Below are 72,089 nucleotides of genomic sequence, written 5' to 3' on the forward strand. Positions count from 1 at the left end.
GATTTGCATTTCCCTGATAATTAGTGATGTTGAGCATTTTTCCATGTGCTTATGGCTATTTGTATATATTCTTTTGAGAATTTTCTATTCATATCCTTAGCCCACTTCTTGATGGGATTGTTGTTTTTTTCTTACTGATTTGAGTTATTTATAGATTCTGGATATTAGTCCTTTGTCAGATATATAGATTATGAAGATTTTCTCCCACTTTGTGGGTTGTCTGTTAACTCTGCTAATTATTTCTTTTGCTAAGCAGAAGCCTTTTAGTTTAATTAAGTCTCATCTATTTATCTTTGTTTTTGTTGCATTTGCTTTTGGGTTCTTGGTCATGAAGTCTTTGCCTAAGCCAATGTCTGGAAGAGTTTTTCCAGTGTTATCTTCTAGAATTTTTATGGTTTCAGGTCTTAGATTTAAGTCTTTGATCCATCTTGATCTTTGTGTAAGGTGAGAGATGAGGATCCAGTTTCATTCTTCTACATGTGGCCTGCCAATAATCCCAGAACCATTTGTTGAATAGGTTGTCTTTGCCCCACTTTATGTCTTTGTTTGCTTTGTCAAAGATCAGTTGGCTGTATTTGGCTTTATTTCTGCGTTCTCTATTCTGTTCCATTGGTCTATGTGCATATTTTTATGCCAGTACCATGCTGTTTTGTTGATCTGATAGTTTAAAGTCAGGTAATGTGATGCCCCAGATTTTTACTTTTTTTTTAGTCTTACTTCGGCTACGCAGGCTCTTTTTTGGTTCCATATAAATTTTAGGATTGCTTTTCCAGTTCTTTGAAGAATGAGAGTGGTATTTTGATGGGAATTGCGTTGAATTTGTAGATTGCTTTTGGCAGTATGGTCATTTCACAATATTGATTCTACCCGTCCATGAGCATGGGATGTGTTTCCATTTGTTTGTGTCGTCTATGATTTCTTTCAGCAGTGTTTTGTAGTTTTCCTTGTAGAGGTCTTTCACATCCTTGGTTAGGTATATTTTAGATATATTCCTAAATTTTTGTTTTTGCAGCTATTATAAAAGGGATTGGGTTCTTAGTTTGATTTTCAGCTTGGTTGCTGTTGGTGTATAGCAGAGGTACTGATTTGTGTACATTAATTTTGTGTCTTGAAACTTTGCTGAACTCACTTACTAGTTCCAGGAGCTTTTTGGATGAGTCTTTAGGGTTCTCTAGGTATATGATCATATCAACAGCAAACAGTGACACCAAGTTCATCCTACTGCCAGGGTGGATATCTTGATTTTTCCAGTGACCAAGCTTCTGAGATACTTCCCACTGGTAGTGAACTGTTAGGCCAAAAAAAGTCAACATTAATACAAATAACTCTTCGTTATTGCCTATATAAATAATGTTCTAATATATTTCATTTAATATTTCCATGTGTGATTTTTTTTGCTGTATTTTCTGACTTGGATGCCCTTGATTTCTTTCTCTTATGTGATTGCTCTGGCTAGGATTTCCAGTACTATGTTGAATAGAAGCAGTGAAAGTGGGCATCCTTGTCTTGTTCCATTTCTCAGGGGGAGTGCTTTCAACTTTTCCCCATTCAGTATAATGTTGGCTGTGGGTTTATCATGAATGACTTTTATTACCTTATGTCCCTTGACATTGAATCCTTACTATGAATGAGTCTGACTGTAACTAGACATTTCATTAGACTCAAAATTTAGTGGACATGAGATGGAAGCACAAATATTGTCTAAGACAAACACACGTGCATTCTGAATATAATTACAAGAGAGAAATTTCTGGAAAAATTCTCCCAAAAAGGACTCAGTGAAATGTAATAAATAATGTTCCTAATGATATCATTGTAGAAAGTATGTATAACAGTTTCACAGAGCTCTTTCATTAAATGTTTTTTTGTACTTGGTATTGGAGTTACTAAAACATGTAAGATAGACCTTGCTATCAAGGCATCACTGAGAAAAAGAAATCTACATTAGAAAAAATCAGTGCCATTCACTAAGATAAGTTGAACAAGAGAAGGAGGGTACATAGTGCAGTGGGGCACAGAGGAGAAAGTGATCATTCCCACTGAGTGGGCCAATGAGGCCTTCTTGGAAGAGAGAACACCAGATCGCCTGCATTTCTTCAACAATTTGTATCAATTGTCAACTATGTGCTAGGCAAGATGTTACATGCTAAAATTATGATGATGAGAATAATGTCTTTGTATTTATAAGTAGACAAGGCTTTTAAGAGCATTTCAGTGAGAAAGACTCTCCCTTGTTCGTGAGTCATTCCCCGCCCCCCAACTGTGAAAGTTTAATAACAACAGATCTCTTGCTTGCCACTGCCTTCTGAAAAGGAACATGGAACAATATCAGGAACTGCATGAGATGCTCTAGCTACTGTGCAAAGCTGCCAGAGGCCTTGGGAAAGGAAGTAGATAAGAAATAGGCTTCTAGGAATGCATGGGATGCCTCTCCTTTGGACAGAGGGAGGAGTGACTGAACCAGGACAAAACAAAGACCTGAATGTTTGGCATCTAGGAAGGCCAGCAGATATTACTGACCTCCAATTGAAATAACATGCTGGGAAATAGACATGAAAGTCATCTTTTTACAGAAAAAAAAAAAAGAATATGCAACTTGGTTCCCTTACTTCTGAATAATTGAAATGAACCAAGTTCATCCTACTGTCAGGGTGGATATCTTGATTTTTCCAGTGACCAAGCTTCTGAGGTACTTCCCACTGGTAGTGAACTGTTAGGCCAAAAAAAGTCAACATTAATACAAATAACTCTTCGTTATTGCCTATATAAATAATGTTCTAATATATTTCATTTAATATTTCCATGTGTGATTTTTTTTTGCTGTATATAAAAGCAATACTCCTCAATTAGTCAGCATGCCTTGGAGGATAACAACATATGCTATTTTCAAGGAAGTACTTGGCACTAAGAGGCAGCACAGAAATATTCAGTAGAGATTCCATTAGACTGATGCTCAAAAAGGGAGACAAGATGAACTCATACAACAATAAAAAACATATAAGTTACAGTCATATGATAAGTGTTATATGCACAGTATAGATAATAACCTACTGACAAAATGAAAGGAATAAATTACTGGAGCAAGAGGAATCAAGAAAGATTTTATAAAAATTGGGAACTAAAGAGTAGGAAGAACTTAGATAGGAAGGACATCAAGCAGAAGTATTTCAGACCAGAAGAGAAAAGCTTATAAAGGTATAGAAAAATAACTTTAAAAAAATAGCATATGCAAATCTGGGAAGCAGAAGATTAACTATTATAACACAATTGTGAAAAGAGATCTCTCTCTCTCTCTCCTCTCTCTCTCTCTCTCTCTCTCTCTCTCTCTTTCCTCCACACACCCTACACCCCCCCCCCCCCCCCGCAAGCCACACACACACACAAGCATTCTTGGGAAGTTTGAAACCTTTGAGAAAGTAAATGGATATAGATGCATAATGAAATATCCTTCCTTATTAATAAACATCTGCCAATATACATTCCTTCAAAGGCATAAACGTTACCAAATGAAAACTCATACAAACAATCCTCCAGGAAAAAAATAGCTTAATGCCAAATATGTCAGTGCTAGTAGGTTAATTCTAGATAGATATGGTGCAAAATAGTAATTATCAGGGAGCTGAACCTGAATAAACCACATTCCTTTATTAAATTCAAACCTGATTAATAGTACTAAATATCAGACTAAATTAAAATTTTTGTTACAAATACAACAGCGTTTGTTTTCACATGTTTGCTTTAAATATATGCTGGAAAATATTCTCTGAAACAAACTGGCATAGCATCTATTTTGGTATCAAATAGAAAATTCTACCATAGTTTTTAAAAATGTTAAATGATACACACACACACACATGCACAAAATAATCTTCAGAGAAGTTAAATAAGTTGCACAAGATCACATGTCAAAACAACTCTTTATGGCTACAGAATCCCATGCTTTAAATTATAAGAGTGAAAACCTCTTATAAAAGTAAAAATCTAAAGTTGTGTGCCAGAACCCCAGGGGAGCCTTTTGCATGCAAATGCCAGAACTAGTCCCAGATCCACTGAATTGGAATTGCCAGAATGGGACCCAGATGTGCAGATTATTTTTAAAAAGTATTCTTTTAAGATATTGATGCATATCCCTATTTAAGATGCTGCCTACCAAAACTACAAAACAAATGAATGCATGAATGAATGAATACATCAATCAAGAAAGGAATGGAGGCCCAAGTTTGTCACTGAAGTTCAGCAAGACAAGATGGAGAAATATTAATCTTTGTAGCTTTCTTCCTCTGCCTCACTTTCCAATGGTCCTTTAATTAATCAGAACTCTACATTGCCTGAAGGAAAATTTGGATTGTAATAGCAGGGAAAAAGACACAATTTATGTTTATTTTTGGTTTTTCAACGAGGCTCTAGAGAATCACAAGGAAAGGCCTGGGGAGCAACAGCATTGACTGGAAGAGAGTGGGAAAGTGGAGAAGGGATTGCTACCCTGCCTAGGGTGTTCATGTAGCACGTAGGCAATGGGTGGGGAAGCGGCGAGTAATATGGCACAGAATAAAATAAAATGTTGAGAAAAATGACAGTAAGATGATGTCAAAATGTGGAGGGAAAGTCAAAATGTGGAGGAAAAGGAGATTAACTCTGCCTGGTGACACTTTAAAGAATCCCTGAGGAAGTTAGCATTGGAGTTGACAGTCAATGCCTATGATTTCCCATAGATAGAGAATGTGGGGAAAAGCATTCTGGACACACCTTATTTAGGCAGTGTCAGATTAGATGTAGGCAGTTTTCATTAAGCTGAACAAAGCAGATTCAAGAAGAAAAAATTATTGTACTTCTAGAACATTTTAGTTCAATTCTCTACCACTTTGAAAGATATAAGAAATGTATAATGAAATTACTATGATTATTATTGATCTCATTCCTCATTATTTTAGCTAATTCATAATTTGTTGATGACTAGCACATCACTTTCACTCACCAGGAGGTCCCTAGCCAAGGTACTTTTGGTGGCTTCCCATTCTCACTCTCCTCTTCTTCCCTTGCCCACCAACCCTGATCTGACACTCACAAACTGCTGAATTCTCAAACCTGTTACTGAAAATACAATTCTCTGTTGAAATGCTCCATGCATCTGAACTATGGAAGTATAGATCGAGTGCTCCAATCTTTGTAGTCCACTCTATCAGCAACTCATCAGTAACTAGTGGGGAAAATTTCAGGTCACGTAGAACAATTGAGGAGTAGATTATAAAAGCTAAAAGGTACCTTAGAGACAATCCACTCCTCTGTCTTATGAACTATTGAATCTGAGGTTCAAAGAGGTTAGATAATTTGTTCATATCTGGAAGCTTCTAAGGGTCAGAAGTGAAACTTGGACCTAAATCTAGGTGCGGTATTTGTATTCCATACCTGCGAAGGAAGGGAGGGGAGTGTTCAGCAGCAACACTCAGGACTGACTTTGCAGGATGCTACTTCTCCTTCTCCTACCTTCTTTCCTTTAGGGCCAACTCTCATGTGAACTTGGTGCTTTTTCTTACTAATTTACTTTTCCAAATGAAGCAAAGATTAAAATCCTATACATTAACTGTGTGCAAATCGTTAGACAACAATAATTTCTTTTCTTTGAGTTCACAATATGCTATACCAGGGAGTGATTTCAGAATTGGGTAGACTCAAATTTAATGAGACTTGATTATAATTACTCAATGTTGTATTGAAAATTGCTGAAGAGGCCGGGTGCGGTGGCTCACACCTGTAATCCCAGGACTTTGGAAGGCCAAGGTGGGCAGATTGCCTGAAGTCAGGAGTTAGAGACCAGCCTGGCCAACATAGTGAAACCCCTGTCTCTACTAAAAATACAAAAATTAGCCAGGTGTGGTGGAGGGCACTTGTAATCCCAGCTACTTGGGAGGCTGAGGCAGGAGAATCACTTGAACCTAGGAGGTGGAGGTTACAGTGAGCCGAGATCGTGCCACTGCACTCCAGCCTGGTCAACAGAGAGAGAACTTGTCTCAAAAAAAAAAAAAAAAAGTTGTTGAAGAAATTGAAGAATCATTCCTTCCCATTATAATGGACTTAGTAAGGAGCATGAATGAGCCAAACACAGAATTAATACAATTTGCAGATCTATTTTTAGAAAGCCTGGCTAAAAGTCAGGATTAAAAAATAAGAAATGACTTGGAAGAAATTATTTAGCATATTGAACACATCTGAAACACAGATGAATTTCTATAGGTGGAAAACCTTAAATATGATTAATACAAAAAATTATGCCAGAGTCCAGGCAAGGTAGCTCAGCATGTAACCTCAGCACTTTGGGAGGCTGAGGTGGGCAGATTATCTAAGGCCAGGAGTTCGAGACAAGTCCGGCCAACATGGTGAAACCCCATTTATACTTAAAAAAAAAAATAGCTGGGTGTGATGGTATACCTGTAATCTCAGTCACTCGGGAGCCTTAGGCACAAGAGTCGCTTGAAGGCTGGAGGCAGAGGTTGCAGTGAGCCAAGATTGTGCCACTGCGCTCCAGCCTGGGTGACACAGCAAGACCCTGTCTCAAACAAAACAAAACACGAAACAACAACAATTATATCAGAATAAAAAAAGAAATCTATTCAAGCTAATCTTTGGTTGATTTATAATGTAATGTTGCAGAAAAGGGTATACTGTTCAATTTGGAACTGAGACAAGAAAAGTCAGTGCTGGGAACTGAGTCTAGATTTTCCGAAAAATGTAGAGAAAGAAGAGCTAATTCAAAACAAGAGCAATAGAGTGATTGTATCATTTGGAGACTAATGTACCTGGAAGACAGCATGAATATTATGATCAAAGGTTTGGTTAGACAATGATTGAGGTAATAAATTATTAACAGTCATGATAAACAGGGGAAGTTAGAATGAAATAAATCTAAAAAGACGAACTGAAGAAAGTTAAATGTCTACAGTGGTTGCTATAGAAAAAACATGGTGAATGGTGAAATGGCTCAGAGTCATAGATATGCTTCCAACCTTGAATTGGAATCCTGAAATTTTGAGTTTAAAGAAAATATAAAATGATAATAGTGATTATAATATTTATTTATCAAAAAATGAGTTAACAAACCAATCAATGCCCACATCTCTTTAAATTCAGGTGTAAGGGTTTGTCCACTTAAATTGAACCTTTTTTATAGTTTTTGTTCAGTCAAAGAACATACGCAATAGGAAATGCCTAATATATTCTTTTTTTCTCTCTTTTGTTTGTGATAGTTGAAGAGATACTAATCTAATGAAAATGAATCTGATCTAGAGTCTTTGGAAAATATTTATGAGGAACTATATCATATTAGTCTAATTTCAACACCAAGCTTGCCAATACTGCTTGATAATGCTTAGAGGGTTCAACATTGTCCTTTCTCCGGCCATGCCCCTCTCCCAAGGCAGGGAATCTGAGAGTCAAGGACTGTTCGCACCTGCAATATGCCACCAAGACCTGCCACTGGGCTTGAGGGAGGCCCAGGAGCAAGGGTTGCAGTGTGTGTGAAGGAGGGTAGTAAACAGAACTTGGAAGTACTGAGTAGAGCGTCCGCTGGTGCATGAGGCCCCTCATGTTGCAGGATGGAACCCTGAATAGAATGGGGGTTCAAGTCCACTCTCTTATGCCACCATGTTCCTCTGCAGAACTCTGATGAATCCAGTACTTTGAAATGTGAACCTAGTCTTCCAGATTATTATATAGTTGGTTTGTTTAAGGCTGGAAGATAGAACATAATTTAAACATTGTTAACTTGGTTTACATATTTGAAATATTTGGACATATAGTATGTGGTCTTACCCTGGGCCCGCAAAGTTTTAGAGGCAGACCTGTGTCTTGGCCCCTCTCAGGCTATGCAAGGTTCCAGAAAGCAGGGACTATCTCCTATTTTTCCCTTGTCTTTTACCATATCTGACAAGATGCTCCACGCGTGTTTGGGAAATCAAAAGGAACTGAAATAAGAAAATGCAGGGACACGTGATATGAACATAGGTAGAAGATGAAGCAAATATTTCCAGCAGTTAGAATTATTATCAATCTGCCCCATTACCTTGAGTTTCCTACCACAGAGAGAAATATTCAGGAACGTTCTTCCAGACTTGGAACTAAGCCCCTGATGAACAGGTCACCAAGACTGTACCTGGTGTTTTACAACCTTGCAGCCTGTTTCCCACACTGCCCAGGTCCCTGTGAAACTTCACTTAGCAGGTGGTTAGAACCTCAAGGACAAGGCAGTTTGAGGTCCCCTTAGCTGTTTTTTCCCCCTCAAGGAAACCAATAGAGCTGCCAGAACTTTTAACTTCGTATTTTTTAACGTTGCATATTTCAGGAAAAATTTACGGCTCCTTTTATTACATTTTCCGGGACCGTTGATAATATCCTTTCAATGCACAGTTTTTACACCTTACTAAGGAAAATGGACTTTTCTCCATGGCTCCTGTATGAACCTTTGAGTAATTTATTTCTTCTTTTTTCTTTCTTCACAGAAATTCAATCATTTAAATTCAGTTGCCATTCTTTTTAATAGAGCCACACTTAGTTCTCATCACTCTGTAAGGCATTCACAATATGCACATCAGATTAATGTGAATACATTACACAATTCCAAAAAAAAAAAAAATTGTGCTTCCTCATCTTGAATTTACCCTGGGAAACAATGATATATTTTTCTCTCTCTCTTACTATTTGTGTATGTTACCACATCTCAGCAAAGGGTGAACTTGGGTTGGGCTCATTAATGTAGTAATAATTATTAGCGATTTAATGAACTAGGAACATATTTACTTTTTTATCATAATCCTGTGTTTATGAAGCTGATACTTTTTTTGTTTCCTATGGTAATTCTATAATAGTTGGCTGCCAGAGAGGATGTTTTAAAAATTCCTTTATATATAGTTACATTCTTACAAGATTTGCTTGAGCTAAGAAATACTCTTGTTGACCAGCCACCCAAAAGACATCCAGTTCACAAATTTTCCTTGAGTCTGTTTACGTAGAAAACTACGTAAGTTCTCTGAGCTTCAGTTTCCATATTTTAAATGAAGTTGTCCCAACATACAAGATGGGCATTAGAGATGTCATTTCCTGTGCTGGCATGCACTTGGTAAACAGTGTGGTCCCCTTCACCAACTACCTTCACTTCTCCCTAGCAATATGCTCTGCCCCATGATAGACATTACTCTGACTTGAGTTTGGCCCTAAAGTAGAAGAAGCAAGCTTCAACTTCTTTTGAATTTTATTTCTGAATTGATTCTCTTGCAGCTGGTTGGATTCTTTGGTTATGAGGTCTGATAGATAAGAGGTTTTTCCTTTGGTATATTATTTATCATTTTCTTTCCTGCTTTTGTCAAAAAGAAGACATTTCTTTCTTCTCTATAGCAGATGGTAATAGCAATTAGATGCAGTTACAATCCTGACCCTCAATAGCTGTCAAGTCCCACTGTGTATCGGAACTGGATGGAAGATGATCTGGATGTTGCAGTCGGCGTGCACTTGCCCAAAGCAGTCCCACCTATCACACACAGATTCACCTGGTGACTGCCCCCAAAGTTGGCCTGGCAGAACACAAAGAAGTATTCTAACATAATGTCTTCTCTTTTTTCTATCCGTTTCAATAAATTATAACGTGTAGATACTATCCATCCCCCTTACTACTACTTAAAATTTTCCTGATATCTGACTTTATCAATGACACCAAAAGTTTCTGCCAAAATACTTTCTGATGATAAGTTTATCTGGAAATAACATCTCAGAATGTATCCTCTTTTGTTTGTGAAAATTCCTCATTATAGTAAGATGATGATATAGGCATTATCTAGGTCTGGCTTGAGCGTCTGCTAATGTTAATTCCAAATTATTTTATTTTGTATTGATTACAAAGGAAGAGTATAATGTTGTTTCTGGTTTTATACATAATCTGGTAAATTTAGTTTAACCATATACTTAATGTTGATTGAATGGAAGAATAAGACAGGTCTTTTCTATCTCTCAACTTCTACACATGCTGTCAGTAGACAGGGAGGAAGTTTCTGTTCTATGCGTTATTGTACAGTTACTACTTTTAGAAAATGGGGTCCCATCTTTCTCCTATGTAATTGTCATCTTCACATATCTTACTAATTAAGTGGCTAATTCACCTAAGTTGATTTCTCAAATCTTTCTAGGTCTTTTTGCCACAACAAGGGAATACATTTAAGTTGATCCATCTTTTTTTTCCCACAGCTTTATTTAAATATAAATGAAAATAATTGTATATATTTAAGGTGTACAATGATGTTTGAATATATGTTTATATATTTTCCATTATTTTTCTTTGTGTAGTGAGAACGATTAAGATATACCCCCTTAAAATATTTCCAATATATTCTATGATTTTGTTAACCATACTCAGCACGCGCTGCACATTAGATCTCGAGAAAGCATTCATCTTGCATAACTGAAACTTTGTACCCTTTGATCAACCTTTCCTGGCAACCACTCTTCTGCTCTCTGCTTCTATGAGTTTGATTATTTTAGATTGCACATATAAGTGAAATAATGCAGCATTTGTCTATGACTGGCTTATTTCGCTTCACATAACATTCTCAAGTTTCATCCATGTTGTCACAAATGGCAAAATTTTCTTATTTTTTAGGTCTAGTGGTATTCCATGGTATATCTAGATATACATCACATTTTCTTTATCCATTCATCTGTGGCTGGACATTTAGATTGTTTCTGTATCTTGGCTATTGTGAATAATGCTGCAGTGAACATGGGAGTGCAGATATCTCTTTGACAAACTTATTTCATCTCCTTTGATTATATACCCATTAGTGGGATTGCTGGATGTTATGGTAGTCTTATTTTTAGTTTTTTGAGAAACGTCCATACTGTTTTCCATGATGGCTGCATTAATTTACATTCCCAGCCATAGTATACAAGGGTTCTTTTATTTATCTTCCATCTTTTTGATGATAGATATTCTAACAGGTGTAAGTTGATTCTTTTTTTTTTTTTTTTTTTTTTTTTGAGACAGAGTCTCACTCTGTCACCCAGGCTGGAGTGCAGTGGCACAATCTTGGCTCACTGCCAGGTTCACGCCATTCTCCTGCCTCAGCCTCCCGAGTAGCTGGGACTATAGGCTCCCGCCACCACGCCTGGCTAATTTTTTTGTATTTTTTTAGTAGAGATGGGGTTGCACTGTGTTAGCCAGGATGGTCTCGAAGGTTGTTTCATCTTAATGAAGGACTGTGATAGGTAATATAACTCTATATCCCTGGCTTTTCCAATTTGGGAAGAATCACAGTAATCTGAATCCCAACCAGCTGGACCAAAATAAGCCTAGGTTTTCCTCATGTTTTTTACCCCAGACATTTCTAAGATTCTCCCCAAGAAAATTCATGTCCATTTTTCCAATCCATTCTTACCACTCCTTGCCTCCTAGTCTTACATGAATGTGTTGGAGCACGACTACTGTATTTGGGATTCGGCCTTCCCAATCCTCATTTATTACCCAATAATAGACAATGGAAGTGTCTGTTTCTTTCATGGCCATCTCCATCTCTTATCCTCTTATCCATAAGGATAATCTTCCTCAGAATTTCCACTAGGGCAAATTTTCAGAACTCCATAACTAGATATCAGTGTAATTCCCAAAGAATGAACTCTTTAGTCTTCGATAAATCCATATATATCACTTCAACATTATAATCTACCTTAGAATGAGGTGAACGTATATCCCTATATCCTTATGCTGTCTTGTAATTTCTAATAATAAAGAATAAATTTCAGAGTAATTGTCTCTAAATACATATTTAGGAAAGAAACCATTTTCAGAATGAAACTTAGACTTCTACCATCAACCCCTTACCTGCTGACTTCGGCATAAGTCACATTGCGAGACACTTGACCCTTTGGAGACCCATCCACCCTGAAAAAGGATCTGGCAAAGGGTTCTGGCTGTCACTTCTGCATATGGTGCCCAGTCGACAAAATATGTTTAAATGCACTGCTTGCCTCCATGTGATAAAAGGCATTTTGGCATATGACTCTATAGAAAATGGGGCACCAATTAGGCCTTGGAAATCCATGACCATCAAGAAGGGCAAATTCTGCTCTTTCAAAACATAAGCTCCTCACTATTTATTTGCCAATGGATTGGGCATTACAACAATAGACAAATGACATACTCAAATATGTATTGTCTTTTTGTATTCACTGTTGTTGTTTGACTTTTTTAAAAAAACAGAATTAAGAAATTCAGGTCACATGAGTAGGTTGGATATTTTCTGCAGTTGAACTGGTCTGTTGCTTATTTGTATTTAGAAGGCTAGAAATGGAAAAGAGTAGCATTGGAATTGTGAACATTTCCAGGAGAGTTAGAGAGGGCCCTAACCTGTTCAGTTGTGATCTCTTCAGGAAGACAGATCTAATGCAGGGGTTGGCAAACTCATGGCCCACAGATCAAATTGACTTTGCTGTTTCTGTAAATAAAGTTTTATTGGAACGTACCCATGCCCATTCATTTCCATGCTGTCTATGGCTGCTTCCACACTACGGTAGCAGAGGTAATTTGTTGCTACAGAGACTGTATGGGCCACAAAGCTTGAAATATTCAGCCCTTTATAGAGAAAGTTTGCTGACCACTGATAGTGTAGAGCTATCTTTCTTGTGAAAATATTTTATAAACTTTCTAATGAAGTTGGAGATAAATATATACTTCTATGTAAAGAAGTTAACACTTAGAGATTAGATCATCTTACTACATTCCTTCTACTAAAGTCAAAATGAGGATCTTTAAAGACTTCAAGTGTTGCCTGTGCATGTGCTGATGGGACAGTTGATTTTTCTCATCTCAGTCTGTTGTGATACAGTTGCCCCAAGGAAATGCTCTTAGTTTCAGTCATACTAAAAGTGAAAATCATAAGGCCCACTGCCTGCTAATCACGTTGCCTAAAAAAAAAGTGAGAGAGAAGAAAACCTTTAAAACAAGAGACTGTTTTCCTCTAATCATCTTTCTCTTTAAGTGGATTGAGAGATATTAAAATAACCGAAGCAGCCTGGAGAACCCAACTTAAAAAACGCATAAACCCAGCGTGCTCAAAGTTCAAAAGGTCTATTGCATAGTCACTATTAATCTCTCTATACATATTTTATTTAACCTTCTGTAAATATTGTCATTGTAAAGTGCTTTGGACAGGCTAATGCACTGAGATGTTTTGCTAATGGAAACAGAGACAATAATGCAGAAAGCAATCACAAGACGGGAAGAGGAGGAGGCAGATGAAGGAAAGAGCAGACTGAAGGCAGAGCCCGGGTTGTCTGGGAGAGGTGAGGCCGGGACACTGTGTGGAGCTGACTTCTTCATTAGCAGAGGCTGGATCCATGCCAGAGCATTCCAAAGGACTACAGTCTACTTTAAGAGCCCATTAGTTCCCCCTCCCCATTCTCCTTCTCTCTCTCTGTCTTTCAGTGAGCTTTAAAAGAAAGAGCATAACGTTATTTTCCCCCTACGTTATAATGCACTCCTTTCCATTGGAAAATCAGTACATAAAATTGGCAAATCTCTTTTAATTCTGGATAATCAGAGAGTAACTTTCCATTTAGTCATCTACAATGTTTGTTAATGAGAGTTGTAGCTTTGAAGCTCTTCCTGTTTTTATGATTTTGTTCCTCCATGGTGTATGTAATTGGTTGTTCTAAAGGATGTGGTATCCATCTTCCTACTTCCTGTCATTCCTAAACAGCCTCACAAGGCTACTTCCTCAAGTGTGCTGGGGATACCATTTTCCTGTTTCATTTCAAGAGCAACACCGCCATTGCTTGAACTGGTAAAGCATTTGCTTCCTTCTCTCTCTCTCGTTTTTTCCTTCCCTCTCCTCCATCTTCCTCTTTTTCTCTCCCTTACTCTTTTATTGTTGTTGATGTGTTTCCCACACCAAAAAACTGCCTCCAGGACTGCCTAAGTCCGTGTTGGCGGGCTCCTGTTTGTGGTGCAGGTGTGCAGAGCCCTCCTCCGTGTCGTCGCCACAGCAACCTAGGGCTCTAATCTGCTGAATATGAAAAGAAGAAACAGAAAGAGAAAAGCCATCCACCCCCTTCTGTTCCATCCATGAGTCCAAAAGAGGGATACCGTCTCCAGGCATTCCTGATAATCCCTCAGCCATCGCCCAGGCAACAGTCACAGGGAACTGCCGCGGCCTGGGGCGAGAAAGCAGTCCCTGTCTCAAGCTCAGACCTCCTCCTCCCTCTTCTCCTCCTCCTCCCTCTTCTCCTCCTCCTCCCTCTTCTCGTCCTCCTCCCTCTTCTCCTCCTCCATTCCTCCCACCCTGGGTCCCCTGTAGGCCCCTACAAACCTCCATCCCACTTCTGGCCTCCCTGCCCCACACCCTCCAGCCAGTGGGTCATTAACTCACAGACAAGGCAGAGAGTGTGTGGGGAGTATATGTCATATTTTTCTTCTAATGGTGCTGAAACAATACTCTTGTGTGTATGTGCATGTATGTGTGTGCACATATATTCATATATGTGTGCATGTGTGCATGCATGTGTATGTGTATTTTAGGAGATTTTCATCCTAGTTACCTTTCAGATGAACTGTGTTTATGAGCTGGAAAGGACGAGTTGGACAGAGAATTTTTCTTTTCGAAGCTAGTAGTTTGAAAAAACAGTCCTTTGCAGGTTCCACGACTTCAACTGTTTCTGGGTTGGAGGAGGATTTTCAGAGCCCTTTGCTCTCTAGTGCCCATATCCAGCAGTGAAAGCTCTCATTTGTCTCCCCACCATCATGTTGATGCAGCTGGGTTTGACACTGCTTACCTCAGCAATTTTTTTTTTTTTGGTTGAAAGACAGAAGGCTTCCTTGTGATCCCAGCCTTTTCCTATCAAATGACACTCAGCCATGGTTTGGGTGACTTATTTACTGGCAGCGGACCAGTAAAAACAAAAATGAACGTTCACAACTAATAAATCCTTGAGCTTAGATAGCTACAGCAACAGTGGTGGGATTACATCAAAATATTCAGCCTGATACCACGGGGCTCCCAGGCAGTGTGGAACCTAATAAGTCAGGGGTAGGAAAAGGGGGTAAAACAAGACAAGGAACAGAGAAATTTTTTATACTCTGGGTCTAAGGTACACTCAGAAACTTTGAGTTTGAATGATATCATGTGCTTTCTTGGTTGGGAACTTTAAAAATGGGGAGCAGGGTACACTGTATTTGAGTCATTGGAATGGGAGGCAGCTATGCTTGCTACCTTTTTCTTTCATTCTTGGAAATTAAACCACACACATCTTCAGCATGATGAAGGAGGCCAGCCTAGATGGACCAGACAGCAAAATCACAGCTTTCTCAGCTGCACTGAAAGAAACTATTTTTATAGAGGACATGAGGTCAAGAATGTTTAGCAAACAAAATTGAATGTCATCTACTCCTAGATAATTCTCCAAGGACCTTCCTCCTCCCAGGCCCTTACTGAAAGTGAGGGCATCTCTTTCAGGCTAGTATGATAATATTTTTATTTGTTTTGGAATTGATCTTTTGGACAGAAGCACATTTTTTTTTCATTAGTATAAATTCAGAAAAATCTAACCACAAAGCCATTGACTTTAGCTAATGTTTTCTCACTTACTCCCTCTATGACTTCCTCTAATTCGATAAGTAACTACACTTTCTGTGTGACTAACTATTGATTCAGCTTTTGTAATGGTTGAGCTTTTCCATACAGAGCTCAATCTCTGGGTAGAAATGTGGGTAACAAATGGGGACAATTTTAACCATAACCCCGGTGTTTAGTTTATGTGTTACTAAATATTAGACTATTTGGAAATATGATTGATTGATTTTACTCTTTAAGTTTTGGTTTTGGTTTCATGTCTCGCAGACAGTGATGGAGGACACTTACCCCATGACGAATGAAATCACACCCACCCAGTAGTTCTGTCTATTTGTTATAATGCAGAAAGAAACACTACTTTTTGTTTTGTTTTGGTTTGGCTTTGCCATTATCATACAACGAGGCTCTGATGGCATCTGAGTACCTGGAAAATGCCTATGGAAAGTAGGTCATTTGATCAAGTTGCTTTCCAAAGTACCTGATTAAAAGGCATCTTATACAATTCTGCAGAGCTCTGTGTAATTATCTTTGAAGGTTCTTCCATTGCCACTTAAAAAAATGTCTGGGATAAAAGCAGAAAAATGAAATATATAAAGGATAATTCTGCCACCTGAAGGTGTTTAGAGTTCTTACTGTCTACCAAAGACATTGCTGCTTCAAATTCTTTTGTTAGTTCTCAGGAAAGTAACATAATCGCTCTGTGGTTGAATCTAGCTATATTATTCTCCCTACCCTAAAGATATTGTCTATAGTCATTTTCTCCAAGGCAAACCAAGTATTGTTTGAATGCTATTTTGAAATCCTTAGGAAAAAAGCATTATGTATTCAAATCATCTTCAAATTCTCTTTAATTCCTAGAATCCTTATTTCGCTTCCTCTTCATCTGTGATTATACCAATATGTTAGGGGCACCTAGTATGTGCCAGACACTATTCTGTGCTCTCAGAATTCAAAAAACTTGTGGTCTAGATGGGGATGCAGGAGGAGAGTAAGTAATGGCTAACTTTTATTGAATCCTTACTATGTGGCCGGTACTGTTTTAGCATTGCATATGTATTCATTCATTCAAGCCTCAAAACAACTCCATGAGGTAGGTAACAATTATCCCGTATTCCAGAAGCAAAATTAAGGTAAAGACAGGCTGAATTACTCTCCTCAAATCACATGCTATATTATTTTTAAAGTAGCGTTTGGAAAATACATGACTGCATCATGTTTGTAACTCACCGAGTCCAGTATCCTCAATACATAGTAAATAAGCAGAAGCCTTCCAGATAAAAAAGGGAAGGGAATTTAGAGTCCCAAGATTAAGCCCTGACATCATCTCAACCTCTCAGGGTTGCAAAGAACTCTCACTGAGGTGAGGGATAATAGCTTGCAGTAAAAATGTTTTGGAGAGTGTCTCTGTGTAGTGCTGCTCATATATCATTCAACTTAGTTGCTGAAAAATTGGTTTAAGGTTGTTTTAAATGTAAATGAGTTAATATTTCTAATGTGCTTGGTGAAGTGCTCTTAGAAGAGGACAGTGGTATATGGTACAGGTTTTAAAATAAAACTAATAAACAAACTTAGTTGCGGGTTATATGATAAGTGGAAAAAAAAAAGTAAAGAGAGAGACGTAACTCTAGCTGCACTGTAAAACACTGAGAGAGAAAAAGCCTTGTGAGAGTCAGGAAATGGAAGATGTAATGTGGGTGACAAGAGAGTCCTTCCTCAAGTCAGTAAGAGCTGCATCAACCATATGTGAGTGACAAAGGCTAGACTGGTGGTCAAAGCAAACGTTAAATAGTAAAGTAAGGTGGTGACACAATCATATCTGTGTTTCATTGAGTAAGGTAATTTCTGTAGCAATGCAAAGGATGAAAAGGAGATTAGACAGCTGTAGCAGAAGCTCTAATTTAAATACCATTGCAAAATCCAGATGAGAGATGCTGCTGCTGCTGAAGTGGCAATGAGATTGGAGGTGGGAAAATTTGGAAAGACATTTAGGAAATAGAATCCAGAGAACATTGTCCTTCATTGGATGATGAATCAGGACCCCTGATAGTGTGATGACAAGAAGATGAGACCTTGGTTTGGGGCATAGATGACTAGTATATGATGACATTCACTGAGAGAAAGATATTTGGGAGGCAGAGTGTTGAGCTAGTTTTAGGCATGTTGAGTTTATAGTACCGAACATCTGAGAGAGAATGAGACAGGCAGTTAAAGACACAGTCTGTATCCTAGGAAGAGAGAGATTTTGGAGTCATGCGTACAAGGGGGGTTATTTTAAGAGATGGGAGTATATGGGGACACCAAGATAAAACAGAGATGGAGAGAAGAGATATGGGAGCCAAGGACAGAACTTGGGAACTCAGGGAAAACCTCCTGGGGCCACTTTAAAGAAGATTGCAGACAATAAAAGAAGCCTGGTCAGTTAGAAAAAAAAAAAAAACAGAACTAAAAGACTCTTCTCAAGTCAAAAGTACTGTTGCTCTGTAATTCCTTCCTGCAGCTTCCAATCCATCATCAGAGCTAATCTGTATTTTGAAACCATCAACCAATTCTCTGATAATGTTGGTCTTGAGACTTCACGAGCTCAAAGACATCTTGGCACTGTCAAGCTTTTGAAACATAACTCAGTACCTCAACTTTGTAGAGGTCACTGAGAACATTCTCCTGCCTGAAAGCTTAGGTGCTATCAATCACTGATTAAAAAATGCCATCTCTTGAAAAGGCTGGCTCAGCAGAGGGGCTGAGCACAGTCTTGATGAGGAGAGAAAATGAATCCTAATTACTACCTTTGTGATCCTAGAGTTTGGTTTTAAGAAATACAGAAAGACCGTCTTCTGTTTACTTACCTCTCCTTACTCAATTGTTACAGGATAATATTTAGGCAGCTTATTAGTAGAATCACTGCAGGATGCAGTAAACTCCCCTTACCAGAGTGTATCTTGAAAAGTGTATTCAACCTCCCAAAATACAATATTAAAACAACAACAGGAATAAAAATGCACCCTCTATGTGTTTCATTTATAATGGGCCAAATGGAAAAAAAAAATGCTAATTGGAATGTAATACTCCCCAAATTATTATGAAACGAGATGCTCTACTAGAGTTTATTTTAGTTTCTCTTTTATCCTTAGTAGAAGCAACCATTCGTTCTGTGTTAAAGTCATCACTTTGGAGCAGATATTGAGTGACCCTTCTTAATTCTGTAGATATAAGGAAAGCAGGCTGTTGGCCCTGGGGAAAAAGATGTGTGTTACTTTTTTGTCTGACTTAATAAATAAGCACTTTTTTCCCCTGGTGTACAGACTACTGGGAAGGAAACAGGCAAATTCAAGTAAGGAGGAAGGCCCAATAAATCCCCAATCTCATCTTCTTGAACTTGAAATGGTAAAGATCTATGAATCAGACTAGAGTTGCCCTTACTCAGGATCCTAAAATAAAGTTACCTTAAGGTGGTAGTTTTCAAGTAGGCTGGTTTTGTCCCCTAGGAGACATTTGGCAGTGTCTGGAGACATTTTTGGTTGTCATAACTAGGGAGGTGGTGCTACTAGGATCTACTCGGTAGAGGCCAGGGATGCTGCTAATCGTTCTATAATGCACAGCACAGTCCCCCAAACAAAGAAGGAAACTGCCTAAGTTGTCAATAGTGTTGAGATTGGAAACTCTGCCTTAAAGGTAGAAAGATACAGAACTCATGTACTGATTCTGAAACTGTCAAGAGAAAGAAAGGAGAATAATGGATTTGGTACATGAGTGGCATTCTCTGAAGCCAGTTTTGTTCCATTTCTTTGTGTCTGACCAGTGTCCCAAGCAGCAGCACTCTTGGGAATAAAAACAAATGGTAATTAAGGCTGTCACTGTTGCATGTATGCGTGTAGCGAACTTAATTACAACCCAAAGGGATCATACTTACTCTGTGCTCTGCATACAAACTTTGAAGATAACTTTGAATCTTTACCATGAGACTCAAACCTTTTACTGTGGAAGTACCTCCTGCCCTTTGATAGTTGCTGGGTGACAGAAGTAGCAATTTTGGGTTTGGCCCAGTTGCTGGAGACTCTCCATCACTGAAAGTAATGCTAGAAAGTAGGGTCCACTTGGTTTGGCTATATCCCCACCCAAATCTCATCTCAACTTGTAATCAAATTGTAATCCTCATGTGTTGGAGAGGGACCTAGTGGGAGGTGATTGGCTCATAGGGATGGTTTTCCCCATGCTGGTCTCATGATATTGAGTGAGTTCTCACAAGATCTGATGGTTTTATAAGTGGCATTTTCCCCTGCTCTTCTCTTTTATGCTGCCTTGCAAAGAAGGTTCCTGCTTCCCTTTCTGCCATGATTGTAAGTTTCATGAGGCCTCCCTAGCCAGGCAGAACGGTGAGTCAATTAAACCTCTTTCTTTTATAAAATACCCTGTCTCAGGTGGTATTTTTCTGTTTTGCATTTAAAATTATTTCATTTTATTGTTTTTTCTTTTTATTTCCATAGGTTTTTGGGGAACAGGTAGTATTTGGTTGCATGAGTAAGTCCTTTAGTGGTGATTTGTGAGATTTTGGTGCACCCATCACCAGAGCAGTGTACATTAAATTCAATTTTCAGGTGGCATTCTTTATAGCAGTGTGAAAACAGACTAATACACCCCCTCAACATCAAACAATGGGTGTCAACACCTCACCCAAGAACTTAAAAGGAGTCACTTTGCTTCATGTACTGCTCACCAAGCTACTTCTGTTTGGCAACCAGCTCTATTGCATTTTGCTCACCAAGAGAGAATTAAATCAGCCTGGAATCTCTTGCGCCTCTCACACTACTCCCCATACTCACACATCTACCACCAACCCCCATGAATGTATACCAGGGAAGACATGAGGACCCAAACACATCCTAGAACCTGACATAGACATGATAGTTTTTTTCCCAGCAGTATAGAAAAGACCAGGACAATTGCAGTGGGCTCTGATACCCTCTGCCTTTGCATGAACAAAAACACCAGAACATTATTTTAAGATATTGGAGCCAGAGGGAGCCCTAAAGAGCATTTGGCTTGGCTGGGCACAGTGGTTCACGTCTGTAATCCCAGCACTTTGGGAGAATAAGAAGGACAGATTGCTTGAGTTCAGGAGTTCAAGACCAGCCTGGGCTGGTGAAACCCCATGTCTACAAAAATATAAAAAATAGCCAGGCATGGTCCTCATGCGTTTAGTCCCACCTACTTGGGAGGCTTAGGTGGGAGGATTGCTTGAGTCTGGGGGGCAGAGGTTGCAGTGAGCCGAGATCACACCACTGCACTCCAGTCTGGGCAACAGCGTCAGACTCTGTATCAAAAACAAAACAAAACAAAACAAAAATATTTGGCTCAGTCGTCCCAAGGTGGTACATGTTAAAAAGATTTTAGGTGCTACATGAATAGGGCTTTAAATAACATGAAATCCTATGAGTTGATGAGTATGTTAATTAGCTCAATTGTGGTAATCATTTTACTATGTATATGTATATTAAAACACCACAATTGTAAACCTTAAATATATGCAATTTTTTGTCACAAATTCCTCAATAAAGCTCTTAAAAATAACATTAAATCCACAGTAAGAGACTTAGTACATTTCAATTCTGTTTCAGTCTTTCTAGTTATGATTAAATCTCATAATACTGAGTGGCAATAGAGAGGGGGTAGGGTTTGAATTCTGACTATGCTGCTTGTAAATTAACTTGTGACCCAATCCTGACCAAAGAGAAGTTGAAGACGTTTGAGGAATTCTTAGATTTTTAAACTCTAAAGCTTATACCTTAAGCTTCTCTATTACATTGCTATCCTGACTAAATAAATTATATAAAGGCTGGGGGACCCTATCTTGTCCTCCACTGCATGTCTAGGTCTAGGCACATCTGGCACTGTTGTCATCTATAGGCACTTAATACATATGTGTTGAATGAACATTTTTAAAAAACATATCCATTATTGATCAAATATCTATTTTCATTTTAATGATGGTTTTACAGTATATAGATTTTCTCCCAGGCTAAATGTGAAATCATGAAGTAGACTCAGTCATTTTTCTCACTGCATTTTTGTTTTTAATAGATTTGGTGAGATGTAGTTGATGGGAAATAAACTACACATGTTTAAAGTGTACAGTTTGACATTCTTTTTTTTTTTTTTTTTTGAGACGGAGTCTTGCTCTGCCGCCCAGGCTGGAGTGCAGTGGCCGGCTCTCAGCTCACTGCAAGCTCCGCCTCCCGGGTTCACGCCATTCTCCTGTCTCAGCCTCCCGAGTAGCTGGGACTACAGGCGCCCGCCTCGTCGCCCGGCTAGTTTTTTGTATTTTGTAGTAGAGACGGGGTTTCACCGTATTAGCCAGGATGGTCTCGATCTCCTGACCTCGTGATCCGCCCGTCTCGGCCTCCCAAAGTGCTGGGATTACAGGCTTGAGCCACCGCGCCCGGCCCAGTTTGACATTCTTTAACAGATGTATACACTTGTGAAACTTCTACCACAATCAACATAATGACTATATCCATTATCCCCCAAATTTGCTGGTTCTCCTTTGTAGTCGTCCTCTCTCTGGTGAAATATCTGTTCAAATCTTTGTCCATCTCTATTGTTTTTTGGAGAATACTGACTCCACAAGCATGAATAGATTCCATGCTATTTTGGATATTTTGGGTGCCTTTTTTCACTTCGTAGAAACAGTGCTTTTCTCTTTTTCATAATTAAGTTCACCCTTCCAGACTCACATCAAATATTATCTTCTCTATGAAAATGTTGTAAGGTTTTGTAGTCAGAATGTATTGTTTCTCTGAGCTTTAATAGTGTATATATTGCATTATAATTAAGTTACTGCATGTCTGTCTTATCCTTTACCCATTTCCCAGAAGACATTGTAAATATTTTCAGAATAGGACCACTTATTATTTATTTTTACAGTCTTTGTGCCTAACACAGAATCTAGTATTGAAATCTATTTTTGATAAACATTCATACTTGCTATCTACATTGGTTTCTGCCTGCCTGCCTGCCTTCCCTCCTTCCTCCCTCTCTTCTTCTCTTCCTCTCTTCCTTTCTTGATGGAGTCTCTCTCTGTCGCACAGGCTGGAGTGCAGTGGCGTGATCTCAGCTTACTGCAACCTCTGCCTCCTGGATTCAGAGGATTCTCCTGCCTCAGCCTCCCAAATAGTTGGGGTTACAGGCACAGGCCACCACACCCTGCTAATTTTTGTAGAGGCAGGATTTCTTCATGGTGGCCAGGATCATCTCAAACTCCTGACCTCAGGTGATCCCGCCCACCTCAGCCTCCCAAAGTGCTGGGATTATAGGTGTGAGCCACTGCACATGGCCGTTTGGCACTGTCTTTTTTTTTTTTTGAGACAGAGTGTCACTCTTGTTACCCAGGCTGGAGTGCAATGGTGTGATCTTGGTTCACCACAACCTCCGCCTCCCAGATTCAAACGATTCTCCTACCTAAATAAAAGCAAAAATATTTCTATCTTGGTGTATGTGTGATTTTTGGTTTGGTTTTTGCCATTACAGTTTGAGCTTGCATAAGAGTTTTTAGAGACAATCAAAACTCTTAATTTCTGCCCAGGAGAAAAACAAAAACAAAGTAGAACTGTAAAAGTGCATGGCACAAAGCTAAAAGGCAGTCTCTCCTCTGTTCTCTTGGCTCTAGCAAACTTGGGGTTATAGACAGGAGGCAGTTCAGCAATAGCTCACCCTAAGGCATTGCCAAAGAAGCCCTTAGCAAGAGAATGGATTGCTTGTTAGGGCAATTTTAAGGGGATATGAGTGAAACTGAAAGGAGGTACTCAAATAATTCCTTGTGCAACCTCAAAGGGTCGCCACAATTCCCCAGTGTTTAAGAGGACCCCCACATCCAGGAAAAAAGATCCCAGCCTGTGGAAACAACCCCAAGCCAAAGCATGCGGCTCCCCAGGGGAGGGCCCAGCAGGAAATGCCTCTTTGCTTTGCAGTAGAGTCCAACACTTCAAGTTCTCAGAGATATGTGTTTGTGGTTTACCTAAAGGTGGAGAAATTCTACTTTGGACCCACACCTTAAATAATTAGCCTTCCCAGTGGTCAATTTTGCAATTAGGCTAAAATGTTTACCATCAAGTATATGGCATGCAGATTTGACAAGAGAAATTTTCCATAATTCGAGTCTAGAAAAATTATTCCTAATCCAGATATGAGAGAAAATAAATTGAGAGCATAAAATATTTTAACTGTAGTCCCATGATAGGCCAAACCCAATATTATGGTGAGCCAGGGCCCCCTGTTGCAGCAAAGTACTTTCCTGCATGAAGTAAATAACTTCTTCCTAAGCATGAAATGTTGCTCTCCAGAGGGTATTTTAGTTGCCTGGAGTTTCTGTAAGATTGAGATTGTTTAGTAAGTTTGAGTTGAATTTTGTTTCTTTTTCCATCTCTCAGGCTCTAGTCTAAATAATACTTATCCAGTGCTTTTTAAAACATAACAAATCCTGTTCAATTTGATTCTTCATAAATGTTGCGAATTATCTTACTGAAGCTAAAAAAAAGGTACAGTTTTAAAAGACAGTCAAGAGTTAAGGGAGGAAAAAAAAACACCTAAACTAAAGCAGGTATAAATAGAAATCTTTGCAACAGTTTTGAGATTTAACAAGTTTGAGTTTATTTCCACCTGCTGTTGTCTCAGTGGGAGATAAACTTCCAAGGAAATAGCTGCCTTGGAGGGTGAGAAAGGAGAGAAAGGACTATGCTAGAAATCTGCCACTGGAGAGGACATTCTTCAGCCTCCAAAGGAAGCATCTCTCATTTGCTTATGCTGTTTTGCTAAAAGACATACAAAGTGAATTAAGAATTTGCAGGCTGGGTGCAGTGGCTCACGCCTGTAATCTCAGCACTTTGGGAGGCCGAGGTGGGCAGATCACTAGAGGTCAGGAGTTTGAGACCAGCCTGGCCAACATGTCTCTACTAAACAGTCTCTACTAAAAATACAAAACATTAGCTGGGCATGGTGACTGGTGCCTGTATCCAGCTACTCGGGAGGCTGAGGCAGGAGAATCGCTTGAACCTGGGAGGCAGAGGTTGCAGTGAGCTGAGATGGTGCCACTGCACTCCAGCCTGGCTCATAGAGCAAGACTGTCTCAAAAAAAAAAAAAAAATTTGCTTCCAGAAACTTTATATGATGTATATACATCACACAATTAGTCATTTATGTTAAATTAAAATATTTAAAAATCTAAATTAACATATAGATTTAAAAAATCTAGTGTGTGAATAGAATGGGAGGAAACGAAAAAATTGAGCACATAGATGTTTCATAATTCCTCAATTATAAGTAGCATAGTAAACCTAAGAAAATAGTGTTCTTTTTTCCCAGTAATAAAAATTATTCTAACTGATATGTTTTCATATTTGTAACAGCTGTCAAGAAGCCCAGTTTAAAATTTGAAGGCCACCAAAGTTAAAGCTTGGCAAAGGCACATTAATCTCATTTATTTATTCACTTTGTTTTTTTCTTTGTCTGCTCTATTTGTCAGTCATTGGGAGATGTATCAAACTCTTGAACTAGACGTGTGAATTTATCAACCGCTCTGCAAGATCTTGCCAATTTTGCTTTATATATTTGAAACTTGCATTGTTAAGTATTTACAAGTTTAGAATTATTATATTTTCCTAAAGATTTAACAAGAACTGACTCTTACAAAGTAATTGCTGTACAACTCACATAATCTAAATATGTTATATACATTAACTTATTTTAGTCATTACAATAACTCAGAGAGGTGTTATTATCCCAATTTTATGGTTGAGGAAAAGTTTGGAGAGCTTAAATAACTTATTCAAGTTCTCAGTTCCTGGTAATGTCAGGATTTGTACCTGGATATTATGGTTCCTAAAAACGTGCCCTTTACCAATATACTGTACTGTCTCCCTATCTTCCTGTTATTATCTATTGCCCCTTTTCATCACTATGAATGCCTTTTGGCATAGTTTGTATTGTCTGATATTATTATAGCCATGTAAAAGAAATCCAAACTTTGGCAGCCCATGGCTGCTAAGTGGATTACACAGGCATCCAGAATTCTGCTTCCACAGCTTGTGACCTTAAGGAAACTCATAGTCTAGGAGAGTTGCTGAAGTTCCAGCCAACACAAATGTATTGCATTTCAGAAAAAAGAAAGGTAGAAGAATACAAAATACTTGTCCATTTAAAACTGTGCTCCCTAATATGATAGCCACCAGCTGTATGTGGCTATTAAGCATTTGAAATGGAGATAGCCTAAACTGAAATGTACTGAAATGTGCTGAAAGTGTAAAACGCACACCAGAATTTCAAGATTTCATACAAAATATGGAAGTTAACAGTTTATTATATTGATTTCATGTTGAAATAATATTTTGGACATATTGGTTTAGATAAAGTACATTATTAAAATTGATAGTCCAGGCATGGTGACTCAAGCCTGTCATCCCAGCACTTTGGAAGATTGAGGCAGGAGGACTGCTTGAGGCTAGGATTTCAAGGTTGCAGTGAGTTATGATAGCACCACTGCACTTGAGCCTAAGTGACAGAACAAGACCCTGTCTTTAAAATTAAAAAATTTAACCTGTCTCTTCCTACTTTTTTAAGGTAGCTACTAGAAAAAATTAAATTACATACCAAGTTTTCATTTGTGGCTCACTTTATATTTCTGTTGGACAGTGATTTAAAGAGCTTCCTTGGAATTCTCATCCAACAACTTCTACTTACTTTTTACCAGCAAGAATTTATTTAGCCCCTGGATAACTAATAATGGAGACTACAGAATGTGGCCTTCTAAGCCTATGGTTACTCCTAACTGTTCTTAAGGGAGCATTGGAGAATGGAGACTTGGGGAGAGCCTCCTTTCCCTCAACCCCTGTAACCAGTGGATTGATTAGGATTTAATTTGCTTTTGCTCTTCTACTTACTCAGTATGTATATACTCTTTTTCTGCACTGTCAGTGAAATCTGAAGAAGCATACCTGAATGAATAAATTCAAAAATGTCTCTAGCCTCTTCCCAAAAATGAAAGAATATTTAAATGTTTTCACTTGGATTATTTACTTTACTTCCATTTTACATGTGACTATAGTCTAGTATTTTGTTTCTATCATGCTTTACACTACCAAAAGATTATTACTTAGACTTACCCACATGCTTACCAATTTCTATGCCTGATATTATTATTATTATTTTGCGTTTCACTCCTTTCTTCTAGTTTAGTTTTCTTCCTTTAGTATTCTTAGGGTGATCTATTAGGGATTAATTATTGAATTTTTTATTTCATTGAAAATGTATTTTTCTAGTGCATTTGAATGATAATTTATCTAGCTATTTGATAGTAATTTACTTTCAACGTTCTCTAAGTCTTTCCTTTTGGAATTCCTATTGGGCTATATGTTAGACTATTATCTGTTACCCTAATTATCTCTTAACTGCTTTTTGAAATTTTCTGTGAAACTCCATATGCCACATTGTTGTTCTTGGTTCAGAACGATCTTCTACTTTACAAATTCTCTTTTAAGCTGCCCAATTCTCTTTCACTCTCGGCTGATTTTCTTTTTAGCATGAATGTTGAGTTTTCAATGTTTATAGTCATGTAACCAGCTTCATTATCAAGATACAGATTTCTACCATCCTCCCACATTCCCTTATGTGGCACCTTGGAAGTCAATATCTTCATCTCTACCGTCCCGGGGCATCTCCTTATCTGCTTTGTGCCTTATAGTTTTGCCTTTTCCAGGATACCATAAAAGGGATCATACAATAAACAGCTTTTTGTGTCTGTCTTCTTTCACTGGCATAATGCTTTTGACATTCATTCATGTTGTTGCTTGTATCAGTAGTTTTTTTTTATTGCAGAATATTATTCCAATGCATGGATATATCACAATTTCTTTATCCTTCATCAGTTAATGGATATTTGTGTTGTATCCGCTTGTTGGTTATTATGAATAAAGCTGCTGTAAGCATTTGCTTACAGAACTTTATGTAGTCATATATGTAAATAGGAGCAGAATGACTGAATTATATAGTAGGAGTATGTGTAAAGTTTCAAGAAATTACCCAACTGTTTTCCAAAGTGTATGTACCATTTTGCACTAGCACATTCTCCCAGAACTTGCTATTGCCCATCTTGATTTTAGCCATTCTAGCAGAGATGTAGTGGTATCTCACTGTGGTTTTGATTTTGATTTCCCAAATGCCTGATGATGTTTAGTATTTTTTCATGTGCTTATTTGCCAGCTGTATCACTTCCTTGGTACAGTGTTTGTTCAAATGTTTGCTCATCTTTAATTTTTTTTTTGTATTCTTTAGTCATAATAGTTCTTTATATGTTCTGGATACAAGTCTTCAGAAGATAGGTGCTTTGCAAATATTATCTCCCAGTCTGTGACTTGTCTGTTTATTTTTTTTTAACTGTGTCTTTGAGGAGCTTTTACATTTTCATGAAGTTAAATAAATATACCAGTATTTTCTTTCATGGTTTTTGCCTTCTGTGACTTAAGAAATCTTTGCCTAACTCAAAGCAACAAAGATTTCCTTCTAGTTTTTAGAGATGTTTCATCGTTTTAGCTCTTACGTTTAGGTCTATGTTTATTTCTGTTTTATTCCGAGTTAATTTTTTATTTTATGTGAGGTATGGGATCACAGACTAGTAGTGTCCATCATTCCCCTGAATCCAAAATGTTAAGCAAGATGTCTTCTGTACGTTGATGTCACCTGGAAAGGAAAGAAAGAGAAGAGGTGTGAAAGTGAAGCTGAATATAATTCATTTACACTCAAAGTTATTACTGATATGTGAGATTTCGTTTCTACCATATTGTTAATCATTTTCGGGTTATTTTATATATTCTTTGTTACTTTATTTTTCTTATTATTTGTCATAATGGTTTGGTGGTTTTCTGAAGTGGTACCATTTGAGTCCTTTCTCTTCCTCATCTGTGTCCTTTTCAGTGAGTGTTATCCTTTTGTGTGCTTTCACGATAGTAAATGTCATCCTTTCACTTTCAGGTTTAGGACTTCTTTGAGCATTTCTTGCAGGATCGAGCTATTGTTGAGAATTCCCTCAGTTATTACTTCTCTGGGAAATACTTCATTTCAACTTTTTGTAAATAAAGAATAATTTTGCTAGATATACTGTCTGTGGCAGGCAGTATGTATTTCTCTCCTGGCCTATAAGCTTTCTGCTGAGAAATCTGCTGTTAGTCTGATGAGGGTTTCTTTACAGATGACTAGAAAGTTTTCTCTTGCTGTTTTTATAATTTTCTCTTTGTCTTTGCTTTAGACAGTTTGTAATGTGCTTGGAGAAAACCTTTGCATTGTATCTGTTTGGTGATCTCAGAGCCTCCTATATCTGGATGTCTAAATCTCTTGCTAAATTATTTTATTAAATAGGTTTTCTAACCTTTTCATTCTCTCTTTGCCTTCCAGGACCCTGACAATTCAAATGTTTGGTTGCTTTATGGTGTCCCATGTGTCATGAAGGCTTTGCTTATTCTTTTTTATCCTTTTATCTTTATTTTTTCTTATCAGGTTGTTTCAAAAGACCTGTCTTCAGTTTTGAGATTCATTCTTCTTGATCTAGTCTGTGTTGAAGATTTCAAATATATTTTCTTTTCATTCAATAAAGTCTGTAGGTCCAGAGTTTCTGGTTGGTTCTTCTTTATGATATCTGCTTCCTTGGAAAATTTCTCATTCGTATCCTTAATTGTTTTTCTTATTTTTTTGTATTTTTTCAGAATTTTCTTTATCCCACTGAGCTTCTTTCGTATCAACATTTTGAGTTCTTTTTCTGGAATTTTGTAAATGTGTTTTTTATTGGGATCTGTTTCTGGAGAACTGTTGTGTTCCTTATGCTGATATCTGTGCATCTTGTGTAATAGCTACTTCTAATTTTTAAAAATTTGCTTTCATAGGGGAGAATTTTTCTGAAGATGTATCTATGGTATTGGTTCGGTAGAGCACTTTGGCTTTGATTCTGGGTACATACAGTACTATAGTCGCTACATGATTTATTTGCTTGTAAACAGCATCAGTGGTGTCTGTGATTCCTCAGTGACTTAGGGTGCAGTTATTAATGGAGGGTGTAGTGAAGTTTTGCTGAGGACTATGACACCAGTAGGCCAGTCTTTAGGCTTTAGTGGTGGCAATGGTGAACTGAGCATGCCTATCCTTGAGCTCTAGAGTAATGTGTGCTGGCACGGGTATTAATGGGCCCAGGTAGGACAGTTCTTGGGTTTCCAGGTGGATTACTTAGATGCCAGTAGTGGTAACAGTGGGCTGGGTGGGTGAGTTCCTGGGCCCCTGGCAGCCAGTATGCTATGAACGATGGCAGTGGTAGGACAACCCTTTGGGTCCTGAGCGGTGTGTGCTGGTATTGACAGCGGCTGCAATGGGCTGAGTAGCCCAGTCTCCAGGCCCATAGGTGGTATGTGCCGGTAGGTGGTAACAGCTGACGGCAGAGGAGAAGGGTCGGGAAACCCAGCCTCAGGCCCTTGCTAGGAGTGTTCAGGTGTCAACAGTGGTGGACTAGGCTAGGAAATCCTCTGGTCCCCAGACTGTGTTCTGGCATGGGCTGCATAGAGAGGTGAAGCTGGGCTAGGTAGGTTTGTTCTTGACACCCCCCAATGATGTGTACAGGCATCAGCCATGCTAGGTAGGGGTGAGGCAGAATGCTTAGTTGGGGTTGGTAGTGTCTAGGCTGCTGCTCTGCCACCACAGAGGGTGGGGCCACATTCAGTGGCAGCAGATTAGGCCAGTAGGTGGGGAATGTGTGCGCCCCTTCTGCCTCTGCTCTGGTGGTGCTTGCACCTCAGTCCTGGTGGTGGTTGCCTGTTCCTTGCTTACATTTCAGCTCCATGGGCAATAGCCCACACTTCTCTTGCTCCTCTGCCTTGGTGCTGCGGGGCCTAAGACAGCACACAATCTGTTGGAAGGGGAGCTCTAAAATGGCACTTTGCTGTAGTTGCTTAGGTGTCAGGGTGTGTGTGGGACCCAGCATGAACTCTCTCTCTGGAACAATGGTGTCACACAATCCCCGGGCGGCTCCCTATGTTAGTTTCAGGGCCCCTGGGAGTTGTGGGGGCTCTCCTGTGGCTAGGATTGTGGGTGGGAATGTGGACGGCTCCTGGCTTCTCACTCACCCTTTCCTCACGTTAAGGAGTCTTTCCTGGCTCCAAGCCAATCACAGCTGAGCAGGCTGTTTCACTTCCCTCTCCTTCCTTGCTTTAGATATTTCCTGTTACTTTTCTGTTGAATTCCAGTATTGTTTCTTGGATGATCTATTCAAAGTGTGATTATCTACTCACTATTTTGGTTCTTAGTGAAGAAGACTAGTGCAAAGTGCCTCTAGTAAGTCATTTTGAAGCCCTTCCCCTATTAATTAAAAATAACATAAGACTGAAACTCTTGATTTTGACTCTCTCTGGTGTAAAAAAAAAAAAAGGGGTGGACAAAATAGTATTGATCTGTCTCTCCATTCACTGCTGCAACCATCATATTGGCCACACAGGAAGAATTCTCCCTTTAAAACTGGACAAATGACCATGTTTCTGATTTTCCATTGCTTATCTAGCACAAGCCTGTAAGAGTCAATGTAATTTTATAAAATCTTGAAGATAGGGAAAGGAAGTTAACAGCTGACTCTAGGCAATTTGGGATACAGAATAGAGCTTATTTGTTGAAGCAAACAGTCCACTATACAGGCTGTTTTCTTGGTTGTTAGCATTCTTCATGTGACAGACATGCTTTTAGAAGCCCCTAAGCAAAGAATTCTTTTAGAATTTTTTTTTTTTTTGAGATTGAGTCTCAATCTGTCCCTCATGATGGAGTGCAAAGGTGCAACCTCAGCTCAGTCTAGAGTTCAGTTGCACAATCTTGGCTCACTGCAACCTCCACTTCCAGCGTTCTCCCGCCTCAGCCACCTGAGTAGCTGGTACTACAGCTGCCTGCCACCACATCCAGCTAATTTTTGTATTTTTAGTAGAGATGGGGTTTTGCCATGTTGGCCAGGCTGGTCTTGAACTCCTGACCTCAAGTGATCCACCCACCTCAGCCTCCCAACGTGCTGGGATTACATGCATGAGCCACAATGCCCAGCCAGAATTTCACAGACTCTTTAAGGTAAAAAGCAAGAGAAGGTGGCTAAGCTTTTTCTTCCATTTCCATAGGTTTACCCCTTATGTCTAGTTCTGCTTAGAGAGCCCAACCCTTCCATTCACTATTGAGACTGAAAATGATCTCACTCTTTAGAAAACTGAAATTATCTTATCACAGCAATGCTCTTCAAGATAACCATATCTTAATAAAGTAGCTCAAACATTCCTAAAGCAGAATTGTCTCTTTCCACTAATTGTGAACAAACACTGCTTGGAAAATAGATTTGTGAGACTCAGACTTTATAATTTAGTTAGATTTAAGAGGTGCATAAGCCAAATACATCAATTATTCAAAGTCAGTAGTATATTATTTCATGAATCTTCAGAAAAAGTAGAGATTATTGTGGAAGAAGTTTGGGCTTAAATTATACCTATGGACATGAAAGTGAAGAAGTCATTCCAAGCAGGGGTGTACATAAAAGAGAAGGCAATGGAAATGAAAGATTTAAAGGATAGTTCGTCGAGAGTTTGGTTAGAGAAGTAAGTAGTTATAAAATTGCCATAGCAGAAGAAAGTCATACAACTGAATTTGAATTTCCTTAACTTCCTTTTTAAGGAAGTGGGGTACAAACACAAATTTTGGTCAGAGTGAATTAATGTGTAAAGTGTGATTTTAAAATAATCTAGAGGCGGATGTTGGGATGTTGGGGTGTAGTGACAAAGACAGGTTGAAGCAGTGAAACCAGTTACAAGGCTGTCTGTTGTCATGAACAGACAGTTCTGAAATGATACAAATTTGACCTAGGGTGCTGATGATTTAAAAAAAAAAAAAAAAAACCAAAGGAATTAGAAGAAAATCTAATATATTTTGGACTTTGATTTTTTTAAATTAGGTAATTATTAATATAGAAATTAACTTAGTAACTGACCCCCAATGCGGGTCTTTGTAGTTCATAATATTTTTATAAATTATATGAATTTGGCTACTAAGTGCATGTATACATGTCATCCAAATATAAACTGTATCACATTTTTAGATGCCCCAAGTGATAGTGAAATGACTACGCTCAAAGTGAATATAATAGTCATTAGGCATATCATATCCAACATCCCTCTTCTTGCTTGAGTTCATCCCTCTCAAGTGAAGTAATTGAAGTTCCAAAAAAAAAAATTTAAATTGTAAATTTCCTGTAGATTACCAAAAACGCAGAAACTCAAGCTATCTCACAAGTACTGGTGGGTCAGTTATATTTGAACCAAATGTTGTCTTGTGGCATGTCTCATTATTGACTATAGTTGGATTTGCCTCTAGAAGTCAGACACAGAAAATGCTTTGAACTGTACTATTCATGGCCTAGATTTCAGTGAGAGGATATGAATATTCGTACTTGGCAGGAAATTCCCTTCATGTTCTTTTTCTCTTCTCACCACTTTTTAAAGTCATTAGAATGTCAGGTAAGTCTGTTTTCTCTTCGCATTTCAAAGGGCAACAGTCAATTTTCTTTCAGGTGGGACTTCTTTCTTTTTTTTCTACTTGGTTTTGTGTTGTATTAACTGTATTTTGCTGGAAGTGTTTTTATGCTGGTGCAAATCTAGACAAAGAAAACTTTTATGCAAAATAAACAAAATAGAATGTACTGAGCCAGGATTTCTTTGCAGGATATGTTCCTTAGGCTACTTCTGAGAGGTTATTTAGGGATGGCTGTTTATCCCCTGGAGCCTGACTTCATTTCTTGGTGAAGTGAAATGTTTCTGTGTTTAGTACCTTGCTCTGCCACCCCTGGGAATGGCTGGATGTCAAATATTTACCCCTGTGGGATCGAACAGAAATCAGAGATGCACGGAGAAAATAGAAGTCAAATGCGGTATCCTCAAGAATTGGCAAAAATTCAAAGGAAATGGATTTTAAAAGAAAATATTTAAAAATAAAGTGATAGCATAGTGTTAACTTTCTTTATTGGAATGAGGGAAAACCCACTAAAATATAAAATTACTTCAGGCAGAAGAGTATTTTCATCTTACTGCTTTCTTAGTGACCACACCCATCCCATTTTCTTACCTGGCTCAGTACCAGGCCCAGAGGGAGAAGTTTTACATTTTTATTTTTTTTAATTGAAAACGGATGCTGCACCTTGTTTTTCAAGCCTGCGTTTTTCATCAGCAAAACAAACAAAAAGAACACCTCGCCAAGTATTAGTCTGGTACCTATGCAATCACATAAAACCTAGGAATCAAAACTTGGCATTCAGCTTTATAGTCACATTGGAAAAATCAAGAAAGTCCCAAATAAGTTTGTTGTCTTCCCAGGACGTCTCATTTCAAATTGTGTGTCTGATTCTCTCATCTATCTTCTCTACAGAGTTTCCTTTGGCGTTATATTTCCTGTATTGTCAGAAACGAAGCTACATTTAAAAGGTTAAATCAAATAAATCCAGCTACAAAAGGGCTTATAAAATAATCATAGTTGTGAACAGCAAGGAAAGAGGACAACCACTAAAACCATAAAGGGAATACTTCATGGATGGCCGTGCTTTAACGTTCACATGAGCTGTGGAACATTAGACGCTTCTAAAATTCAGAGGACAAAGTACAGGCATGTTTGTGCATTTCTCTTTCATTTGACAACTTTTTTTTTAGTTAGGTCTGCTAACACTCTCTGCTGCTTGCACATGTGTAATAGAGGAGTTTGCTTTGGTGGTGTTTTCCACTTTCAAACTTGTGTACTATCAAGAGGTGAAAACAATCCCACCTCCTTCTAAATCCCAAAGTGACACCAAATTCCGGCTTGATCTCCTCAGTCTCAGAACCAGCATCCACTTGAAATATTGTCCAAGCAACTTACTGGTATCTTGGGAAGCTGTTAATCACAGACTGCCCTGCCTTCTGTGAAACTGACAGCATTTGGAAGGCGGCTGGGCACACTAAATTTAAAAGTAAATGTTTGGCAGCTTCAGCCGTCCTCAAGTTTGGCAAGGAGAGTATAATCAACAAAGGGGCATTACTTTTAATTGTATTTAAAAATATAAGTCCCTGCAGAATCCAGAGCTGTGTGCTCTGAGAGGCCCTTGTGCTGTTTGCCCCTTTGCACCAGGGGGGATGCAGTTTATACAAGCAGGCTTTGTTTTAATTAGTGCAGCAAGCAGCCTCCCTCCCCACCTCCTCCTTTCAGTGCTTCCAGTTTACAATTGTCCATAACCCCCTCAGCTAAAGATTGTTACTAAGAAAAATTTCACAGAAACCAAAAGAAAAGGGCCAGCAGAGACTGTGCTTTTAAAGAGCTTTTCCAGACTGACTGGGCAGAGCTGTCTGCAGGGAGTGAGTCGTTGAGCTATTATTACTCCAATGGGTTTCAGCTCCAGGGATGTCCCCCAAGGTTAACAAGATAGTTCAGTTAAAAATAACATTAAATTCTTCTCCCTACCCCTTCCCCCAAATAGGGGAAAAACAACAACATGTCCACCTTTAAATAACATTAAGGATCTGGTTTAAAGTGACAAAGGCTAGAAAATTCAAAATTTAAGGGGGTTAGAATTCTATCTCCAAGCCACGTCTTTGAAGGAGAATAAAATCCAGACTCAATGAAGTGAGTTAAGGGTAAAGTGCCAGCTTTAACCCAGCGTTACAGAGCTTTTGTGCCTTCTGAGGCAGGCCCGCTGAATGTTGAAGCAGTAGATAGCAAAAAATCGTGTTTAAAAGAGAAACAAGGTGGGATGAGAAGCACATTGCATGAAATCGTAGTCTTGGACAAACGTTGTTGTACATTTAGCAAAGAAAAGCACTAGGTTCTTGTGCACTAATCAAAACCTTTGTCGTCTGATTAATTGTGCAAAGGATTTTTTGTGCTCCATCTTTTCCCTTTTGATTTTCAACATTGCACACGCCCACAAATTCAAGTCTTCATTTTCATTGAAATCATGTTGAACAATCACTCCTTTTATTCTTTAATTTAAAAAAGGTGCTCAGATGGGAGGGAAAATTTTGTAAAGTATTTGAAATTCATGCTTTGTTGGACCACTGGATTATAACAGCTGTGAAGGTGTCATTAGAGACTTTGCATAATCAATGACTGGGTGTAGATCAATATCATTCATTTCTAGGACAGAGACTGGTTTGGGACCTGTGTTCACAGTTTCCTTCAAGGTATACAACCATGTGGAGTAAGGACTTCCCAAATGAGGATTTTAAACTGAAGTATTTTCAGGTTAAAATGTTTACAGTCTTAAACTACTTTGATCCCATTATATTTGTGCATATTTTAAAAATATAAAACTTAAGCATTTTTGAGAAGAAATACTATGTACTCATGTGATATCAAATAAGCCTCATTTATTCACTTGGAAAATGAGTATAATTTTTAGGCAATTATCAGTGTAATTTTTTTCTCCCTATTAAAAAAAGAGAAAATTTCTATTTCTTGTTTGTCTCTTTCTAACTCGTTTGTTGTAAACATCTCAAACTGACCTTTTAAACTCTAATTTTATGCTGAAATGAATATTTCCATTATTCCCAACACTGATATATCCCATGGAGCTAAAGGAAAAAAGCCCATTTCCTACATATTAGTTAGTGAAAATTTTTTAAAAAGATCTATCAGTGGGTGAGGCGACATCATCGTTTTTGCAACCATGTTTGGTAAAACATGATAATCAGAGCTCTCCAAAGCTGGATGTATATCCACAAGTAGCAAGCTGCTCCACTGTGGTCCTGTCATTAAAAAAAAAAAAAAAAAAAAAAAAAAAAAAAAAAAACAGTGTTGCGCTGTACTCTCTGGGCTCCAGTAGCAATTTGACTTAGACATTTTGCATAACCCTGTTTTTCACATGTGAAGACGATGGCACTAATCAAAAATAGCAGCATTTTCACTTTAGGTAGTTTTTTTGTGTGTTATTAGAATGGATTTTACAAAGCCATCTATGGTGTTTTGATATCTAGTCTCTTCACAGCACATTTTAAATGGTGGCCAGGTGGCTGGGATTAAAGACCCATTATGTGGCCAGAGGAGAGAAATCAACAGGCCCACACAAGAACTAGACCTCTAACACCTGACTTCATGGTTGCCATTATTTTAAGAACTAAGCAGCTTTACTGATATGAAACATACTGCCATCTTGCCTTTTGAGGAAAGGGTCCCATCCTCAAGTGCTGGACGTTCGTAATGGGAGTAGTAAGTGTGTGGTTTAGGGGGAGGGCAGAGGTGGGCTTCAACATCTGGCACTACCTCTTCACTAGCTGTGTGACTTTGGTAGGGCTGGATATTTATTACTCCTTTCTTTTCAACTTCATTTTTGTCACCTATAAAAAAAAAATAATAAGGTCAGCCTTATAAAGTAGGGTTACATAAAAAAATAAAAACGTATTTATTAGGGTGACTGAGAAAAGTACTTAATAATGGTAGCTATGATTATTGTTATTACCATTTGGTCTGGAGTATTCTCCCATATTTTTTGTCACCCTAATTTTAAGCTTTTAAATTCCCTGAGAAATTTTGGAAGGTTTAAAGGCAGAAGTGGCCTGAAGAAACTGGTTATTCCTGTTTTTTTTGTGAAGTCTCAACCCATTCAAGAGATCCTTCAGACATCCTGATGAGGAAGGCAGAAGAAAGCTTCCTGTTTGGAAGCTGCAAATTGCCAAAGGAGTCTGAGAAGTCTTGAGGGTTGTGTCCTGCATCTCTGACCGTAAACAAGGGATGGTTGTGGGTGCCACATGGAGAGGGGAGATCCTGGCCATGGCTAGCTTCACACTTATTTGGGCCTGTTTATTTGTTCCGTTTATGACAGAATAATAAACCTTAATTTTTAAAAAAAAACTGAATGTTGTTCAAATACCGGTTCCAAAGACAGCAGAACAAAGGAGATCTTGGAAACCTGGATTTGGATTCCGTATCTTCCATGACTGACTAAGTGACTTTAGGCTCCCATGAGTGGACGCAGTCAGGGTAACTGGAAATAAGATATTTTCCAGAGGCTAGTGACTGGCCATTCTCCAAGTGCTGTCACCCCAGATAACCACCTCCATTTCTTCCTTTCCAAAATGAAAGAGCCAAGATAGCTTGGATGAAGCCTAAACATAGCTGTGTGACCCTGGACACATCACATAACCTCTTTGCTTTTTATTAGAAAATGAGGTTAACAATGGTCAGCTTTCTGAAGACACAGGTGTTAAAGACCACTTTAATGTCTTTATTGGTGAAAACTATTACAAAAATGAAATGAGGTCTGTACCCTTCTTGCTGTAGTCAAGATGATGGATAAAAATATATTTTTTTGAATTCACTTATCCTATTAACAAATGTTAAATTACAGTGTTATTCTATCAGTAATTTAGGCACATAGAGAAAATGAGGCTATAGTTTAACCCAGAGTTTCCTTCCTCCAAGACACAGTGCAGTGGAACTCACTGAAATGAACAGACTCATTCTCAGTCTACATGTTGGGACCATGAGTACATAAGCCGATATGATTCGATCCTGCTGAGAATTAAATTTCTAAAAGAAGTGCGAGGGAAACATTGATTCAGATAATGGTTGCACTTTTCACTATCAATCTGAAAGGTTTTTGTCTTAATAATTTTGTTTTTTGTTTTTGTTTTTGTTTTTGTTTTTTTTTGAGACGAGTCTCGCTCTGTCGCCCAGGCTGGAGTGCAGTGGCCCGATCTCAGCTCACTGCAAGCTCCGCCTCCCGGGTTTACGCCATTCTCCTGCCTCAGCCTCCCGAGTAGCTGGGACTACAGGCGCCCACCACCATGCCCGGCTAATTTTTTTTTTTTTTTTTTTTTTAGTAGAGACGGGGTTTCACCGTGTTAGCCAGGATGGTCTCGATCTCCTGACCTCGTGATCCGCCCGCCTCGGCCTCCCAAAGTGCTGGGATTACAGGCATGAGCCACCGCACCCGGCCTCATCTTAATAATTTTGAAAATATTTCCCTAAGGGTTCTATTTTCCAAAACCGTCCTTTATGCATTTGTCATTCTCAAGTTCACCTAATCCTGTGCTTCATAATGAGAGTTCCGTGGAATTGCAGTTGTGAGGAATGTTAAAAGAAAATACATGAAGAAAAAAAAAAGTTTTCTCTCATCAAGCTTGGTATATACTGGGTGTCTATATCTATTTGGACTGCTATACTGAAGTACCTTATACCAGGGAATTTATAAACAATAGATATTTATTGTTCATGGTTCTGGAGACTGGGAAGTCCAAGATGTGCCAACAAGATTTAGTGTCTGGTAAGGACCTATTCCTCACAGATGATGCTTTGTGTCCTCACATGGTGGAAGGACAAAAAGATTCTCGCAAGTGTCTTTTACAAGGGTTTAAACACATGAATTTGTGGGAGAGGGGGCACATACATTCAGACCATAGCATATTGGGTAAACAAAGTCACTTTTCTATAGTACAATACATCTTAGAAACTTTAACATTTTAATATTCATTATGGATCTTTAAGAAGGGGATATACTATTTAAGCATTACTAAAATGTATTTTACCAAAGAAATATTTGTTTCAAAGAGCATCTCCTATAAACGGTGGAATATACTCTGTGGAACTCTGGTTTGGACATAAGAGTTTTAAAATCTAAATTCTTAGCCTGGATGGCTTGTACTTCCACAGTGTACAGTCATTGATCCTTTTGTTAATCCCTGTAATGCTTGGGCACAAATAGTGTCAGCTATAGAAAGGTAGAGCTAAGAAAGGGGTGAGCAGAGGAAATATTTTTAGACGACCAAGATGGGGAAGTTAGGTCTTTATGCAGGAAGTCATAGATATTTTGGAAGCCAGAGCTAGAAACACACATGGGAAACTGCAATCATATCTGACAGATAAAGTCAAGCACAATCCCTGGTCCCAGACATCAGCTAGACAAATGTACACAGGATAATATCTTTTGGAGAGCACTGGAAGACTTAAAAGAAATAGCCAATTTCCCACTATCAAAGGGAAACTGCCCAAGGACAGCCAAATGTTGAGGCTTTGAAAAAAAATTTTTTATATGTAGAAATAATGTGTTGTCACTGGAGAAGATTTGGGGAAGGAGAGTAGATTAAAGAAAATAGAAATTATTTGTCCTCTACTATTCAGCTATTTGCTGTATATTCTTTCAGTCTTTACTCTATATGTATAAACATATATATCTTTTGTATATTATATATATATATAAATTTTAATGACTTTCCCATTTTAGCTCATTAGAATGTCTCATTAAAAATCTTTGAAATCACACTTTACAGTGGTTTACAAAATATTTCATCACATGGATTTCTGGTAATTTCTGTTTTTGAACTTTTAAGTTGTTTTCTAATTTTTCACTATTATAAATAGAGCTATTGTGAATATCCCTGCACATAAATCTTTGTCTGCATTTGTTTATTTCCTTAGGATGGATTCCTAGAAGTGGAATTATTGTATCTAATGGCTTGGATTTTTTCAAAGCTCTTTATACACTAAAACCTAATAGCTTGCCAGAATATTCATATCAATCTACACTCTTATAGCATATGAAAGTGGACAAAGAAATAGTGACTATAGTAGTTTAGGTATCTCTAGATAAAAGCAACCAAAGGATTTCCTCCCCCCCAAATTGTGAGAAGATAAAGAATTTGTCAGGAAATTATTATACTCACTCTTTATTAAAAATTCTGTACATTTTATATAAATATGTATATATCAATTTACAGTTTTGTCACCTCAACAGTTGAGAGTCTGTAAGTAGTAACAATGAATTACTGTATTTAGTTCTAACATTTTTTATCTTTGCTCTTTGAAACTCATTACCCCATGATCTGCTCTAACCTGGGGTTTCTGCTTTGAGAATTTTGGGGTTCTAGTCATAGATTTGCTTAAAATGAAGTTTTTGTTATTATTATCTATCAATTTTGGATGCCTAGTACTCGCTCATTTGCTTACTTCTCTGTTCTTAGACCGCATCTTTCCACTTGTTTCCTCTTCCGGAAAACACTTATTTTCTCCTCCAGAAATTCTTTCTCCATGTATTTTCTCATTTCATTTAGATCTCTGTTCAAATATCACCTCTAAAAGAGCATAATTCCTGCCTCACTCTTTACACTGCTTTATTTTTTCCTAGTAATTATGATTTGAATTTATGTTATACATTTTTTTGTGTGTTATTCTTCTCCCTCTCCTAACAAGAATTAAAACTCCATGAAGGCAGAAACTATGAGTGCATTATCTGCTACTGTATCTCTAATATATCCATAGTGTCTGGCACTTGGTAGTGGCTCAAAAATATTTGATGAATTAAAGAATAAAATAACTTTCCCTACCTTTGACCAAAGCTGTTTACCTGTTGAATTTGCTAAGGAAAACATTTGTGTAGCTGTAACTTTTTCTAAGTACAACAGTCTATATTTGCCTTGTTCCTGGACTGTGTCTTTTTTCCTATAAGACCAGAGGTTTTAGTCACAGGCAATGCTGAGAGGAAGAACACTTAAACACCATTTAATGAGAAGAGTCATTTCCTGCTTAACATTTAATCTGTAAATTGATCTCCAACTGAACCAGAAGTATGGATACCGCAATGCTTTATGTTCAACACTTTTTACATCTGCCTGGACTCAGGGGTCCTATTATTTACTTATGTTATATCTGATATCATGAGGCTGGACAAGAAGCCAGATCTAGAATAGATCTGTGGTGACAGGGATGCTGGGTGGGAGACATGGGAATCTGGTCAGTATGAGTAATGTTCCCTATGTTTGTGGTGCTTTGAATATCTTATATTTTTCTCTCTGTCTCTCTTTCTCTGAACCTCAAGGAGCAACCTCCTACTTCTATGTAGAAAGGAAGTTGACATTCAATTGACCCCATCATTTATGATTAAAGGCTGAGAAAATATGACACGAAATATGGTTTGGGGTTGAAGTTATGACTTCTATTAGTTTCATTGTCTCTACCCAGGAAACTAGTAAAAATGACTTAATTTTTCAGTCTTAGTTACTTCCTTGGAAAAAATGAAAAGTTCTATTGACCTCTGAGTACCTGTAATTCAAATATTCTAAGATTATGATCGATGGCAGAGCTTCCCAAGTGTTTTCTATGGAATTATGAATTGCACAAGATGTTCCTACAGGGCAGAAGGGTCAAGCAAGTCAGAGCGAGTCAGTGTGTCACAGCCCCTTAAGAAATGTAGATCTTGTATTAGCATATTAACTATCTATAATACTTAATTATAGATCCCCATTCCATCTTATTTATAGACTAAATAAGTCTTTCAATCTTGTATATTTGTTCTTATAAAGGAGTCGCACCATTTTGATTATTTTATGTTTCTTCTCCTTAGCATCTTCAGATAAATTACAAATTTCTTAAAATTTCATGGTTGAAAGTATATACTTATTTGGGTAGAAGATAAAGATACGGTTTGGCAACATATAAGGCAAGGTTCTGCTAGTTTGATGTATCCTCCCTGATTATAGCTAAAATGTTAGTATCTCGTGCAGTAGCAGCAGCTTCACTCAAGCAGTCCCTTTGGGGAACATCTTCAGACATCTCTCTTAGAAACTTCTTCCTTAGAATCTAACTCCCTAAAATGTTTTCACTCTGTAGCCAGGACCAGAAAGTAGAACTCATTTCTTCTCCCACCTAATATCCTTTTTATGTAAAAATTTGTTAATACTATAGATCTTTAAAGAAAGAGAAATGGAAGTTACCACTTAGATTTTTGCTTGTTCAGAATAAACATCCCTAGGTCCTTTACCTCAGAGGTAGCAAAGTATTGGCCTATAAACCTCCTGCTCAAGTTTGGAGACAGTTTATTTCATACAGGGATTTTGTTGTTATTTGTTTTGTTAATTGAGCCAAGACATAAAAATTGGGAAGTTTTATATGAATACCCAAATTTCAATTTTCACTTGAAAAAATAAGGAGTAGTAGTAACACTGGGCAAACATTTCTACAGACAGTAATTGGCTAGCGGAGGGTGGTGGTGCCCCCTTTAAAATAGCATGGGTTTTCCAGTGTACCATAGTCCCCATCACTCCTATTGTGCTGCATTTTCTGAGATAGACTATCAGTTTTTCTTTACCCTCAAGCCTACACTGATTTTCTCCCTGATAGAGAAATATTTTTGTGCTTCTATTCTATTTCAGGTATTTACACTGGGTACTATAAATACTTCAGTGGACAACTCCTGCTTTAAATCTTACACAAATGACATGGTGTCAAATTTTTTTCCATTCTGATTTCTCTCTTCTGAGTGAGGTTTATAGCCTTTGTTTGCCTTAAATATACTCATAAATGAACACAGTTTTCCTGACGTTGTCCAGCCAAAATATATTACAACATGTTATGGACTGGGTTGTGTCCCCCGACATATGAATTCAATAGATTCATATGTTGAAACCCTAACCCCAAATGTGACTGTTTTTAGAGATGGGCCTTTGGGAGGTAATGAGGTTTAGATGAAGTAATGAGGGTGAGGGCCCCATGATGGCATTAGTTCCCTTGTAAGAAGAGATACCAGAGAGTTTGCTTCCCTCTATGTCCACCATCTGAGGAGACAGCAAGGAGGAGGTAAGGAAGAGGCCTTCACCAGGAACAGAAGTGGCTTGCACCTTGAGCTCCAGACCTGTGAGAAAACAAATATCCATTGTTTAAAAACCATGCAGGGCTATGGTATTTTATTATGGAAGCCCATACTGACTAATATACAAATATAGCCAAAGATTATTTACATGATATTAAGCAGATGATGAAATGAGAGAATAAGAAGTCTGCCAAAAATGCTAAGCTATTTTTAAGCATGCTGCTCTTAAGCCAGGGCTCCCCTATTAAGCCCTTATTTAGTGGCTTTTCATCCCAAAGGAGAGCACCTTAAACATATCTTAAGTCACCTGTTAAGATGTGCTTCAGTGTTGAGGAGAGTACAGGATATGCATTCAGAAGAACCGGGATATGATCTAGGTTTTTGCCTTCATTAGCTATGTACTGTTGGTTATATCTTTGTACTCTGGGTCATAATTTCCATATCTGTAGCAAAATTGATGGCATTATATTACTATAACCCAAAATAAAACAGCTTTGTCTTATAGAGCTTGTTCCAGCTCTGAAAATAATGTATTGGTTTAAAATAATTCTCTTATGGTATGTTTCTTTAACTTTCCAATGCTTCAGCACATTCCTGAATTTAGCCTGACACTCTCTCAAAAGTTTATGCTGCTTCTAAAGTCTTCCTTGGTTGGAGGCCTTCCTGATCACTTTTTGTACACACTCTTCTTCTAGCCTGAACTTACCAGAGAAATTCTTCTGCTTTATATACCTCTACTTTTTTCATTGAGATCAGGTATGAAAAAATATTTAATTTTTGATATCTTTCCACTATTGTCTGCCAGTTTTCTTTTTGAGATTTTTTTAGGTCATAGAATTAGTCCCACCCCCTGCCTTTTTTGTAGAGATGGGGTCTCACTATGTTGCCCGGGTTGGTCTCACTCTCCTGGCCTCCAGCAATCCTCCTGCCTTGGCCTCCCAAAGCATTGGGATTACAGGTGTGAGCCACTGCCCCTGGTCTAAAATTATCCCGTTTGCGTGTTTACTTGTGTATTTGTTTTGACCTTCTCTTACCCTCCTGATATCTAGCATATTCCATTTAATTATGCTTAGCCTTTCTGTCCCCTCATTATCAAGTTACTAAAGATTACAAGGTCATATTATCCCAATCTACCAAAAAGAGAATCTAAACATTAACTTAAGACCAGTGTACTTTCTCTACCTTTGGGGACTAGAAATCTTAAGTGAAGGAAGTCAGGAACTGGCCAGATGCTTTGCTTTTAGCCAAATTAGATTTCCAGTAAATACTTCTAATCATTCCCAGATACTCCGATTTTAGTGAAATGCTATTACATACTCAATGGCCGATCAATAGAAGCTTTAATAATAGTTAAGAGAAAGGGTAATTACCATCTGAAATTGTAAGCCAAAGGTCTCAGTTTAAGGAAAAGACTCAGCATACAGGAAAATAGAGTATCCACTTTCTATATTCTAATTCATCCTAAGCCCTGGCCAGAGTAATAGCTGTTTACATTTTGCCTAAGGATGCAAGAGTTGGTCTCATGAAAACCTGAGATGACCATTGACCCAATGTTTTGACCACTTCTTGAGTTTCTTCCTATCCCTGCCTCCCATATGCTCTTTTCTATGACAACTGAGAAGCCAAGGCAAGGGTGGGACTTTTCTGGGAGGCAATTTACAGTCAAGCCTGCATATGAGCAGCAGCAAAAGGAACCGGGCTAAACTCACAGCGTCAGATCTACTTATTTTGCAGACTCAAATGACTTAGACTTGGGAAATTGGGTGGTGCTTGGAAGTGAACCCTGCAAACTTTGCTCCTGCCCAACTCTCTGCATGCAGTGATGTTTGTCCAAGGCACAGAAAGAGTCTGCAGCTGAGAGAGTCCTGAAAACAAAGGTCAATCCTGGAAATGTCACTTGTATGAATTTTGAAATCAAAGACATGCTAAGAGACAGCAGAATAACTATACAACATACGTCTGACTTTGATTTTTTACCTTGTCATTGTGCCATGGTATTTCATTACCATAACCCAGATTCCCTTCATATTCTTCACTACGTTTACAGTCATGATACTGGTGCTTATTGCAGGGCGTAAATACCTGCTGCTGGTTAGTGGGATACACATTTGATGACAGATCTCCTCGTTTTCGTTGTTTACTCTTTAGGACTAATCTGCAGTTTTGACTAGTAGACAATAGTAATTCATGTGTAAAGCAGCCTCACGTGATAAGCACAACCTAGTAGATAAAGTATGTCTCTCTACTCCCAAGAGAATGGCATGCCCCCATGGCCTCGACCTAGTATCAAGTTAAAATCACTGGCAAGGCAATATAGTAAAACTCACATCACGACTGGCCACATCCTATTAGGGATCTCAAAAATAAAAGTAGAGAGCTCTATAATTCTCACCTTCAATATAAAAGCAATAAGCAGCTACATTGAAAAGCATAGTAATGGCCTAATTGTTTGTTGTTCTTAGTCCTACCACGTGAAAAAATTGCCTAGAAGAATTTAAAAACAGCTGACGTGCTGAATATAAAGAAACCTAACATTTTAGTGCTTCTCAGCATGGTTTCATTACATTTCAAAGCCAGCTTTCTCTTTTTTAAACAAATGTATGTGAGATACTACATGTGTGTCTACTAGGTAAAATGTTAAGTGTATCCATGTTACTCCTACTGCATTGTTACTCAAAGTTGAAACTAATCACTTATCCCACATTTATTTTTTTTCATTCTCTTCAGGAATACTTTTTGTCATAAACCAGTGGAAATTGGGATATTTCTATGTTTTAAATTAGATTCGCCATTATTTTATACTATAGTTTTCTACAATCTGAGTTCTTAAAAGTTTGTTTAAAAAATTGTATTTGAAAACCATTTTGAATATATGTGCTGGTTAAAACATGATTAATGTGATCACTTCTTAGTCAGATAGTTTTCATTAAACTTTAAGGCAAGAACCCTGGAATGGAGATTTCAGAGTGTGTACCTTTAACTCAAAATGGGACTAAATTTAATATTGGATTAATAGGTCATTTGTTGTTTAACGATGTAAAAGTTCCAGTAAAAATAATGGCTCATGAAACCTTAAAATATACTTAATACAACATTTTGAAAGGTAGAAATCTTATTTTCCTTCATGGGCACTTAGAATTATAGTGGAAGGAACCCAGGAATATAAATAGAATTTTTTCTCCTGAGTAGAGGTGTTACCCTCCACCTGGCTCACTTCCCACTCAGGTAATTACACCAGGCCTTTTGAAATTATCCCTAAAGTTCTAATTAGATGCAATCTTCTTTGCCTCCTGTTGTAAACTGCTGCTTTGAGTTTTGCTCTGGGGTGGGTTTCATATCCATGCCTCTTCCCTTCTTCCTGACTATTCTTGTGACTTTGCTAATTAATGCTCAGAATAACACTGTGTGATCTGAAAGGGGCTATGGAAGTGCAATGTCTTATTATCTCTACCACTGACACTTTAACAAGACTTCTACAGCTAAGCAAAGGGAAGTTGAGAAGGAAAGAATCAACATTCCATGACAACTATACCACCAGTAATATTGCTTGTTTTTCCCATGAATACTTCTATAGCAGCTATTAGGTCCTCTAGAAGAGGGAGCTTTGAACCAGATGCTGAATCATTTTGCAAGTGTGAATGATGTTATTAACAGTTCACTGTATAAGGGTAACACCTGCAGCAGTGATTATCTTAATCAGTTTTATAAAATATTTTAAAAATCATGTCAATGAAGCACCAAAACCAAGAGAGAATTTCCCTTGAAACAAAGTAGATCAAAATCATGAAATATGCATGTTTGCAAATTTATAATAATTTTCCTGCAGTTTTTTTCATGAGCTGTTCAGATATAGGCTATATCATCTTGGAAGTTTATATAAAAATTTTCTGGAAATGCATACGAAAGTATGTAATTCCTCTGTTGTGGCTGCTTTAAAATCATTATCTAAAATATGAAATATATGCATATAAGTGTATATGAAAGGTGATGACCTTAAGGCAGCCCTAACAGGGTTTACGTACTAATATGTGTATGTCATAAATTTGTCTAATATACTTGCTGCCTTTTCATCCATTTTAGGCTGCTGTAAGTTGTTCAAAACCCTGTTGTGCCCTATCACCTATGACCTAGTTAAACCTTTTTCTTCCTGTGTGGTTGCTTATGATGTAGCTTCCTTGTTCCTCATATCAGTGACCCCAAACCCCAAATACATCATACATGCTGACCACATAAAACTTTAATGGTCAACACCAGGGTCATGTAAATAAGGTCCTCCTTTTGTATGTGTTTTCTTTCTTTCAACTAGCCAATCCACAACTTCTAAGAGAAAGCCTACGGGATCATGCTCATGGACCTTAATAAACACATAGTCCCACAAGTTCTCTCTGTCCCCTCTGTCCCTCTCCCTTGCTATCTCCCTCTTGTTTTTCTTTCTCCCCTCCCTCATTTCTCCTTTTTCCTTCTACCCACCATCACCCTCTGGCTGAACTCCCTGATGCCTCAGGATTTCCGCATCAGTTTCCCTAAGCTGTTCTAGGACCTGTAAGTGACAATGGTCTTCTGTTACATATATTTTAGTTTCATTTCCTCATTGGATCTCACTTGAAACATGCATTCCTGAACGTAACCTTCTTTCCAGTCTGGGTTCTTTTTTAGAGAGTGGCTATCTTGGTAGGAACAAACTGGACACAGGTCAGACAAGTGTCACAAGGGCATCTGACAGTGTAAATAAGATTCCTGTGGAAGGGACACCTGGCCTCAGGTCACTTGGGTGTTAGGCCTTCTGCCAGGATAAAGAAGTATCCCATTTAAGACACACTGTAAACATCTGCAACCAAATCCCTTGAATTTCTAGTCAGGGCAGGGTCTAGAGCTTATGGCCACTCTCAAAAAGAAAAACCAAGACTAATTTAGAAAGAAGGTATAACAAATAGAAATAATAACAATATCCATCAAAACTAGAAAAAAGTAAAAATTCTACAAGAGGAGCAATGTTCTCTTTGTGTTTAAGTCTAGAAAATATATTATTCTGCAAAATTTTATGTGTCAGATAAGAAAAATTGAAACTGCCCCAGAATATGCTTTTATTGAAATTATGTCTTTTTGAGATGTTCAGAAATGCTTTATAGGGTTGAGACATGTCAGAAAAGGAATTAAAAAGTAATCTCTAATTTTAGTAAGTGGCTAGAGTTTGCATTGTTTTCAACTACTTTTTTTTTTTTTTTTTTTTTTTGAGGCGGTGTCTCGCTCTGTCGCCCGGAGGGGAGTACAGTGGCCGGATCTCAGCTCACTGCAAGCTCCGCCTCCCGGGTTCACGCCATTCTCCTGCCTCAGCCTCCCGAGCAGCTGGGACTACAGGCGCCCGCCACCTCGCCCAGCTAGTTTTTTGTATTTTTAGTAGAGACAGGGTTTCACCGTGTTAGCCAGGATGGTCTCGATCTCCTGACCTCGTGATCCGCCCGTCTCGGCCTCCCAAAGTGCTGGGATTACAGGCTTGAGCCACCGCGCCCGGCCTCAACTACTTTTTAATAAATTCCAAGGTTTGGACACTGAGCTTTTCTATATAACATTACTGACAGAATTAAAATGACATACCACAGAAGGAGTAATTCAGCAATTTAAACTCTTTAACAGGGATAATAAAGTGAGAGTTTCTGGAAAAAATATCTTGTGGATTAGTTCTTTGCCAGCAATCTCCTTTTACTTGGAGAAAGATCTAAACTGTTAGAGGTTTTAATTTTTCAATCAAGTATGTGACTATTTTTCTTATTTTCTGCTGGGAAAAACTGGTGGGCTATTTCTTAGTCTCCAAAGGTGGTCAGTATGGAATTAAAGCATGACAAGATTAAAGCCAGTCCTTGTAGATTACAAGAAGAGACTTACAGATGCAAATTCTGAGGCGCTGGCATTGGGCATCACAGTGTTATCACAAGTTATATTCTGGTCAAGAAGGTAAGTGCATGGAAAGTGAAAGGGGGCAAAAACTTCTGGGCCATATTATGCTGCCATCAGACATTGAAATTTTGTTCAACTTTCTTCCTCTGTTGTTAGTGCAGTGTACGATTCCAAAACCAGGACGTGAACTGGATGGTTACTCTGGTGATCTGGCACATACTTTGTAAATATTTACATCATAAAATTTAGAGCCTAACATTTAGCTATGATGTTGATACTCCAGTGCGACACTTCCAAATGTTCCCTCACATTGGATCAAGGCAAGTAATCAAAAAATAGGAAAATATTTGAAGAAAAAAGACATGATTACAATAAATTAAATACTTCCCAATACCTACATCAAGTCGGCTTTTAATTCACAATATCAAAATATCTGGGCAGTTCAGGATCCCACATTTCCATGGAGAAGGCACTCGCCTACTTGGGAGGCAGCATGATGTAGTGGAAAGAACATGACTTAGAGACTCATAGACCTGGATTCACATCCTAGCTCATATGCTTAATAGCTCCATAAACTTAGGCATGTTACTTTCTCTCAGTTACGGTTTTCTCATTTTAAAAACACCTTCTTTGCAGTGTCTTGTGAGGGCTAGATGTGGTGATGGAGAATACTGAACAGTTTGCATACTATATGCTGGGAAATCAAGAATGACACCAATACAGATGTTTTCTCTTCATTAAAACTGGCTGAATTATTCTGCCTCATTGATTGGAGTTCATTTAGCAATGGCAGCAAAATATTAATACTTCTAAATAACATATCTTGCTGACAGTACATCACCTGGCATGTAAAACACAATCATCTCTCAATTACTACCCCCTGTTTCTTTAAGAGTACTTAAATTTTTATTTTGAACTTTAAAGAAAGTGTCATCAATACATTTACCTTCTGTATCAGTTAAGTGTCAAGATGGAAGGAACAGCAGTCTCAAATTAAGATAATGCAAAGAGTTTTTTCATCCAGAGGTGATTTAGAAAGAGGATTAAGGGAATTGCATGTAAGAGTACAGGAACCTGGGTCCAGCTGCAGTGGGAATGTCACCATTTCTAACCCCAAAGCAAAGAAAAAAGGGAAAAGTTATAGGAAATTAAAGGAATTGTATCTTTCTCTCCTTGAGTCTAGCAGTGACCATATATTGAAGAATATAAGTAATCCCAGGTGAGTCTTAGAAAGACAGCAATGGGAAAAAGTACAGGTGATCTTTCTTAGCTCCCTTGCTCTGATCTGCCAGGGCTCCTGATTGGCTAAACTCAACCAGAAGCCACAGCGTTCAGGTTCCTGATGATACAATCCATTCAGGCCAGCCTTGTATAGAAAATGTTGTAACTGGCAGGGCGTGGTGGCTCACACCTGTAATTCCAGCACTTTAGGAGGCTGAGGTGGGCGGATCACCTGAAGTCGGGTTTGAGACAACCCTGCCCAACATGGTGAAATCCTGTCTCTACTAAAAATACAAATAAATTAGCTGGGCCTGGTGACAGGTGTCTGTAATTTCAGCTACTGGGAGACTGAGGCAGGAGAATTGTTTGAACCCAGGAGGCAGAGGTTGCAGTGAGCTGAGATCATGCCATTGCACTCCAGCCTGGGTGACAAGAGTGAAACTCTACCTCGGAAAAAAAAAAAAAAAAGGAAAATCTTGTAACCCTGTTAAGTTTCATTGTTTGTTTGGTTTTTTTTTCCTATATAAGCAAACCTTAACTTTTAACTTCAACACACTGAGCTCATTTCTCTTGAGTCTGTATATCTTGGAGGGCTATTCCTAGCTTTTCACTTGATAAACTCTTTAAACTGGATCCTGATTCTTTTGATTATGTCAAGTTGACATCAAAATAACCAAGATATGGAAACAACTGAAATGTTCATAGATGAATATAGATGAAAAATGTGTGTATATATACTACTATATATATATAAGGATGAATATCATTCCATTATATATTTGTATATAATGTATACTATATATAACAAATTGTATTCACTCTTAGAAAGAAGGAAATCCTGCCATTTGCAATAACATGGATGAACCTAGAGGACACTATGTTAAGTGAAATAAGCCAGGCACAGAGAGAAATGCTGCATCGTCTCACTTTTATGTGGAATCTAAAAGGGTCAGATTGATAGAAACAGAGAGTAGCAAGGTAGCTGCCTGGGGATGAGGGGATGAGGAAATGGGGAAACTTTGTTCAAAGGATACATTTACTTTCACTTATAAGACAAATAAGATCTGGAGATCCAATTCACAACACACTAACTATGGTTAAATAATACCATATTGCATACTTAAAATTTGATGAGACATTAAGACATTACCTTAACCGTCCCTAGCATGAGCATGTGCGCGCACATACACACACACACACAGAGTATAAGGGGTTGGATAATTAGCTTGATTGCAGTAATGACTTCACAATATATATGCTTATCAAAACAATATGTTGTATACCTCTGATTCTGTGATATAATAAGAAATACATATTTGATCTCTGCCCTTGGTTCCTGGCACACAACTCCAAAAACCCTTGGAATTTCAAGTGATAAATGTCTTTTCAGATGCTAATGAGGTGACTGCTGGCTGAAGGCTCCAAGATAACCTCCGGATGGAGCCAGGCTGGTTGCCAGAAGAGCCAACCATGTAATTAGAGGGTTGGAACTCTCAGTCCCACCCCCAGTCTCCAGGGAGGAGAGAGACACTGAAGGTTGAGTTGATCACCAATGGCTAATAATATGCTCAATCATGCTTATGTAATGAAGCCTCCTTTATGAAAGCCCAAAAGGACATGGGTTGGGGAGGTGCTGAGGCACCTGGAGAGGGCATGGAAGCTTCTCACCCTTTCCACATGCCTTACTCTATTCATCTCTCCAGTGTTTCCCCCCTGAGAAAAAAAGTGGGTCTTCTAAACTTTTCCAGAGAGAAACAAAAGTGATGAAGAAAGAGGAGGGCAGGGAGTAGAGACAGTAGTTTTTTTTTTTTTTTTGGGGGGGGGGGGAGACAAGGTCTGGTTCTGTCGCCCAGGCTGGAGTACAGTGGAGCAATCGTGTCTCACTGTAACCTCTGCCTCCAGGGCTCAAGCAATCCTCACACCGCAGTCTCATGAGTAACTGGGACCACAGGCATGCACCACCATGCCTAATTTGTGTATTTTTTATAGATTTAGGGTTTCGCCATTTTAGCCAGGCTGGTCTCAAATTCCTGGGCTCAAGCAGTCTGCCTGACTCGGCCTCCCAAGGTGCTGGGATTATAGGAGTGAGTCACTGTGCCTGGCCAACAGTAGCAATTTTTAATAAGAGGATCTCCAGAAGCTACTGTGCATAGAACAAATGAGGAGTTAGGACAAATCTTCCTGTTAGAGTGATGAAAGGAAAGGTCAGTCTTCTCCACAGTTCTAAAATGTCCAAATATCTACCACATATTCAGTTTTCAAAGTACTTTCAAAATTATTTCGGTTCAACAGGGAATTATAACCTTTGTATTGCCCATTTTATTTTGGATTATTTGATTTTTTTGCTATTGAGTTGTTTGAGTTCTTTGAATATTCTGATTTAATCCCTTGTCAGATGGGTAGTTGGCAAATACTTCCTTAAATTCTGTGGGTCATCTCTCCAATTTGCGGATTGTTTCCTTTGCTGTGTTTCTTAGTTGATATTGTCCCATTTGCCCATTTTTGTTTTGGTTGCCTGTGCTTTTGAGGTCTCAAGAAATCTTCACCCAGAGTAATGTTCTGGAGAATTTCCCCAGTGTCTTATTTTAGTCGTTTTATAGTTGCAAGTCTTAGATTTAAATGTTTAATACATTTTTTTTATTTGACTTTTGCATATGGTGAGAGATAAGGGTCTAGTTTCATTCTTCTGGATAGGGATATCCAGTTTTCCCAGCACCACTTGTTGAAGAGACTGTCGCTTCCCAAGTGTATGTTCTTCGTGCCTTTGTAAAAAATGACTTGACTGTAAATGTCTGGATTTATTTCAGGGTTCTCTATTCTATTCCAATTGGTTTATGTGTCTGGTTTTTATGTCAGTACCATGCTGTTTTTGTTACTATAGCTTATAATATAATTTGAAGTCTGATAGTGTGACACCTCCAATTTTGTTCTTTTTGTTCAGAAATATCTTGGCTATTCCAGGTCTTCTGTGGTTCCATATAAATCTTAGGATTATTTTTTCTATGTTTATGAAGAATATTATTGGTATTTTGATAGGGATTGTAATGAATCTGTAGATTGCTTTGGGTAGTATGGATATTTTAATAATATTGATTCTTCTAATCCATGAACATGAAATATGTTTCCATTATTTTGTGTTCTCTTCCAATTCCTTCATCAATGCGTTACAGTTTTCAATGCAGAGATCTTTCACTTCTTTGGTTAAATTTATTCCTAGGTATTTAATTTTATATATAGCTATTGTAAATGGGATTGCTTTATTTATTTTTCAGATTGTTCACTGTTGGCATATCAAAACACTACTGATTTTTTAGATCTGAGTAAGCATTTTTAAAAAGAAGGCATACAAATGGCCAAAAGATACATGAAAAAATGCTCAGCATCACTAATCATCAGAGAAATGCAAATGAAAGCTATAATGAGATATCATGTCCCCTCAATTTAAAAAGCCTTTGTCAAAAAGCCAGGCAATGTGGAAGGGGTGAGTTTAACTGGCAAGGAACAACCTGCTCTCACCATGGGCCTCTGGAATCCCGGTAGGAGGAGACTCCTTGACCATCACGGACACTTGAGTTGAGAGGGAGAGCTGCTTAGACAGGTGGTAGAGACAGAATTCCAGCTGGTGGGGAACCCAGGACAGTTTGGTGCAGGAGCATCTGTAGGGGAGCACAGCCAGGAATACCCATCCCCTTAGTATCAATTTGCTCCCATAGGAGACTTCAAGACTTCAACCCTAGTGTAACTGTTGAACCTGAACTCTGCAGGGCAGTCTTGCCCATGAGATAGGGCTAGTTCAACCCAGCCTTCACTCAGCCTCTCCTGGGGCCCCAGCCTGACTGTGACTGCTTGCAGTGCAGCCCCTAGGTACCAGCTGGGGACTAACATCATAGCTCCTGCACTGGTGGATCACACCTAACCAACGGAGTGCTTCAGCAGATCTGCCCGCACCAGACCACCCATGCCTTCCCCCAGTACAGCCTTCCCCATACCACTTTGCCTACAGGCAATCACCCATGGCCACCCCCATATCACTTTGCTGGTATGTGTGTGCACAAGTGGACCTAGCCTTCCCTTCTCTGTCAGTGTGCATGTGTGGGTGCACCATGCCATGCCACTGCTGCCAGCATGAATGCACCCTGCCCCCTGCCCTGCCACACTGCCTCTGTTGTCAGCGTGTTGGCAGGCACAGAGCCTGCCAGCCCTGCCCCTGCCAGTGCCCCATTTCTGCACTGGAGCTGCTGTTGCAAAACTAGGCACAAAGAACAGCAGACCCCCTGCCTCAAGCACAGAGTGGCCACTGCTGCCAGCACAAATACGCCCAGAGGGCACATACAGTCCTAAATCCACCAGTGCCCTGCTCCTGTGCTAACACCACCACTGATATGAACAAGGGCCTGTACCCCCAGCCCTACTGCTACTACACAGAGGCTGGCATTGCAGCACCTGCTAGCTCCCTGCTGCAACCAACAAGCATGCATCCCATTGCACTGCCATTGCTGGCGGCACAAGTGAACAAAGACAGATCCTGCTGCCACCACCCTACAAAGTATTTTGGCTGGCACTACCCATTGGAGTGTTGTGACTAGCAGTCTAGGAGCACCTTGGCCCTTCCAGTGCAGCAGGGTCCTAACCTTGAGGAGCCAAAATCAAAGCCAGGCCCAGTCGAGTCAAACAGAGTTAGAACACACAGTGCAGGAGTCCGGAGCTAAGCTTTGGCTTGGCCTCCTAAAATCTTCCGGTAATGAAGCTAGTCAACTGAACCCACCTTATACCACAATCAAACCCCCAAGGTCATCAAATAGGATCAGAGAAAATGCATATCTAGAGGATAGCAACTTCAAAGACTGAAGGAATATGAGCACACAAAGGCGAGAAAGCACCAGAACAAGAGCTCTGACAACTCAGTCAGAATGTCTTCTTTCCTCCAAATGATGACACTAGTTCTTCAACAAGAGTTCTTAGCCAGATGGAAGTGGCTGGAATGACAGAAATAGAATTCAGAATATGGAAAGGAAGGAAGATCACTGAGATTCAGGAGGTCATTGAAACCCAATTTAAGGAAGCTAAGAATCACAATAAAATCATACAGGAGCAGACAGAAAAAATAGCTGGTATAGGAAAGGATGTGACAACCTGATAAAGCTGAAGAACATTCTACAAGAATTTCATAATGCAATAACAACTATTAACAGCAGAACAGACTAAGCTGAGTACAGAATCTCAGAGTGTGGAAACTAGCTTTCTGAAATATGACAGACAAAAATAAAACAGAATAAGAAGGAACAATCCAAACCTCCAAGAAATATGGAATTGCATATAGAGAATGAATCTATGACTCATAGGCATCATGAAAGACATGGGAAAAATGAAAGCAACTTGGAAAACATATTTCAGAATATCATTCATGAGAACTTCCCCAACCTAGCTAGACAGGCCAACATTCAAATTCAGGAAATGCAGAGAACCCCCACAATATGCTTCGCAAGAAGATCATCCCCTAGACACATAATCCTCAGTTTCTCCAAGGTCGAAATGAAAGAGAAGTTGTTACAGGACAGGACACTTACAAAAGGAAGCCCATCAGACTAACAGTGGACCTCTAAGCAGAAATCCTCCAAGCCAGAAGAGATTGGGGGCTGTACTCAACGTTCTTAAAGAAATTCTCACCAAGAATTTTATATCCAGCCAAAATAAGCTTCATAATCAAAGGAGAAATAAGATTCTTTTCGGACAAGCAAATGCTGAGGGAATTCATTACCGTATACCTGCCTTACAAGAGCTCCTGAAAGGACTAAATATGGAAAGAAAAGACAGTTATCAGCCACTCCAAAAGAGATGTAAGTTCACAGACCAATGACACTATAAAACAACCACACAAGTCAGCATAATAAACAGTTAACAACATGATGACAGGATCAAATCCACACATATCAATACTAATCTTTAATGTAAATTGACTAAATGCCCCAAATAAAAGGCACAGAGTGGCAAGTTGGATGAAGAACCAATGGTATGCTGTCTTTAAGAGACCCATCTCACATGCAGTGACACCCATAGGCTCAAAAATAAAGGGATAGAGAAAAATCTACCAAGCAAATGGAAAATAGAAAGAAACCAAGGGTTGTAATCCTAGTTTCAGACAAAACAGACTTTAAAACAACAGAGATTTAAAAAAAGATAAAGAAGAGCATTACATAAAGGATTGAAATAAGAACACCTAACTACTTCAAATATATATATATGCAGCCAACACAGGAGCATCCAGATTCATAAAACAAGTTCTTAGAGACCTTCAAAGAGACGTAAACTGACACACAATAATAGTGGGAGACTTCAACACCCAACTGACAGTATTAGACAGATCAGAGAGGCAGAAAATTAATTAACAAAGATATTCAGGACCTGAAATCAACACTGTACCAAATGAATCTACATAACTCTCCACCTGAAAACAACAGAGTGTACATTCTTTTCATCTGTACATGGCACATACACTAAAATCAACCACAATCAGAGATTTAAAAATCCTCAGAAAATGGAAAATAACTAAAATCATACCAGCCACTCTCTTGGACCACAGCACAATAAAAATAGAATTCAAGACTAAGAAAACCACTCAAAACCATACAATTAAATAGAAATTAGAGAACCTGCTCCTGAGTGACTTTTGGGTAAATAATGAAATTATAGCAGAAATCAAGAAATTCTTTGAAACTAATGAAAACAAAGATATAACATACCAGAATCTCTACATAGCTCAGGTAGTGTTAGGAGGAAAATTTATAGGAGTAAATGCGCATATTAAAAGATTAGAAAGATCTCAAATTAACAACCTAACATCACAAGTAAAGAACTAGAGAACCAAAAGCAAACCAACCCCAAAGCTAGTGGAAGACAAAAAAATAACCGAAACCAGAGCTGAACTGAAAGAAAGCGAGACATGAAAAACCATTCAAAAGATCAACAAACGCAGGAGCTGGTTTTTTGAAAATAATAGTAATAATAATAATAATGAGAGGAATAGACTGCTTAGCTAGACTAATGAAAAGAGAGAAGATCCAAATAAACGCAATCAGAAATGACAAAGTGGGGGGTATTACCACTGACCCCACAGAAATACAACTAACCACAAGAGACTATTAGAACACTGCCATGCACACAAACTAGAAAATCTAGAAGAAATTGATAAATTCTGGGCACATACACCCTCCCAAGACTGAACCAGGAAGAAATTGAATCCCTAAACAGATCAACAGCGAGCTCCAAAATTGAAAGAGTAATGAATGGCCTACCAGCCAAAACAAAAAAAAAGACAACTCAGGACCAGATGGATTCACAGCTGAACTCTATCAGATGTACAAAGGAGAGTTGGGACCATTTCTACTGAAACTATTCCAAAACACTGAGGAGGAAGGACTCCTCCCTAGCTCGTTCTATGAGGGGCAGCATCATCCTGATACCCAAATCTGGCAGAGATACAACATAAAAGAAAACTTCATGCGAATATCCTTGATGAACACTAATGCAAAAATCCTGAACAAATTACTAGCAAACTAAATCCAGCAGTAAATCAAAAATGCTAATCCACCACTATCAAGTAGACTTTATACCTGGGATGCAAGGTTGGTTCAACATACACAAATTAATAAATGTCATTTATCACATAAACAGAAGTAAAGACAAAAACCACATGATCATCTCAATAGATGCAGAAAAGGTTTTTGATAGAATTCAACATCCCTTCATGTTAAAACTCTCAACAAACTAAGTATTGGATGAACATACCTCAAAATAATGAGAGCCATATATGATAAACCCACAGACAACATTATACCGAATGGGAAAAAGCTGGAAGCATTACCCTTGAAAACTGGCACAAGACAAGGATGCCCTCTCTCATCACTCTTATTCAAAACAGTATTGGAAGTCACGGCCAGAGCAAGAGAAGGAAACAAAGGACATCCAAATGGAAATAGAGGAAGTTGTACTATCCCTGTTTGCAGATGACATGATTCTATATCTAAAAAATCCCATAGTCTTGGCCCCAAAGCTCCATAAGCTGCAAAGTCACTTCAGCCAAGTCTCAGGATACAAAATCAATGTAGAAAAATCACTAGCATTCCTATACACCAACAACAGTTAAGCCAATATCCAAATTGGGAATGCAATCCCATGCACATTTGCCACAAAAATAATAAAATACATAGGAACAGAGCTAATAAGGGAGGTGAAAAATCTCTACAACAAGAATTATAAAACACTGCTCAAATCAAAGAAGACACAAATGGAATAAACAGGAAAAATCAATTTTGTTAAAATGGCCATACTGCCCAAAGCAACGTACAGATTCAATGGTATTTCTATCAAACCACCAATGACATTCTTCATGGAATTAGAAAAAAAGTATTTTAAAATTCATATGGAACCAAAAAGCCCAAATAGCGAAGGCAATCCTAAGCAAAAAGAACCAAGCCGGAAGCATCACACTACCCAACTTCAAATTATACTACAGGGCTACAGTAACCAAAACAGCATGGTACTGGTACAAAAGCAGGCATATACCCAATGGAACAGAATAGAAAACCTAGAAAAAATAGTGCTAGGATAACTGGCAAGCCATATGCAGAATATTGAAGCTGGACCCCTTCCTTATACCATATACAAAAATCAACTGAAGATGGATTAAAGACTTAAATGTAAAACCCCAAGCTATAAAATCTCTGGAAGGCAACCTAGGCATACCATCCTGGTTGTAGGAACAGACAAGGGTTTCATGACAAAGGCACCAAAAACAATCACAACAAAAGCAAAAATTGACAAGTGGGATCTAATTAAGAGCTTCTGCACAGCAAAAGAAAACTATCAATAGAGGGAACAGACAACTTACAGGGTGGGAGACAATTTTTGCAAACCAACCATCCGGCAAAAGTCTAATTTCCAGCATCTATAAGGAACTTAAACAAATTTACAAGAAAAAACAATCCCATTAAAAAGTGGGCAAAGGGGCCAGGCACTGTAGCTCATGCCTATAATCCCAGCACTTTGGGAGGCCGAGGCGGACAGATCATGAAGTCAAGAGATCGAGGTCAACATGGTGAAACCCTGACTCTACTAAAAATCAAAAATTAGCTGGGCATGGTGGCACTCACCTGTAGTCCCAGCTACTCAGGGGGCTGAGGCAGGAGAATCGCTTGAACTCGGGAGGCAGAGGTTGCAATGAGTCACGATCAAGCCACTGCACTCCAGCCTGGTGACAGAGCGAGACTTGATCTCAAAAAAAAAAAACTGGGCAAAGGACATGAAGAGACACTTTTCTTTTCTTTTCTTTTTTTTTAATTTTTTATTATACTTTAAGTTCTAGGGTACATGTGCATAACGTACAGGTTTGTTACATATGTATACTTATGCCATGTTGGTGTGCTGCATCCATCAACTCGTCAGCACCCATCAATTCATCATTTACATCATGTATAACTCCCCAATGCAATCCCTCCCTCCTCCCCCTCCCCATGATAGGCCCCAGTGTGTGATGTTCCCCTTCCCGAGTCCAAGTGATCTCACTGTTCAGTTTCCACCTATGATTGAGAACATGCGGTGTTTGGTTTTCTGTTCTTGTGATAGTTTGCTAAGAATGATGGTTTCCAGCTGCATCCATGTCCCTACAAAGGACGCAAACTCATCCTTTTTTATGGCTGCATAGTATTCCATGGTGTATATGTGCCACATTTTCTTAATCCAGTCTGTCACAGATGGACATTTGGGTTGATTCCAAGTTTTTGCATGCAGCCAACAAGCATATTTTTAAAAACTCACTATCACTGATCATTAGATAAATGCAAATCCAAACCACAATGAGATACTATCTCATGCCAGTCAGATTGGCTATTATTAAAAAGTCAAAAAATAACAGGTGCTGGAGTGGTCGCAAAGAAAAGAGAATGCTAATACACTGTTTATAGGAATGTAAATTATTTTGACCACTGTGGAAAGCAGTGTAGCAATTTCTCAAAGAGCTAAAAACAGAACTACCATTGGATTACTGAGTATATACCAAATAAATATAAATCATTCTACCATAAAGACAGATGCATATGTATGTTCACTTTAGCACCATTCACAATGGCAAAGACATGGAATCAACCTGAATCCCTATTGATAGACTGGATAAAGAAAATGTGTGGTACATATACCCCATGAAATATTTTGCAGCCATAAAAAAGAATGGGATCATGTCCTTTGCAGGAACATGGATGAGAATGGAGGCCATTATCCTTAGCAAACTATTGCTTGAACAAAAAACAAATACTGCATGTTCTCACCGATAAATGGGAGCTAAGTGATGCAAACACATGGACACAAAGAGGGGAACAACAGACACTGGGGCCTAATAGAAGGTGAAGGAGGGAGAGGAGCAGAAAAGAAAAACAACTAATGGGTACTGGGCTTAAGACTTGGGTGATGAAATAATTTGTACATCAAACCTTTGTGACTTGAGTTTACATATATAACAAAACTGTACATGTCCCCCTGAACCTAAAAGTTTAAAAGAAAAAAGAGAGGCAATAATGGATGCTGTAAGGATATGAAGAAAGAGGAACACCTTTATACTACTGGTGGGAATGTAAATTAGTAAAGCCTCTGTGGAAAACAGCATGTAGTTTCCTCGAAAAAGTAAAAATAGAGCTACCCTATTATCTAGAAGTTTCACTGCTGGGTATATCTAAAATAAATCAGTACATCAGAGAAATATCTGCACTCTCATGTTATCACAGCACTATTCATAATAGCCAAGATATGGAACCAACCTCAGTGTCCATCAATGGCTGGATGGAGTAAAAAATACAGTGTATATACACAATGGATTATTATTGAGCTATAATAAAAGGATGAAGTCCTGTCATTTGCAACAACATGGATAGAACCGGAGGACATTACGTTAAGTGAAATAAGCCAACCACAGAAAGACAAATACTGCAAGTTCTCATGCATATGTGGGAGCTAAAGAAAAAAAAACTGATCTCATAGAGGTAGAGAGTAAAATGACGGTTCAGAGGCTGGGAAGGGTCTTGCGAATGGGAGGGAAAAGAGAGGTTGGTTAATTGTTAAAAAATACAGTTAGATAAATCTAGTGTTCAGTAGCACAATAGGGTGACCATAGTTAACAATAATATACATTTTGAAATACCTTGAAGAGTGAAATTGGAATGTTCCTAACACAAAGATATAAATGCTTGAGGTAGTGGATATCGGATTACCCTAATTTTATCATTATCTATTCTTTGCTTGTGTCAAAATATCACATGCATCCCATATATATGTACAACTATTATGTATTCATAAATAAAACAAAATGATTGCCATAACAAATGCTTACAGAACTAAGAAGATGTAGAGGCAAAGATAACATAATAATAGAATATTCCAACTTCTTTCAGTAAATGATAAAAATGGAGGAGCACAAAAATCAATAAGGATATGGATGATCCAGGCAGCATTATGACTGTTACACCAACCAACTGCAGAATAATATGTTCTTTTTGATTGACTATTGAAAACAGTCATGCACTGTTTACCAAGAAAGATTATATACAAGGTCAAAAGAAAGTCACAACACATTTCTATGTAATTCTAATATGAAATATTTCAATATGAACAACAATAAAAAAGACACTAAAATGTGGAGATTGCAAACAAAAAGTGCTTATGGGAAAATTTATAACCTTAAATATAGATATCAGAAGAAACTTAATTATGTAAATGTCCATCTTAATCTGAAGAAACAAGAGCAGATTAAACTCAAGCTAGAAAGAAGTAAATAATAAAAGAACAGAAATAAATGAGAACAGGTATAAAATAAAGGATCTCAACAAAGCCAAAAGTTCATTTGATGAAAAGAGTGATATAAATTAATTCATATTATTAAGCCCTTAGGAAGACATATATTACTACAAGGAATAGAGAAAATACAAACTAATCAATAAGAAAAATGAAAGAGGGAGCATCACCACAGATTCTGCAGATACTAAAAGGGATGAAAAGGTGCTACTATAAACAACTTTATGCCAATACATTTAACAACTTGAAATGAAATAAACTAATTCTTTGAAAAGCACAACTTCTAAACCAGCACAATTGAAAATAAAAATTAAAATAGTGCTATGTTTGTTAAAGAAATGAAATGTGTCATGAGAAATCTTCCCAAAAGGAAAATCTCAGGCCAAGCTTCGTTTATTAACAAACTCTTCCAAACATTTAAGGAAGAAATAATACCAATGTTACCAAAACTCCTTAAGAAAAGAGAAAAAGAGGGAACATGTCCCAACTCATTTTATGATGCCTTAATACTGATGCCTTATGTGAACACTAATTAAAATGAAAATTATAAATCAATATTCCCCATGAAGACAGATATAAGAGATTGGAAAATTGAGCCCAGTGATGTATAAAAAGCATAATACATCATGCTTAATGGGATTTATCCCAGATATAAATGGTTGATTTAGCATTTGAAACCAATCACGTAATTTATCACATTAATATAAGAGAAAAAACTTTATAGGAATTACATTTCTAGGGATGAAAAAATTTTGGCAAAATAAAGTACCTGTTCATAATATATTTATTACCTGTTCATAATAAATGTTAGCAAATTAAAAATAGAAGAGACTTTTTTCAAACTGATGTAGGATTTCTATTAAAAATTTATAGATAACATCATAATGTAAGATATTAAATGTTCTCTCCCCTTTGGGAACAAAGCAAGGATCTCCACTTTTACTGCTTTTATTCAAATATTGCACAAGAGGTCCTAGTCAGTAGTCAGTACAATATGGCATGAAAAAATTAAAAGAAATAAAGATTGGAAAGAGAGACATAAAACTTTTGTACTTTTAACAGAAAGTACAAAACAATCTATAAACCATTAGGATAAAAGAACTTAGCAATGTTGTTAGATACAAGGTTATAATAAAAACTAAATTATATTTCTCTATAATAGGAACATAAAGCAGAACATAAAATTGTAAATAAGACCTTTTATAGGAGCATTGAACAAACTTGAATACTTAGGAATGAGTTTAACAACCTGTTTAAATCTACTTTTAGATTTAAAACTTCTATAATAAAAATAAAACATAATAGGAAAAACATTATAAAAGACCTAAATAAATAGAACAAGATGGCATATTAATGGATAGGCAGATCCTATATTATTAAAATGTTAATTCTTCCAAATTAAACTACAGCATCAATACAATCAAGTCAGAATGCTGGTGGGTTTGTGTGTGTGTGTAAATTGATGAATTGATCCTAAAATTTGTATGGAGATGCAGAAAACCTAGAAATAGCCAAGACAATCTTGGCATAGGAAAGGAAAGTTTTAGAACTTCTGCTACACCATTATAAGATTTACTACAAAGATTTACTATAGTAGTAAGACAATATGGTAGTGGCACAAGGACAAATATTTCAGTGGAACAGAATAGAGAGTCCAGAAAGAGGGCCACAGTTAAATGGTAACTTGATTTATGAGGAAGTCACTAATGGAATTTATTGAGGAAATGTTGGTCTTTTCAATAAAGGAAGTATAGGAACCTGTATGGAAAAAATAAAACTTGACTCCTCATATAGTCACAAAAATCAATTGAAGATGGATCATAGACATAAATGTAAAAGCAAAAGCTAAGGTTCTACAAGAAAACATAGGAAAATATTTTCATAAGCTTGGGTAGCCAAAAATTACTTAAATGGCATACACAAAAGCACTAACTAGAAAAATAAAAAATAATGAATTGGATTTTATAGATACTATAAACTCTGTCATTGAAAGACTTCAATGAGAAAATGAAAAGGCAAACAACAGACTGGAAGAAGGTATTAGCAACAGATGCAACTGACAAAGGAGTTGACTCCAGAATATATGACTTCTATAAGTCAGTAAGAAACAGACTTGAGGAGATTATCATGAATTATCTAGATGGACCCAAGGTAATCATGAGGATCCTTGTAAGTGGAAGAGGGAGGCAGGACAGTCAGAGAAGATGCAATGTCAGAAGCAGACTTCAGAGGGATTCAATCTCTGGCTTTACAGATGGAATGGGGCTGCAAGCCAAGGAATGTGGGCTGCCTGTAAACTGGAAAAGACAAGAAAATAGATTTATCCTTGGAGCTTCTGGAAGGAATGCAGCCTTGTCCAAATCTTAATTTTATTCCCATGAGACCCATTTTAAATAAAATGAAAAATTCTATTTATAAAATAAAAGTAATGTGCGGCTTTAAACCACTAAGTTTGTGGCACTTTTTTTTTTTTTAATTATACTTTAAGTTCTAGGGTACACGTGCACAACCTGCAGTTTTGTTACATATGTATACATGTGCCATGTTGGTGTGCTGCACCCATTAACTCGTAATTTATATTAGGTATATCTCCTAATGCTATCCCTTCCCCCTCCACCCCCCCACAAGAGTCCCCGGTGTGTGATGTTCCCCTTCCTGTGTCCAGGTGATCTCATTGTTCATTTCCCACCTATGAGTGTGGCGCTTTGTTACACAGGAAGAGAAAACTGCTATGACTTAGAATTTCCATTTCTAGATAGCTACCTTAAAGTAGCTGAAGACATGTACAAGAATATTCTTGGAAGTATGATAATAGTAAAAACTTGGAACCAAACTGTCTTTCAATAGGAAAACAAAACAATTGCAGTTTATATTTTGGACTATTAAGTGACAGCTAAAAGAATGAACTAGGTGTATATTTTTATCATTAAAAAAACTCAAAAGTGTATGTGTGTGTGTATTTTTTTTTTAAGATGGAGTTTTGCTCTTGTTGCCCAGGCTGGAGTGCAATGGTGTGATCTCAGCTTATGGCAACCTCCACCTCCCGAGTTCAAGCGATTCTCCTGCCTCAGCCTCGTGAGTAGCTGGGATTACAAGTGTCCACCACCATGCCTGGCTAATTTTTGTGTTTTTAGTAGAGACGGAGTTTCACCATGTTGGTCAGGCTGGTCTCGAACTCCTGACCTCTGATCAGGAGTGATCTGCCTGCCTTGGCTTCCCAAAGTGCTGGGATTACAGGCATGGACCACCATGCCCAGCCTAAAAGTATATTGTTGAGTGAAAAGCAAGTGCAGAAAATAAAAGCAGTATTCATATTCATTTCCTATGGCCACTGTAACAAATTACTATACATTCACTGGCTTGAAAAACCACTCATTTATTCTCTTACAGTTCTGGTGGTCAGAACTGAAATCAAGGTGTTGCAGGGCTGTTTTTTTTCTGGGATCTCTAGGTGCGAATTTGTTTCCTTGCCTTTTCTAGTTTCTGGAAGCCACCTTCTTTCCCTGGCTCATGACTTATACCTTGTACCATAGACCATTTATCTGTCTTTTTCCACTGTCACACTGTCTTCCTCTGTAGTCAAATCTCCCATTGCTTTCCTTTTACAAAGAAATTTGTGATTACATTTAGGGTCCACCTGGATAACCCAGGATAATCTTCTCATCTGAAGACCTGTAACATTCATGTCTGCAATGTTCCTTTTGCTATATAAGGTAACATTTGCAAATTTTAGGGATTAGGATGTGGATGTTTTTGTGGGCCTTTATTTGGTTTACCACAGTGTCACATAATTTAGATAATTTAATGCATTGCAGGAGGTGCTTCATTACGGGAGGTGCTTCATTCAGTACTGTATAGCAAGAACCACCAACTCCTCAGCCTATAGTAGTGGAATCCCTCATTCTTTTCTAATTCTACCCAATAGTCAATTCTACACCTGCCACTTACAACATACCTATTTGCAGCTCTAACTCTCCATACTGGAGTTCAATCATTAAATAAAAACTGATGACATTTTTTCCCCCAAATGTAGCTTATAAACTTGAAGAAAAAAATAAAAAGGAAGATTTTGAAGAGAACAGAAAACAGAGCAATTTCAGAAAACGAAATGGAAGGACTCGTGGTCTGTTTCAGGGGAGCTAACATCCGGATGAATTAACAGTGTAGGGAAGTTTGAGGAGGGTGAAAAAGGTATGAGAATGGGAAATACCACGCCAAAAAAAAATTGCAACATTAGTAATGTTGAGTACACAATTCAGGTTGGTGGCTATGTATTTATGAGTCATATCAATTAGCCATGTTGTATGATTTTTTTTCTAACAACATTCAGTATTAAGGTAAAGAAATAGAGAGTAATAGCTTGGTTCATCCAAGGCTGAGCTGTCCCCAAGGAATGCAGCAAACACAAGGGACAAGAGGGTGGAGAATATATGTGTGAGTGATTACACTGAGTTTTAGTGGTAACTGAACCCAGTAATGTGGGAAGTGACAAGAGGAGTAGGCAGATAGGATAGAATTGGTTGAACTGATATATTGGAGGCCACCATGAGGTAAAATTACGTAGTAAATAAGACAAAATAATAGGACAGTGGAATGTTGGGCTTATGACTTTCAAAGGTGGAGCAATTTAAAATGATGACAATGTCTAGAATATGACCATGGAAGGAGATACGTTTTCTGAATTGAGGGAAAAGCTTATGGAAGATGAAAATGCAAAGAATCATCTAAGGACATGGTATTGACTAGCTCATCAGCATGGGCATTTAGTTCATTCTTATAATATTAGGAGCTTGTATGGAGAATAAAAGTATTACCCAAGTGTTAAAAATCTTCATGAGGCCAAATAATCAGAACAATATATTGAGCAATTAAATAGACTATGATGTAATTCACAGACATAGGGAATAGATACAGGATAGAAAGGGGGTAGCTTGGAAAGTAAGACTGTCGATCCAGATTTGAAAACATTGAGTTTACATTTCCTGTGCAGCAGTGAAATAAATCTCTCCACTAGGCAGCAGGCCATATAGGTTGGAAAGTAAGAAGAATAAATAGGACATTGAGAATGTATAGATTATAATTTAAATAAGAAAACTAAATTGAGATAAGCCAAAGAGATTGTGTAGATTATTTAAATCTTGTCAGAAAACTTATAATATGTCAATGATTGTCCTTGTTAATGCTTAAGTTTTATTTTTATTGCTTATAATTTTATGTGAGCTGATAATTTATTTGTTCCTTATATTTTACACACACACACACATGCAAACACACACACGCACACACACACACACACACACACAGTTTCTTCACCTTGTTCATTAACTTTGATTTCCAGGCCATGTTTTATGATTGATTTTGTTACTATAGTGCTTAATAGAAGACTATCAATAGATAATAGATAATATATATTTCTTTTTACTAAATATGCAAATATTCTATTTTTTGATTTGTGGTTCTGAAAATTTTTTTTAAAAATGACTCAGATAACATAGTTGCCTGTGACATACCTCAATGGCATTGAAATATTTCACCTCACTTTAGGAAGTAGACTTTGACGTAGTTAACATTTAGCTCTCTGTAAATATGTCATCTTTTTACCTCTTGTTAGGGTAACTTCAGTATATTCTGTGAGTGATTACAAGCTCATAAGAGGATACTATGAAAATTATATGCAACAATTTGAATAACCTAGGAGACATGGATAATTTTTCTATAAACATACAATCTAAGAATGAATCATAAAGAAATAGAAAATATGAACAAACCAATAATGAGTAAGGAGAATTAATCAATAATAAAAAACTTTCCAACATTCTATCAAACATTTAAAGAAGGATTAATGCCACTCTTTCTCAAACTCTTTCAAAAAAACTTAAAAGGTGGGAACACTTTCAGACTCATTTTATGAGGCCAACATTACCATGATACCAAAGTCAGAAAGAGATACTACAAGAGAAAAAAATATATAGGCTAACATCTCTGATGAACATAAATGCAAAAATCCTCAAGAAACTACTAGCAAACAAAATTCAACAATACCTTGAAAGTATGACACATGATCATCAAGCGGTATTTATTCCTGAAATGCAAGGAAGTTTTAACATACTGAAGTCATCAATGTGGCTGGGTAAAGTGGCTCATGCCTGTAACCACAGCACTTTGGGAAGCCTAGGCATAAGGATTGCTTGAGCCCAGGAGTTCAAGATCAGGTTGGGGAACATGGTGAGACTCCATCTATACACAAAATTTAAACATTAGTCAGGCGTGGTAGCATGTGCCTGTGGTCCCAGCTAAGTTGGGAGGCTGCAGTGAGCTGTAATTGCACCTCTGCACTCCAGCCTGGATTACAGAGTACTCTGTAATCTGTCTCAAAAAAATTTTTTTTAAAAGTCATGAATGTATCAATGTGATATACCACATCAACAAAATGAAGGATAAAACTTATGATCATCTCAATAAGTGCAAACAAAAATTGACAAAATTCAATACCCTTTCATAATAAAAACATTTGTTTCAAAGAACATCTTTATTTCTGCCTTAATTTCGTTATGTACCCAGTAGTCATTCAGGGGCAGGTTGTTCAGTTGCCATGTAGTTGAGCAGTTTTGATTGAGTTTCTTAGTCCTGAGTTCTAGTTTGATTGCACTGTGGTCTGAGAGACAGTTTGTTATAATTTCTGTTCTTTTACATTGGCTGAGGTGTGCTTTACTTCCAACTATGTGGTCAGTTTTGGAATAAGTGTGATGTGGTGCTGAGAAGAATGTATATTCTCTTGGTTTGGGGTGGAGAGTTCTGTAGATATCTATTAGGTCCGCTTGGTGCAGAGTTGAGTTCAATTCCTGGATATCCTTATTAACTGTCTGTCTTGTTGCTCTGTCTAACGTTGACAGTGGGGTGTTGAAGTCTCCCATTATTATTGTATGGGAGTCTAAGTCTCTTTGTAAGTCTCTAAGGACTTGCTTTATGAATCTGGGTGCTCCTGTATTGGGTGCATATATATTTAGGATAGTTAGCTCTTCCTGTTGAATTGATCCCTTTACCATTATGTAATGGCCTTCTTTGTCTCTTTTGATCTTTGATGGCTTAAAGTCTGTTTTATCAGAGACTAGGATTGCAACCCCTGCTTTTTATTAATTTTTTTTTCCATTTGACTGGTAATCTTCCTCCATCCCTTTATTTTGAGCCTATGTGTGTCTCTGCATGTGAGATGGGTCTCCTGAATACATAATTAAACATTAAACAAATTAAGTATAGAAGGAATGTACCTTAACCTAATAAAAGCCATATGTAATAAACCCAGGGCTAACATCAACTGGATGTTGCAAAGCTGAAAGCTTTTTCTCTGAGGTCAGGAAGAGAAGATAAGGATACCTACTCTCACCACTTCCACACCATATAGTACTAGAAGGGCATAGTCAGAGAAAGTAGGCAAGTAAAAGAAAGTCATCAGAAAAATGCAAATTAAAACAACAATGAGATATTACCTCTTACTTGTTAGAATGACTATTACAAAAAAAGAAAAGATAACAAGTGTTGGTGAAGATGTGGGAAAAAGGGAGCCCTTGAACACTGTTGGTTGGAATGTAAATTAGTACAGCTATTAGGAAAAACATTATGGAAATTCGTTTAAAAAATTTAGAATTACCATATGATCCAGCAATCTCACTGCTGGGTACATATCCAAAGAAATGAATCAAGTAGGTTAAAGAGATATCTGCAGTCTCATGTTCACAGCTTTATTTACAATAGCCAAGATATGGAATCAACCTAAGCGCCCATGGATGAATGAATGGATAAAGAAAATGTGGCATGCATATATATATATACACACACACACACACACACACACACACACACATACACAAACACACACATATGTATATGTATATTCCGTTGTGCATATATATATAATGGAATACCGTTCAGCCTTATGAAAGAAGGTAAATCCTACATTTGTAACAACATGGATGAACTCTGAGGACATTATGTTAAGAGAAGCCAGGAACAGAAATAAAAATATTCTATATATTACATATATATTACATTATATATTACATATATACATACACACACACACACAAACATAATCTGAAAAAGGTAAACTCTGAGAAGCAGAGTGTAAAATGGTGGTTGCCAGGAGTTGGGGGTACAGGGTTGGGAGTTGTTGGTCAAAGGGTACAAACTTTCCATTAAACAGAATGAGTAAATTCTGGAGATCTATTATACAGCATGGTGACTATAGTTAACATGTATTGTATACTTGAAAATTGCTAAGAGGGTAGGTCTTAAATGCTCCCACCAAAAAATGTGAGTTAATACACATGTTAATTAACTTGATTTAACCATCTCACAATGTATATGTGATTCAAAATATGTCATATGCTATAAATATATATAATTTTGATATGTCCATTACACCTTAATAAAGCTGTTGGAAAAAAAGGAAGTCGGGCAATGTCAAAAAGAAGGAATAATAAGCAAGGAATTGATTATGTTTTTGTTTAGAAATTTATTCTCAAAACTAATTGCTTCTTTATGTATGAAGCTGAGTCCTGACCATACACTGAGTAAATAAGAGCAAGTTTGAATTTCTACAAGCATGATGGAATTAATATAATCAATTTTCACACTGTATCCAAAAGTCATGGACATGGAATGAACTTAAAATCTGAAAAAAACTGCTGAGAGTTTTACTATTCTTTAGTTGTATAACTTTTGGCAAATCTGTTTCTCTGACCCTTAGTTTATTCGTTTAGAAAAACGTAGATAATGAAGTGAAAGATATTAAGATATGGTGTTTATGAAAGTTTCCTACAAGGACATAAATATGAGTAGAACTAACATAAAACTGTAACTTAATTCAGTGTAATTACAGTTGCATGGCAATCTCTACCAAGGTACCAATGCCTTAAGGAAGACGTTAATTCCTTCCAGGGATGCTACAAATGTGGTACAAATGGGCTAATTAACCTACCAGTTTTGTTTTCTTCATTTTAAAGCAAACCAAGGAAAAAAAAGAAAATGAACTAAAGTGCAACAACTCAAGCGATCAAATTATATGAGAAAAGTACAGTTCATGGTGCTGTTCTTTGGAGTTACTGTGTTTAGTTTTCATTTGCTCTATAGTCACCAAATTATTCAGCATTTTCAGAATCTTTCGCGAGTTTTTATGAAAACCTTTAAAACCTTAATAAACAAGTTCCAGTGCAAGAAAAATTTCCAGGTCAGCCAAGAAGCCAGAGGAAGACAGCTCAGTAAACCTTTCTTCTAATTAGTGCTTAAAAGAAGCCAGTGTCTGAGAACAATGGGTACACAATGGTTGCTGCTAGTGACAGAAGTAATTGTTGACCTCTAGCTGTTCTTACAAAATATTGCTTTCCCATAGGCTCTAATTATTAGTCCTGTTATTTCTCCACTGTTTGACCAAGACTAGGTCTGTTCTTAATTTGGGGTCTGCTGCATGACAGTGCTTAGCTTTGCTAATTTTGGAATAAATTTCTTTAGGTGGAACCTTTAACAAAAGCTAAATTTCAACACCTTAACTCCTAGGTAAGTTATCTGTATTTTGCTACCTTATATTTTTCGAAATCGAGGTGTTCTAACAGGCATGTTGGTTCCCTTGAATCTGTGTCAGATGAACAGATGTTAAAATGCACAACCACATCTAACACAATTAGCAATGGGTATGTATAAAAACGATGATATTTAATATGACATTAATACTTAGCAAAAAAATACTGAATATGACTAAAACTGAAATTCAAAGCAATTCAGGCTTCCGAGTGTGAGTTTAGAATAGAAAGCCTGTACCTTTAAATGAAGAGTTTGAGTCGATGTTATTAGAAAGTTTTTGACCTATTAGGATACCCATAGGGGACAGAGGTTTTTAGTCTTCCTAC

The sequence above is a fragment of the Trachypithecus francoisi genome, unplaced genomic scaffold, assembly GCF_009764315.1.
Source record: "Trachypithecus francoisi isolate TF-2019V2 unplaced genomic scaffold, Tfra_2.0 Lachesis_group16, whole genome shotgun sequence".
In the NCBI taxonomy this organism is placed as follows: domain Eukaryota; kingdom Metazoa; phylum Chordata; class Mammalia; order Primates; family Cercopithecidae; genus Trachypithecus; species Trachypithecus francoisi.